Source organism: Poecile atricapillus, chromosome 22 (genome assembly GCF_030490865.1).
Source record: "Poecile atricapillus isolate bPoeAtr1 chromosome 22, bPoeAtr1.hap1, whole genome shotgun sequence".
NCBI lineage: Eukaryota > Metazoa > Chordata > Aves > Passeriformes > Paridae > Poecile > Poecile atricapillus.
The window spans coordinates 7,314,601-7,384,617 of NC_081270.1; the positions used below are offsets into that span (position 1 = coordinate 7,314,601).

The 70,017-nt window shown below is 53.8% G+C and overlaps 2 protein-coding genes across 9 annotated transcripts in view; both read right to left on the reverse strand.

The window, feature by feature from the left end:
- Nucleotides 1-684: 684 nt before the first annotated feature.
- Nucleotides 685-37,593, reverse strand: IGSF21 (immunoglobin superfamily member 21). The gene is made up of 10 exons (XM_058855163.1): nucleotides 37,505-37,593; nucleotides 15,280-15,392; nucleotides 10,041-10,162; nucleotides 7,607-7,725; nucleotides 6,561-6,676; nucleotides 5,027-5,474; nucleotides 2,904-2,989; nucleotides 1,943-2,135; nucleotides 1,809-1,847; nucleotides 685-894 (listed from the first exon to the last, which is right to left on the reverse strand). The coding sequence occupies exons 1-10, from the start codon at nucleotides 37,557-37,559 to the stop codon at nucleotides 821-823; spliced, it is 1,365 nt and encodes a 454-aa protein (XP_058711146.1). The 5' UTR covers nucleotides 37,560-37,593; the 3' UTR covers nucleotides 685-820.
- A 23,704-nt stretch (nucleotides 37,594-61,297) lies between these two features.
- The window catches only part of ARHGEF10L (Rho guanine nucleotide exchange factor 10 like), a 34,447-nt gene continuing 25,727 nt past the window's right edge, over nucleotides 61,298-70,017 (reverse strand). For all 8 annotated transcript variants that reach the window (XM_058855156.1, XM_058855154.1, XM_058855152.1 and 5 more), the window contains 7 exons: nucleotides 69,282-69,368; nucleotides 68,651-68,871; nucleotides 67,726-67,880; nucleotides 64,881-65,023; nucleotides 63,953-64,121; nucleotides 62,838-62,960; nucleotides 61,298-61,944 (listed from right to left, as the gene is read on the reverse strand). In XM_058855156.1, the coding sequence (XP_058711139.1) occupies nucleotides 61,454-61,944; nucleotides 62,838-62,960; nucleotides 63,953-64,121; nucleotides 64,881-65,023; nucleotides 67,726-67,880; nucleotides 68,651-68,871; nucleotides 69,282-69,368 (1,389 nt within the window). In that variant the 3' untranslated portion in view covers nucleotides 61,298-61,453. The remainder of the gene's footprint in view (nucleotides 61,945-62,837; nucleotides 62,961-63,952; nucleotides 64,122-64,880; nucleotides 65,024-67,725; nucleotides 67,881-68,650; nucleotides 68,872-69,281; nucleotides 69,369-70,017) is intronic.

Below are 70,017 nucleotides of genomic sequence, written 5' to 3' on the forward strand. Positions count from 1 at the left end.
GAACTGGGAACCCTGAGACAGAGCTGGGAACCCCAAAATGGAGCTGGGAACCCTGAGACAGAGCTGGGAACCCCGAGACACAACTGGAAACTCCAGAATGGAGCTGGGAACATCGAGATGGAGCTGGGAACCTCGAGATGGAGCTGGGAACCCCAAAATGGAGCTGGGAACCCCAAAATGGACCTGGGAACCCTGAGACAGAGCTGGGAATCCCAAAATGGACCTGGGAACCCTGAGATGGAGCTGGGAACCCCAAAATGGACCTGGGAACCCTGAGATGGAGCTGGGAACCCCGAGACACAACTGGAAACCCCAGAAAGGAGCTGGGAACCCCAAAATGGACCTGGGAACCCTGAGACAGAGCTGGGAATCCCGAGACACAACTGGGAACCCCAGAATGGAGCTGGGAACATCGAGATGGAGCTGGGAACCCCGAGACAAAGCTGGGAACCCTGAGATGGAGCTGGGAACATCGAGATGGAGCTGGGAACCCTGAGATACAACTGGAAACACCAGAAAGGAGCTGGGAACCCCAAAATGGACCTGGGAACCCTGAGACGGAGCTGGGAACCCCAGAATGGAGCTGGGGAGTCCACCACGGTGCTGGGAATGGGTAAAACACGAATTACGACCTTCTCCCAGAAGAGGTTTTCCTTTTTCCCTTTAATTCAATCATCTGAGGAAGCCAAGACACGGAAAGAGACCGAGACTGTCGAGAGTATAGAAAAAAAAAAAAGAGTGGGATGGATGGAGGCGGGAATGCCGAGAGGAGCCGGACGGAGGAGGAGGAGGAGGAGGAGGAGGAAGAGGTGGTGAAGCTTCACGTGAGCTCCAGGATCACTGTCAGGGTGAGCGCCAAAACCAGTCTGAAGCCGCGGTGGCCGGGAAGCGAACCTGGAGAGGAGGGAAAAGGGATCAGGAGCTCATGGAGATGTGTCCCGGTGTTTGGGTTCAGAGCAGGACGGGGGCATCAATCCCTCCCCAAACTTCCCCCGGTGGGGTCGGGGGGAGATGAGGGATGGGGTGGGAGGGTCTGCAGGGCCCCTTTTGGTGAGAGGATATTCCTGAGGACACCAGAGAGGGCTGGGAATGGGAAAAGGAGATGGGAAAGGGCTGGGAATGGGAAAAGGAGATGGGAAAGGGCTGGGAATGGGGCAAGGAGATGGGAAAGGGCTGGGAATGGGGCAAGGAGATGGGAAAGGGCTGGGAATGGGGAAAGGAGATGGGAAAGGGCTGGGAATGAGGAAAGGAGATGGGAAAGGGCTGGGAATGGGAAAAGGAGAGATGGGAAAGGGATGGGAAAGGGCTGGGAATGGGAAAAGGAGAGATGGGAAAGGGATGGGAAAGGGCTGGGAATGGGAAAAGGAGATGGGAAAGGGCTGGGAATGGGAAAAGAGATGGAAAAGGGCTGGGAATGAGGCAAGGAGATGGAAAAGGGCTGGGAATGAGGCAAGGAGATATGGACAAGGGTTTGGAATGAGGCAAGGAGATGGGAAAGGGCTGGGAATGGGGAAAGGAGACGGGAAAGGGCTGGGAATGGGGAAAGGAGACGGGAAAGGGCTGGGAATGAGGCAAGGAGATGGGAAAGGGCTGGGAATGGGAAAGGAGATGGGAAAGGGCTGGGAATGGGAAAGGAGATGGGAAAGGGCTGGGAATAGGGAAAGGAGAGATGGACAGGGGTTTGGAATGAGGCAAGGAGAGATGGGTGAGGGTTTGGAGTAAGACAAGGAGAGGTGGCCCACTCTCAGCCCCACCCTGTCCTTCCCGAGCACTTCCATGGAAATCCCAGCGCCACCAGCACCGCTCACCGTTGGAGTCCTCTGGTCCTCTGGGAATATTCGGGTTTTCTAACGGGAAACAAAGAGCAGAGAGGCAATTTTAGGTGGGGAGGAGCCCGGTGAGGACCCTCAGGGGGCAGGGCGAGGCCGCGCTGGGGCCGTACCGAAGACGATGAGGCGCGTGTGGGTGTCGGTGGAGCCCAGCGGGTTCTGGGCGGTGCAGCGGTACATGGAGCCGTTGAGCTCGGCCGGGACCCGCTCCAGAACCAGCTCCTTCCCGTCGTGCTCGGCGCTGCCGTCCAGGAGCCGGCTCCCCACCCGCGTCCAGGTGAACAGCGGCTCTGGGAACACCTCGTTCTGCGGGGGTGAGAGGGGAGCGGGGATGAGGAAACCTGGAGATCATCAAATCCGGCTTGGGGTTGGGTTTTGGTTTGGGGTTGGGTTTTGGTTTGGGTTTAGATTTGGGTTTGGGTCTGGGTTTGGGTCTCCTTTTGGGTTTGAGTGTGAGTTTGGGTTTGGGAATGGGTTTGGGTCTGAGTTTGGGTTTGGGTCTGAGTTTGAGTTTGGGTCTGAGTTTGGGTTTGGGTCTGAGTTTGGGTTTGGGAATGGGTTTGGGTTTGAGTTTGGGTTTGGGAATGGGTTTGGGTTTGGGTCTGCTTTTGGGTTTGGGTTTGAGTTTGGGTTTAGGTTTGAGAGTCTGAGCTTGAGTTTAGGCCCAAGTCTGGCTTTGGGTCTGGCTTTGGGTTCAGGTTTCAGTTTTGGTTTGGGTTTGGTAACAAATCTGAACCTGAGTTTGGGTCTGGGTTGGGGTGTGGGTCTGAGTCTGGATTTGAGTTTGGGTTTGGATTTAGCTTTGAATATGGTCTGGGTCTGAGCCTGGGTTTAGGTTTGAGTTTGGGGTAGAAGGGACCTTTAAGCCCATCCCCATCCCCTGCTACGGGCAGCGACTCCTCCCTCTATCCCAGAGCTCTCCAAGCCCCTCCCAGCCTGTCCTTGGACACTTCCAGGATGGAACAGCCACAGCTCCAGCCAACCCATCCCAACGTAGGGACTGTGATGCCACCACACCAAGCCCATAAATCCCTGGATCTGTCCGTTGTCCTCGGCAGCCGCGGGAATGCTGACCTGGAATCCCTGCACCAGGATCCGCACGGTGTCCCCCACGCGCGCCCTCGTCGGGGTCATGGTGATCTTCGGACCCTTGGGAGCAACTGCAGGGGAAGGGGATGGGAAGAGCCGTCAGCGCCACGCCGCATTCCCGGCACCGGGGCTGCCCTTGGAGGGGTTAACGAGGCTTTGATGGATGATCCCGGCCAGGGGCGACGGCTCCGTGATTGATGGCCGGGCTGAGTGAGAGCGGAATGATGGATGGACACGGTGGGAAGGACCCCCCAGGCTGGAGAGCGGGAAAAGCGTGAGGCTGATGGATGGCTGGGATGGGATGGATTGATGGGAAGGAGTTATTTCCCAGCCAAGACCATCTCCGCTCGGAAAAAATGGCCAAGGAGGATCAGGTTGGTTTGAAGACACAGAGATGGACACCTCAGAGGAGCATTCCCAAAAAATGTGGTCTTTGGTGAGCCTCTCTCAGGTGCTGTTAGCACAGGAGACAACCCCAAAGCCCGGCTGGCACAAAATCCTACGGACAGCGCGGAAAAAATCGGGAATCCCTTTTCCAGACTGGGGATTCTCCTCCATCCTTATGGAGGGACACCACACAGGATCTGCTCCTGCGTTGTGTGGATGTCCCTGATGGACCAGAAGTGGGACAGGACATCCCAGGAACTTCCTGGACTTTCATGGAAGGAGGAGGGGAAATGTGCTTTGGCTGGGTCACCTTTGTCCATCCAAGCTTTTTCCCGGATGGGACAAAAATGGACCTGGACATGACCCCAGCAGAACATGGAGGGACAAAGAGCCACCAGAAGGCTCTGGTGGAGGACACTGGAAGCCCTTGGAATGGAATTCCTGCTCTGGGATGCTCTGCCTGGACATCTCACGGTCCTTTCCATGCGGGATGTGCCCCTCTGGAGCAGGACCGGGTGGGAAGCGCTGAAGATGATCCCACCGCGCCCTGGTTGAGGACAGCAGGCAGCTTTTGGGTTGGTGTTGGGTTCAACGCGGTTTTTATCGGGAATATCTTCTCTTTTATTGGGAAATGGATATTTTATATCTCTTTATAGCGTGTGTTTCTACTGAGGATGTAGGGAAGGGCTTAACGGGGATCTGCTGGGATGGCGCCCAAAATCCGGGAGTGGATGGGCACCCAAGGAGCTCCTTCCAGGGATGATGAAATCCCTGGATTTGGGGACAGGCGACAATGTGGGCTGAGCTTTGCCAATCCAGGTCTTGGACCTCCTGGGCGAGAGCAGCAAAGCCAGGAGGTCTTGGATCTAAACCCGAAGAGCTCCAGGAAGGGGGGAAGTGCAGGATTTCCACAGGGTTTGGATGCTGGGGAAGAGATGAAATGTGAAGATGTCGGGAAGCCAAGGAGAAGCTCTCCAGGAGATGGTGAGGAGCCAACTGCTCCACTTGGCCGGGAGCAAAGCCCAGGCTGCTCCACCTGGCCCGGGAGCATTTCCAGAGGGATGTCCTGAGGCTGGAAAACCCCGTGGAGAGCTCAGCCTCTTCCAGCGGGAGCCAGGAGAGGGGAGGGGAGCCCTCGGCAGGAGATGGTGAAGGATCCATGGATCCCGCGGTCACCTGAGGAGCTTCTGCTCTTCCCGGGGAATGTGGGGAGCCAAATTCCCTGGCTTCAATCCCATCAACCTCTCACAGCTCCACGGGCTGGAGCCAACTCGGGAATTCCCTCCCTGGCAATTCCCGTTGGATTGAGCTTTGTGGCGGCCAGTAAGGGTCAGGGGATGTCTTTGGATCTCCTGGGACTGGGGTGGAGAAAGAAAAATAAAAAAAAAAAGGAAGAAAATAAAAAAAAATTGAGATAAAAGCTAAAAACAGAAAGGGGAAAAAAAAAGGAGAACAGGGAAAAATTGTGGAAAAAGAAAAAAATATTAAAAAGGCGAAAAATGAAGAGAAAAGGTAAAAAATGGAGAAAAAAGGCAAAAAATGGAGAAAAAAGGCAAAAAATTGAGGGGGAAAAAGCCAAAAATGGAGAAAAAAAAGCTGAAAAATCAAGAGAAAAGCCAAGAAATGCAAAGAGAAAAAAAAAAAAAAAAAATTCTAAAAATCCCTCAAAAATGTTCAAAAGCACCAAAAAGCCGGGAAAAGCCCCAAATCCATCGTCTTACCGAGTGTGACCTCGGACTGCATGGGCATGGAGAGCGCCGGGTGCTTGACCTCGCAGCTGAACAGAGCCTCGTTGTCGATTTGGGGGTTGAGGGTCCACGTGAGGGTGGCGCGGGCCTCGACGGTGCCGTCGCTGACGGGCGCGTGCGTGTGCCGGAAGTAATAGATGGGCTCCGCCATGTGCACCCAGCGCGGGAATTCCCGGCTCACCACCGTCTCGGGAATGCTCTCCGTCACCGAATCCCGCTCGGCCGCCAGCCCCCGCGGGGGATCCGCCGTGGGGAAGGGGTTTCCCATTCCCGGCTCGCCGTCGGCCGCCAGGGATTTCGGCAGCTTGGTGTCGTCCAGGTCGCGGTGCAGGAGGTTGCGGGGGGCCCAGCTGCTGGCGCCGGCCGGCGGCTCCGGCAGCGGGGTGGCCTCGATGGGCTCCCCGTCCCGCTTGAAGTACACCTGGAGGGGACAAAGGGGATGGTGAGTGCTGTGGGGGCGTCCCCAGCCTCCCTTTGGATGGAATTCCCTCCCGCCGTCTCTCCGTGGGGAGATGGGATTTGGGGAGCAGCACATGGAGCTGGTGGGTGTCGCCCTGAAAACTCAGCTTTTGAGCTTCCTGACGTGGTTTTGTAAGGACTTTCCCAGGACAGTAACTGTAAACATAGATATGTGTACATTCTTTCTGTTCCACCTCTTGGGATGGGCATCTCTCATGGCCAGTGCAGTGAGAAAGTGTTATCCTGACCATCCAATCCCTGGCCATGGTCAGAAACCTATAAATCCTGGGAGGAAAAATAAACTCTCTCTTCTTTTCACCACACCTCGAGCTGTGTGCGTGTGATCTATTCATCTCCAGCGGTAACAGGTGGGTTTTATGGAGGATGGGGTTTGGTTATTCCGTGTTTCAGTTTTATGGAGGATGGGGTTTGGTTGTTCCCTGTGTCAGTTTTATGGAGGATGGGGTTTGGATGTTCCGTGTGTCGGTTTTACAGAGGATGGGGTTTGGTTATTCCATGTGTCGGTTTTACAGAGGATGGGGTTTGGTTATTCCATGTGTCGGTTTTACAGAGGATGGGGTTTGGATGTTCCGTGTGTCGGTTTTACAGAGGATGGGGTTTGGTTATTCCCTGTGTCGGTTTTACAGAGGATGGGGTTTGGTTATTCCGTGTGTCGGTTTTACAGAGGATGGGGTTTGGTTGTTCCCTGTGTCGGTTTTACGGAAGATGGGGTTTGGTTATTCCCTGTGTCGGTTTTACGGAGGATGGGGTTTGGTTATTCCATGTGTCAGTTTTATGGAGGATGGGGTTTGGTTATTCCAGGTGTCGGTTTTATGGAGGATGGGGTTTGGTTATTCCATGTGTCGGTTTTACGGAGGATGGGGTTTGGTTATTCCCTGTGTCGGTTTTATGGAGGATGGGGTTTGGTTATTCCATGTGTCAGTTTTACGGAGGATGGGGTTTGGTTATTCCATGTGTCGGTTTTACAGAGGATGGGGTTTGGTTATTCCGTGTGTCAGAGGGAAGGGTGATCCCGCCGGGAGCTCACCAGCGGCGCGGGTTTCCCGCCGGACACCACGCACACCAGGGTGAAGTTCTGCGCCTGGTAGCGGCTGAAGGGTGCCGGGGTGTCCGCGGCCAGCACCGAGATGGACGTTGGAGGAGCTGGGAGGGCAGAGCTGGGAGGTCAGCATGGAGTCCTCAACAACCCCCATCCCATCCTCATCCTTCATCTTCATCCTCACCCTCATCTCCATCCTCATCCTTGTTCCCATGCCCATCTTTGCTCCCATCCCTGTCTCCACCTTCAATCCATTCCCTGCCCTAATTCCTGTCCCTGTCCTTGTCCTGTCCTCATGCCCATCCTTTGCCCATCCCCAAATTCATCCCCGTGGGCATCCTCCTCCTCCTCCTCCTCCTCCTCCTCCTCCTCCTCCTCCTCCTCCTCCTCCTCCTCCCTCTCCCCATCCCAATCCCCGCACCCATTCCCATGGCCATCCTCTTCCCCATGTTCATCCCATTCCCTGTTTTCCTTCCTATCCCAACTCCTATCCCTGTCCCAGTCCCTATCCATGTCCCCATCCCCATCATCAAATCCATGCGCATCCTCATCCCTTTCCCCACACCATCCTCACCCTCATCCCTGTCCTTGTCCTCATCCCCATCCCATATCCCCATCCCATATCCCCATCCCCATCCCATATCCCCATCCCCATCCCATATCCCCATCCCGTATCCCCAGCCCGTATCCCCATCCCCATCCCATTCCTACCCCTGAGGATGCCACACCAATCCCAATCCCAATATCCCAATATCCCAATATCCCAATATCCCAATATCCCAATATCCCAATATCCCAATCCCAATATCCCAATATCCCAATATCCCAATATCCCAATATCCCAATATCCCAATATCCCAATATCCCAATATCCCAATATCCCAATATCCCAATATCCCAATCCCAATCCCAATATCCCAATATCCCAATATCCCAATATCCCAATATCCCAATATCCCAATATCCCAATCCCTGCTGTTCCCGCTCCCCGGGACCCCGCCGTGGTTTTCCCCGGATCCCGATCCGGCGCTCACCCATCACGTTGAGGAAGACGTTCCCGGAGGCCAGCACCACCTTCTCCCGCGTGGCTCGGTCGTAGATCCCCACGTGGCACTCGTAGGGACCGTTGTCCGAAATCCGGACCTCGGGAAGGCTGCGGAGGAGGGACAGCGCTCACCCCATCCCCATCCCTTTTTATGCTCAGTAAACCGATGGATTTGGGGCTTTTCCAGGCTTTTTGGTGCTTTTGAACATTTTTGAGGGATTTTTAGAATTTTTTTTTTTTTTTTTTTGCTTTTCTCTTTGCATTTCTTGGCTTTTCTCTTAATTTTTTTTAGCTTTTTTTTGGCTTTTCCATTTTTTGGCTTTCCCCCCCTCCATTTTTTGCCTTTTTTCTCCATTTTTTGCCTTTTTAATAATTTTTTTCTTTTTCCACAATTTTCCCCTATTTTCCTTTTTTTTTTTTTCCTTTCTGTTTTTAGCTTTTCTCTCATTTTTTTTATTTCCTTTTTTTTTTTTTTTTAATTTTTCTTTCTCCACCCCAGTCCCAGGAGATCCAAAGACATTCCCTGACCCTTACTGGCCACAAAGCTCAATCCAACGGGAATTTCCAGGGAGGGAATTCCCGAGTTGGCTCCAGCCCGTGGAGAGGTTGATGGGATTGAAGCCAGGGAATTTGGCTCCCCACATTCCCCGGGAAGAGCAGAAGCTCCTCAGGTGACCGCGGGATTCTTCACCCAGACAAGGATCAATAAAATCTTAATAATTCCAAAAGCTGCGGGAGGAGCTCGGGAATGCTTTAGCAGCCGGAATTCCCGGCTCCTCCGAGGGGAAGGAATTTTGTTCTTGGAAGGAGACGCGGATGGGAGCGCAAATCCATGGCCATGGAATTCACCCACCCATGGAGAGCCAATGGAAAACCTTGGAAAACCTTGGAAAACCTTGGAAAACCTTGGAAAACCTTGGAAAACCTTTGAAAACCTTGGAAAACCTTGGAAAACCTTGGAAAGCCTCGGCACTGACCCTGCCGGGCCGCCCCAGCACAGCAAAAATGGGGAGAAAAGGAGCAAATCCCAAATTCCCAGTGAAGAGGGAAAACGCTGATAAGGACCGGGATAACGCTGATAAAAAATTGGGAAAATGCTGATAAGGAACTGGGGTAACGCTGATAAGGAACTGGGATAACGCTGATAAAGACTGGGATAATTCTGATAAGTAATTAAGATAACGTTGATAAGGAATTGGGAAAACACTGATAAGGAATTGGGAAAATGCTGATAAGGAACCAGGAAAACTGATAAGGAATTGGGATAATGCTAATAAGGAACTGGGATAACGCTGATAAGGAACTGGGATAACGCTGATAAGGAATTGGGATAACGCTGATAAGGAATTGGGAAAACACTGATAAGGAATTATGAAAACGCTGATAAAGAATTGGGATGACACTGATAAGGAATTGGGAAAACACAGATAAGGAATTAGGAAAACGCTGATAAGGAATTGGGATAACACTGATAAGGAATTGGGATAATGCTGATAAGGAATTTGGATAACGTTGATAAGGAACTGGGATAACACTGATAAGGAATTGGGATAACACTGATAAGGAAACGGGAAAATGCTGATAACGCCGGGTCCACTTGGAAAATACTGATAAGGACCAAGGACTGGAATAACGCTGATAAGGAATTGGGAATACGCTGATAAGGAATTGGGATAACGCTGATAGGGAATTGGGAAAACACTGATAAGGAATTGGGAAAACGCTGATAAGGAATTGGGAAAACACTGATAAGGAATTTGGATAACCCTGATAAGGATCGAGATAACGCTGATAACACCAGCTCCACTTGGAAAACGCTGATAAGGACCAAGGACTGGGATAAAGCTGATAAGGAATTGGGATAACGCTGATAAGGAACCGGGATAATGCTGATAAGAAACCGGGATAATGCCGGTAAGGACCAAGGACTGGGATATCGCTGATAAGGACCAGGATAACACTGAAAAAAGATCGGGATAACGCTGATAAGGACCAGGATAACGCTGAAAAAAGATCGGGATAACGCTGATAGGGACGGCTCCTCCCGGGATAAATCTCCAGCTGTGCCCGAACCACGGCAAAGATTCCCCAAAAAAAGAGGGAATAAATAGAGGCAGAACGGAAGGAATAAACCTGGAATTCTGGAAGTGATTCCCACTTGGAATAAAAGCAAGGAGATGCTCCCGTGCCTGTTTTATAAATAAATATGGATCTGTTTCTCCCGATTTTCCCAAGCTTCGGACTTTTCTCCCCATTCCCACCTCCAAAAATCCCAATTTTTCCCACCTTTTCCCTGAGAATCATCAGGAAAACGGGAAAACCCCTTGGATAGAGGCGGGTTCTGCTGGAATCTTTTCAATGGGGCCGAAAATAGGGGAAAAAAATTCCTAAAAATTTGCATTAATAGGGAAAAAAGGACTCACCGCACGGTGGATTGGTAAACGAGGTCTTCCCGCTTCCGGTAGTTTTCCATCTGGGAAAAGTTGGTGGAAAACATGGCATCGAAGGTGAAGATCTTCTGCTTGATGGTGCCGCCGTCAGTGACCTGCGGGAAGCAATCCCAGTGTCCCAAATTTGGGAATTTTGAGCCCGTTTTGGAATATTTCAAAGGGTTTTTATTGGGAGGATTTGAATAAATGGAAATTTGAATAGATTTGATTAAATTTTAATATTAAAATTAAATATTTAAAATTACATATTTAATATTTTTAGTTATTTCGATCTGGATCTATCTGTTTGGCATTTTAGTACCATTTTTACTTTTGGTATTTGGGTATTTATTTGGGTTTGAATAAAGTTGCTGGAATTTTAATCTCGATTAAATATGAAATACATTTTAATGTATTTAATGCGATTAATTAATAAGAATACAATTTAATTATTAAATATTAAATGCATTTAATATCTTAACATGGTGCATTTAAATACTTCCATTACAATTTTATTTTTATTTTTTTTTAATTTAAAAATTTTTATTATCTCATGGTTTCCATGTTTATCCACAGAATCCCAGCATCTTTCAGCTCAGAATTTCTGGATTTATGATGCCCCTGCTGAGGTGAAATCCACATTTTCCATCCTGTTTTTCCATTTTCTAGCTGGGAATTGTTGTTTTAAAATGCAAAGTGGCTTTTTCTAGGACTTGTTTATTCCCTGTGCCTCCCAGCATCTCTGGATTGATCTTCCCTGTTTTGAGGAGGAGTTTTAGGGGAAAAATAAGGCGGAAAATGGGAATTTTGGGGCTAAACTGGCTCCCAGAAGAGAGTGAAAATTCCCATTTTTTAAAAGAAACCAGGACCAGCAGCAGAATATTTTGGGATTTAATCCTCAAATTCAGAATTTCCTGAGGACAAACGCCCAAATCCCCACCCAACACTTGGCTAAAATCCCGCTGTTATTCCTGATTTCCCCTTTTCCTGCTTTTTTATGACGGAAAAGGAGGGGGGAAAAAAAAATCGGTCACTAAAAAATCTCTTCCAATTTATTATCCCAGTCTGAGGCTTTTATGGGAAAGAAATTCCACCCCGGCAGGGATGTGGGATAAAGAAAAGCGGGATAAATGGTGAGAGTTGTAAATCTCTGGCCTCGGGAAGTTTCCAGGGAAGTTTCCAAGGGTTTTTCCTTGTTTTTCTTTGGATTTGGATCCCTCCTCCATCCCAAATCAGCCCTAATTCCAGCCTTTTATCCATGCCCGGGGGAATTTTTTGGGAAAAGAAGCTCCGTAGGGATTTGCAACCCAATGCTTCCTGCTGGGAATCAAAAAAGGAGGATAACTGAGCAGCTTCCCATGGTTCCTGTCCCAGGGGATGTCTCCACATCCAGGAATTTTGGGAGAAGGGACACAGGAGCACATTCCAGGCGCCGCTTCCTGAATTATTCATAAAGCCCAGGAAAAATCCTATTCCTGACAAAACTCGGCCATTCCAGAGGGAGCTCCCGCCTGCTTGGATTTTTGGAATCCCAAAATCCCTTCAAATGAACTTTTGCTGTTCCCCAAAATCCATTAAAAGCTCCGGAGCCTCCCGTCAGGATGCCCAAAGGATCCAAAATCGTTGGGAAGTGATGGATGCGGGATGAAGGGGTTGGAATTGGGATCCAATCCAAGCTCCGTGTCCCGAGGATGGATCAATGGGTTCCCTTTCTCCAAGCAAATGGAAATTGCTCTGGAAAGAGGGAAAATTCCCTGGAGCGCTCCGGGTGTTTGGGAGGGGGGCACAGTGTCCTCGTCAGAACCACCGGGAAGAGCTCGTTATCCTGGAATATTCCAGATTTAGGTTTCTCCTGTTCATTCCCTGGAAAAACCTCATTATCCTGGAAAACTCCTGGTTTCACCTTTTCCTGCCCATTCCCCGCAGAGTCACAACCAATGGGGAAAAACTCCTCATCCTGGAAAATTCCAGCTTTTTTCCTCCCCGTTCCCTGGAGAATCAACCGGGAAAACTCATTATCGTGGAAAGCTCCCGGGAATTGCGGAGCAGCTCCCGGCTGTTCCCGGCCTCATTCCAAGCGGATTCCGCCACCCCCCCTCTCCTGCCGAGGGTTCTTTGGGAGCTCTCCAGGCTCGGATCCGCGTTCGCACCTGTTCCCGGGAACATCGCACCTTCCGGAGGTGTTGGGATTGTTGGATGTTAATTAACGCCTCCACTCCTGGGATGTGTTCCTGTTTATTCCGGGAAAAAAAATTCCCTTTGCTCATCCCGGGAATGCTGGAATTGGCGGCGTTCCGGCAGCTCGGGGGTTTCCCGCTGGGAGGAAAGGGTTGTCCCTGTCCTGGGGGGATCCAGGGGAATTGCTGGAATTGCGGCTGCGGCTGCAGTCTGGGGTTTCTCCGTGGGGTTTCACCCCTGGGATGAGGCCGCTTGGCCTCGGAGCGCACGGATCCCGATGGGATCACCCACCCGGGAGTTAGGGATCCATCCCAGGGGTTAGGGATCTGTCCCGTGGGTTATGGATCCATCCCATGGGTTATGGATTCATCCTAAGGGTTATGGATCCATCCCAGGGGTTATGGATCCATCCCAGGGGTTATGGATCAATTCCAAGAGTTATGGATCCATCCCAAGGGTTATGGATTCATCCCGTGGGTTATGGATTCATCCTGTGGGTTATGGATCCATTCCAAGGGTTATGGATCCATCCTGTGGGTTATGGATCCATCCCAGGTGTTAGGGATCTGTCCCATGGATTATGGATCCATTCCAAGGGTTATGGATCCATACTGTGGGTTATGGATCCATCCCAGGGGTTATGGATTCATCCTGTGGGTTATGGATCCATTCCAAGGGTTATGGATCCATCCCAGGTGTTAGGGATCTGTCCCATGGATTATGGATCCATTCCAAGGGTTATGGATCCATACCGTGGTTTATAACCCCATCCCGTGGGTTATGGATCCATCCCAGGGGTTATGGATTCATCCCATGGATTATGGATTCTTTCCAAGGGTTATGGATCCATCCTGTGGGTTAGGGATCCATCCTGTGGGTTATGGATCCATCCCAGGGGTTATGGATTCATCCCATGGATTATGGATCCTTTCCAAGGGTTAGGGATCCATCCTGTGGGTTATGGATCCATCACAGGGGTTATGGATTTACCCCAGGGGTTATGGATCCATCCCGTGGGTTATTGGATCAATAACCCACCCCCATCCCGTGGGTTATGGATCCATCCCAGGGGTTATGGATTCATCCCATGGATTATGGATCCTTTCCAAGGGTTATGGATCCATCCCAGGGGTTATGGATTTACCCCAAAGGTTATGGATCCATGCCGTGGGTTATTGGATCAATAACCCACCCCCATCCCGTGGGTTATTCCCAACTCCATTCCCCACCAAACTGCCGCCCTTGACTTTTCCCCTCTCTCCCCTTTTCCCTGCCCCTGGAGCAGCTCCGATCCCTCAAACTCCCGGATCTTCCTCTGCTTCCTGTCCAATAAATCCCGGGAAAGAGGAACCCGGCCTGACCCCAATCCAGCCACATTCCCGCCATTTACAAGCGGAATAAATCAAACTCCGCAGCTCCAGTGGCTCCGCCCCGGCTCTCGCGGATCCATCCATCACCTCCAACACCCCGGAGCTGCCACTGGAGCTTTGGGAAGCCGCAAAAATCCGGGAGTGAGACAAGACAGGGAGAAAAACCAGGAAAAAAACCCTTAAATTCAGGAATTCGGCAAATCCTGAGGCGCTCCACAAAAATCCCGACTTCCCAAACCCGGGAAGCTCCCTGGGAAAGGAGCAAGAGGGAAGGAGGGGTAAAAAACTCTGGGAGAAAGGGAAGATTTCTGGGGATAAAGAGAAAAGCTGGGATATTTCCGCCCTTCCCTTTCCCTCCGAGGTTTCTCGGAGCATCGTTGGCTCAGGAGTGGCAGCCGCTCCCGCATCCCTCCTCGCAGGGGGGATTATGCAAATCCAGCCCCAGCTCCCGGGAAATTGGGTTAATCCAATATTACCGAGTGGAAAAGGGAAGGGAAAACCTGCTGGAGATGGCGGCACCAGCAGAAAAAAAAAATTCCTGGCTAAAATAAGAGGGAGACGAAGCCGATCCCAAGCTGGAATTTTGGGTTCGGGGCAGGTTTGGGGTTCTATTCCCTGCCTGAATCCCCTGTCCGGAATTTAGGGATCCATCCGTGAATAACGATAGGAAAATCCATCCCGGATTCCGTGGAAATGTTCCTGTGCACTCAGCACATTCCAACAGCCGGATTTGTATCCATCCTTTCCCTGTTTATAAACCTGGGAATGTAGGGGAGCATTAGGGAAGCTCCTTGTTCAGGACAGGACGAGAAATCCAAGGAAAAATATTCCCAGCTGCTCCATCTGGCACCACCCAGGGCTGTCTTTGCCTCCTCCAGGAGTTTTCCCTGGAAAACCTCAGGTTTCCTTGGATAAAGCCGTTTGTGGTTGGCAGCTTATCCCAAATTCCTCTGGAGAAAGCTCAGGATTGGTGGAGCTGAGGCTGGATCAAGGCTTGGGAACGATGATCCAGGGGCAGCTCCATCCTCCAAATCCTTCCTTTCCCAAATAAAACCGGGCTCCAAATCCCCCCTTTCCCAAATGAAACCATGGGATGAGGCTCCCCTTTCCCAAATAAAAGCAACATCCAAATCCTTCCTTTCCCAAATAAACCTGGCCTCCAAATTCCCCTTCCCAAATAAACCTGGCCTCCAAATTCCCCTTCCCAAATAAACCTGGCCTCCAAATTCCCCCATCCCCAAATAAAATCAGGAGCTTCCCTCTTTTTCAACACCCCAGATTCCCAAAGATTTTGGGAACGGGGAAAGTTTTTCTTTTCCAAAGCTCTACACGAAGAGCCCCAAATCCCGCATATCCCAAATTTTCCTGATTCCTCCCCTTTTCCCATCATTTCCCACCCTCTGAGCTCTTGGCAGAGCTGTGCCAAGCCTCCAAATCCCATCCCAGCCGAGCCATCCCTAAATCCAGCTGGCAGCCACCCCAAAACACCCGGAAAAATCCACCCGGAGCCCTCTCCACCATCCCGAATCCATCCCGCCTCCCTCTCAGCCGCATTTTCCGCCTCCCTCCTCCCTGGAATTGATATTCCCATCAGCCGGAGCTCCGTCTGCTTTTCCTGCCTCATCCAGCCTTGACCTTCTGTTCCTGAGGCTCCGCATTCCCATTCCCGAGGCGTCGGAGCTCACCCGGTACCAGACGATCTCCCGCATTTTCCCGTCGGTTTTGAAGTTGCATTTCAGGGTCACGGCGTCTCCCACCACCACCGGGGGCAGGGGCTCGATGCTGACGGTCAGATAACCTGGAAAAGTGGGGAAAAATAAGGCAGGAAAAGAGAGATGAGCTCCAGGGAAGTTTGGAGCGGGAATTCAGTCGCTGTTTCCCAGGAATTTTAGGGATTAATGCCAGGGAAAGCCCTGCTGGGTCCCCTCACGGGGATGGATTTGGGCCGCCCCCAGCGATCCCCAAAAAGTCCAGATTGAAGGAGATCCTTCCTGAATTCCCAAAATCCCGCTGAAAATTCCCGTCCTTCCCCCCAAACCGCTGGCTTTGCCTTGGGCTCCGTTGTCTCTCCCCATTCCCAGCCCTCTGCTTCCAGAAAACTTCCCAAATTCTCCATTCCCCATGGGAATGGCTCCAACAGCTTCCCCAGAGGATGAACCATCCCCATCCGGGATTCCAGCTCCTCACAGCCGGATTCCGAACCCATCCTCGAGCCAGAGGGAAAAATGGGAGCCAGGGGAGATCCATCCATCCCTTTTCTCCCTCTTTTCCCTGGATTTGTTGGGAAATCAGGAGCAGGCAGCAGGGCAGGGAATTGCATTCCTGGTTTATTTATTCCTGCCTTTCCCGCCGCTGTTGGGAATTGATGAGCCGGGCAAATCCCAGCCTTTTCTCGGCATCCTTCCCTGTCTGACACCGGGACAAAAAAACTCCTCATCCACTCCAAATTCCCTTTTTTTAAATTTGTTTTTCAATCCCTCCTCACACCAGGCGGAAAAACAGCCGGGAAAAAGTCCGGGAAACAGGAGCAGCTTTGGAAACGGGGCTGGAAATCAGAGATTTCCCCCTGAGAGGGGAGAAGGTGAATTCCCAGGATATTTTTTGTGCCTCCCGGGCGGTGATCCGAGGCTCAGCATTCCTTGTAAAACAACTCGGAGGTGTTTGTGCCATAAATCCCAGGCACGACCTGCGGGAGAACACGCTCCGGGAACACGTGCCGGCTGCGGCAGCAGGGCAGCGTGGCCTGGAATATTGAACACCGGGAAGAAAAACCCGGAAAATCCCGTTTTGCGCTGCTTTTGGGGGGCTGCGGGAACAGCGCTGCACAAGGAAATACGGGGGGAAAAAAAAGTGGCATTTTGGGAATTTCTGGGGGTAGGTTAAATCCCTTTTCAGCCCCAAATGATGCTTGGAGTGAGGGGATTTTGATGTTGCAGCCCGGAATCCTGGTTTTCCTCACCCAAATCCTGGCCAACATTCCCTGCCCGGTGGGGCCGGCGCCTTTCCGGCCTCTCCCTGCCCGTCCAGGGTTTATTTTTGTTCCTAAAGCGGGGATTAAATCCCTGCGATTGCCAAGGCTGCGCGAGGGCCCCTTGGATTCGGGGCAAAGGAAAAGGCAGGAACGGGAGGAGGAGGAAGGAGGGAGGGAGGGAGGAAGGGCAGCCGAGGTCTCTCCGTCTGCCCCGATTCCCCTCGCTCGGCTTTTGACATTTCCGAAGGCTGGGATGAGCAACAGGCACGGGAAAACCGGCGGGGGGATGAGCAAATCCTTGGATCCGCCCCAAGGAGATGGGGATGGAGATTCCGTGCCTGCGGAAAAGCTCTGCCTTTCCTCGGAGCCTCCGGCTGGGATCGCGGCTCCCGCCTGCCCCCGGATCAACGGCAGATTAAAGAGAGCCGGGGCAAAGCTGGAGCAAAGATTGGATTTTCCCTCCTGTCTGTGGGATCCAGGAGTTCCCAATGCAGTAATTCCAGGTGTTTTCCATCCTTTTCCCCACATTATTCCCTCCCAGCCAGGTGCACTTCCCTGTGAAAGGGATCCATCCCCATCCCAGTCCAACCGCAGTGGGAATCGGGTTTTTTACTGTGGTCCGTGGGATCCAGGAGTTCCCGATGCAGCAATTCCGGGTGTTTTCCATCCCTTTCCCCACATTATTCCCTTCCAGACCCTGAGTTCCCACGGGAAGCGGAACCATCCCCATCCCTGTCCAGAGCAAAGACTGGATTTTCCCTCCTGTCTGTGGAGATCCAGGAGTTCAGGGAGAGGAATTCCCAGATGTTTTCCAGCCCCTTTCCTGTGTTATTCCCGTCCAGACCTGCGCGCTTCCGTGGGGGACAGAATAATCCCCATCCCAGTCCAACCGAGGTGGGAATCGGTTTTTCCCTCCTGTCTGTGGGATCCAGGAGTTCCCGATGCAGCAATTCCAGGTGCTTTCCATCCCTTTCCCCACATTATTCCCTCCCAGCCCGGTGCACTTCCCTGTCAAAGGGATCCATCCCCATCCCAGTCCAGCCGCAGTGGGAATCGGGTTTTTTACTGTGGTCCGTGGGATCCAGGAGTTCCCGATGCAGCAATTCCAGGTGTTTTCCATCCTTTCCCCCACGCTATTCCCTTCCAGACCCTGAGTTCCCACGGGAAGCGGAACCATCCCCATCCCTGTCCAGAGCAAAGACTGGATTTTCCCTCCTGTCCGTGGAGATCCAGGAGTTCAGAGAGAGGAATTCCCAGATGTTTTCCAGCCCCTTTCCCCGCGTTATTCCCGTCCAGACCTGCGCGCTTCCGTGGGGGACGGAATAATCCCCATCCCAGTCCAACCGAGGTGGGAATTGGATTTTCCCTCCTGTCTGTGGGATCCAGGAGTTCCCAATGCAGTAATTCCAGGTGTTTTCCATCCCTTTCCCCACATTATTCCCTCCCAGCCCGGTGCACTTCCCTGTCAAAGGGATCCATCCCCATCCCAGTCCAGCCGAGGCTTTTGGTGGTGTTTGAACCATTCCCTGATTTTTGGTGGATTTTTCATTTCCGAGAGAGCCGAGTTTGGGGTGGCCCCGGCCACTCCCATGCAGCAAACCCATCCATCCAAGCGTTTTTCCAAGGAAATCTCTCTCCAATCCCATCTTTTGGGCGGCCAAAATAAAACCAACCCCAAAATGGGAATTTTTTCCCCTCGCTGCTCCCTCCACGTGCTGGAAAACCACTCGGAGCTGGCATTGGGAGCAGCTTCCGCCTCTATTCCTGGGAATTCTGGCTTGGCTGGGCTTTAAATCCCGATATTTGGTCCCTAAAAACACCACAGGGATGCTCCCGAGCTTTTCCTGCATGGAAAAGACAGAGCTCCAGGATTTATACTGCTGGGATGAGGATCCCACGGAGAGCCAATGCCGGAGCCCCAGCTGGGCCTGGAAGGGACGGGAAAGGGAAAATCCGAATGTTCCAAGAGCTTCCCCTGCTCAAATCCAGAGCAAAACCAACCCAGAAGTTGCGGAAAACAAGGAGGGAAGAGAGAGAGGGAAACAGATGCCGAGTCCCCACAGGAGCCGGCCAAGGATGCGTGGAGGGGAGGGGGAAAAGCGGGAAAACAAAGCCAGGCTCTGGAAAATCCAGCAGGAATCCAGATGGAGCCGCCCGGACCCCGCTGCTCGGCCGCGGCTGACGCGCGAATCCCATCCCTCATCCTCCCCTTCCCTTCGCTTCCCGACAGGGAACAACTGCGAGGTGTCAGCGCCGCTCCCAAGCCTCCCTCGGCTCCCTGGGTTTTTTTTTTTTTCGGGATTGACCGAGGAGAACAAAGCGGCGGTGACGGGAACGGCTGGGCGGGAAGAGCTCTCCCGAAAGGGCTCCGAAGGAGAAGCCCATCCCAAATTTCTGTCATCCCTTTTATCAGCGTTCTCTTCTCAGCCTCGCTCCGCTTCCCCTTTGCTCTTTTCAATCCGAGATTTTTTTCCGGAGAAAGCCGGGAAGGCCTCCCCCGGATCGGATTCAGCCCTCTGGAAATTCATCCCTCTGATTAGACGGCAACCCTGGGGAGGAGAGGATATTTTTGCTGGCAATCGCTGGGAATTCTGGCGCCGTCCGGTTCGAGGGGGATTAAAAAAAAAGGGAAAAGGGAAGCGGGGGGAGGAGAGGGGGGAGGGAGGGATAAAGGAAATGTCCTTTGAAATCGGGAGTTGTGCGTCCATAAAGGAGAACATCGGGATGAGCTCAGCGCTTCCAATCACAAAAGAGCTCCCAGGGATGAGGCAGGAATTGCTCCGGCCCTGGAAGTGTGGGATGCTGGACAAAAATCCCGTTTCCAGCCCTTTCCGGCATTCCCTGGGGATCTCTGCCCACAAATGCAGCCGGACACTCCATGGGAATGGCCAGGGATGAAGCACAAGAGGCCGGAATCCCTCAAGGATTCCTGGGAATTAAATGGGTGGGAATGTCCCAAGGAAAAGCCTTGGAGTGATGGAGCCAAGAAATCCCAGCACCGCAGGGAGCCCCTTCCACATCTTCCCCTTTGGATTCCTTCCAGAAGGAAAAAATTCCTTCCAAAAGGGAAATCCTGGATTTCTTCACAGAGATCCTCCAGTGCTCTCATTCCCGGATTTCTCATCTCCCAGTGCTTCCCAAAAATCCGGCTCCAAACCGATGGAATTCTGGAAGTGGATTGGAAGGGACCTTCACGCTCATCCCGTTCCATGGGCAGGAGCTCCTCCCTTTATCCCAGGTTTCTCCAAGCTTGGACAAGGGCGGGGCAGCCTCAGCTGAGGATGGATTTTCCCCCTTTCCATGTCCCCAAAATCCCATCCTCATCCTTTTAGGGATGGTCCTTGGAAGCGGCAGCAGATCCGAGCAGAACAGGAGCTCGGGATGGAGCCGGAGGAGCGGATTCTTGGGATCCAGCGGCTCCATCCCCCTCTGGAATATCCCCAGCCCATCCTCAAGGAGCCGGTGACAACACAAACACCTCCTCATTTTAATTAGCCAGTGATTAACGAGGCTTATCCATAATTCCCTCCCATCCCTCCACCTCCCTTTTCCAAGCCAGGGCTGGGATGGGATGGGAAAACCGGGAGGGAAGAGGAAATCAGACCCCAGCACTCCCTGAACCGGCGGATACCCCGCAATTCCCAGGATTTAAGGCGAGCAGATGTTTTGCCCCTTGAGATGGGATCTAAAGGGGTTCAAACCCCCCTGGAAAAATCCAGGAGCGCTCCTGCAGATTCCAGGGACGGCGCCTCCGGATCCGGGAGAAGCCAACGCGCCCCGACCGGCGGCGCTTTGCGACATCTTGTCCATGAAAAATTCAGCAGCTCCAGTTGTTCCTGGGAACGCAGCAAATTCCTTCCTGCTCCCTTCCCGGCTCCGGCCATGCCTTATTTATGGCATTCCAGGACAATTTACAGTCGGAATATGACGCTGCCTCTCCTTGTTAACCCGGGAAGGCTCCGAGGGTGAAGAATTCCCGGCTGGCCCCATCCAGAGCGGCGGAATTTTGCTGAATCCGGAGCTTTTCCTCCTGGAAAGCTGCGCTGGGGTTTGATTTTTTATTTAAGCGGGACTAAGCGTTTGGCACGGCTTTAACGGCAGCCAGGGAATGGGATGTGACAGCCGGAGTCAGGACCGTGCTTCCAAGGAAAATGGGCCTTTGGGAAGCAGGAAAAATGGATCGGAGGAGCCTTGTGCTGAGTTTTCCTTGGATATTCAGCTTTGCTTCCCAAAAATCCACCAGCTCAGTGCCAGAGGGGTTAAACCTCCCCAACCCCTCCAGCGCCTTCCCAAAAGTCATCCCGGATTTTGGGAAAAGGGCGGCGTTCCCTAAAATAAACCCGGGAAAGTTGGCGTCACCCCCGGGTTGAGGAGGAGCCCGGCTGGCAGGGAGCAAATGGCATTAATCCCGGAAAATGGGATATTAACGGGCCGAGCAGACAATTAAGAGCCGGTAATTAAAATTCCTCTTCCCTCACAAACATCTCATTAGGCGCCGCTTCCCTCCCTCATTTCCATAAGTGGGAGGGAACGATTCCGCAGCTGGATCTGGAATTGTTCCTGAGGGGCGGCTGCTGGACCAAACCAGCTCCTCAGATTTTAGGGATTGGGGGGAAAAATGTATGGAATGAGCAGGGGGAGGTCCAGGCCACACTTTGGGTCCGTTTTTCTCTGATTCATGGGATGCGTTCCCTGCCGGATCCCGTGGATGCTTCCCGAGCCTCCTTAGCTCTTTGTGATGGGAATCAATGGTTGGGATCGATCCTTGGGATCGATCCTTGGGATCAATCCTTGGGATCGATCCTTGGGATCGATCCTTGGCTTGGATTTGGCCTCTCAGCCCCTTTTAAATGAAGATGAAGTGAGGGAAGCGCGTCATGCCGGGGCCGCATTCCCTGGGCAAAGCAGGTGGGAATTACGGAAGGATGGAATTTTATGGATTCATTCGGCCCGGAGAAGCTGAGGCTGCTCCATCCCTGGAAGCGTCCAAGGTCTGGTGGGGCTTGGAGCAGGTTGGGATAATGGGAGGTGTTCCTGTCCGTGGCAGGGAATGGGATGGGATTTATCTGATCCAACCCATTCCATGATTCCTGATTTTTATAAAACATGGATAAAATCAACCCCAAAACCACCTTCCAAAGATTCCTAAATACAGTCGAGATGGAATTTTTACCCACTGTCTAGCTTCCCTTTTTCCCCTTAAATCCCAGATTCCTCCTAAAGCAAATATCCCAAAGAAAAGATATCCCAAGACATCCCAAAATCCCCATGGGAAGCATCCCCAACACCACCCGAGGGCTTCCTGAGGATTGATGCTGGTAGATCTTCAGGAAAAATCCATTTTTCGGCCAGTTTTCTCCTCAGGATGAGCTCCTGAGTCACTCTGACCTTCCGGAGGGGTGGGATCGGCTCTTTCCAGCTCCCAGATTCCAGCGGCTCCGGAAGCGGCAGAGAAATGAGGAACGAGATCCAAACGGATCCCGCCGGGCTAAAAACGTCCCAAACATTCCGGCTCCACGGGATTTTCATCACCTCAGCACGAGAAAGGATTTCAGATGGAAAGGGAGAGTTTTGGCGCTTTGGGAGTGGAAAGGCCACGGGAAATTTGGGATTTGGGAGCCACCCGCTGCTTCCATCTCCCCAATTCCAATTTCCATCCTCTTTCCCTGTCCAGTTTCCTTCCCACAAGGATTTGGGTCCAGCTCTCTCCGTGCCCAATAAATCCCAGGGAAACTCCAGCGTTTTCCACCTTCGCCTCACGCCTCCGGACAAACAAATCCGGGTGGGATTGAGCTGTCGGAATCGGCTCCGTGGCTCCAGCACGGGCTGGAATAAATCCTCCAACATCTTCATCCGGCTTTTTCCAAGTTCCTCGGAGCCGTTCCGGCTCATTGGAGCACAGGATGAGGGAGCCCGTTCCTGGCTCGCCGTCGATTTCGCGCTTGTTCGACATCTCCGGCACAAATCCACAGGGAACGCGGCGTTCCAGGAAAAAGATGGATGTTGGGAGGGAAAACCGTGACGGCTCTGGCTGGAGGGAGCCCAGGCCCTGCTACAAACTCCCGGAACGGCCTTGGAATCGTTGTTTGGATGTTCAGGGGACCCCCTCATCCTGAAAATCCGGGGATTTCCTGGATTCTCTGAGAAGTAATTCCACGGTGGGTCCAAGTGGCTGGAATTTCCAGCACTTTTTCAGCAGCCAGGGATGCTGGAAAAGTCAGGATTTCGGGATGGAAGCAGGAAAAACAGGGTTGGAGGGAAGCGACTGCCGCCGGAAAATCAGGATCGGTTGGATTTGGGATGTACGTCCCTGGGATAGCTGGAACAAAACCAGGGTTGCTGGAAAACTCAGGATTTCGGGATGGACACAGGAAAAACAGGGTTGGAGGGAAGCGACATCCTTCGGAAAACCAGGATCAGTCGGATTTGGGAAGTATTTCCCTGGGATGGATGGGAATTATCTTCTGTTTGGGACAAAATTCCAACACCCCCAAAAATGAAACCCCTGGAAGAGAATCCCTCTCCATGAAAACACACAAAGAAGCATCCAAGACCCTTCCAAGACTTGGGAAACCCCTCCCAATCCCAAAACTCCTTAAATCAACTCTGTCCAGGCGCAGCCGGGGTGGAAAAGATGGATTTTCCAAGCCCACGCCGCTTATCAGCGGGAATGTGGTGGCTGCATTGATATTCCCGGTGATTTATTGGATTTGATCCCCCTGCCCGCACAGCCTGGGAGCGCAGGGCCGTAAATCACGCCTGGAATATTTATCTCCGGATGGGAATGACGTTTAGGAGCTTTTACCGAAGTGCTGGGAAGTTTTATTTATTTATAACTTTTTCCCCCCCTCCTTTTCCACTTCCAACGTTTCCATGGAATCCCTCGGCCTCCCGGCGGTGCTGGAGGGGGGAATATTTTATCTCCACGTCTTCATCCCACTGATATTCCCATAAAATAAAATGTTGGACAATCTGCTGGAGCTCCCGCGGCTGCTTGAAGCTGTCGTTGGGATTTTGGGAAGAGTTTGGGATGGGTCAATGGATTGGGATTTTGGGAAGAGCTTGGAAGGAGTTGTGGGGTTGGGATTTTGGGAAGAGCTCGGGATGGGTCAATGGGTTGGGATTTTGGGAAGAGCTTGGGATGGGTTGTGGGGTTGGGATTTTGGGAAGAGCTTGGAAGGAGTTGTTGGGTTGGGATTTTGGGAAGAGTTTGGGATGGGTTGTTGGGTTGGAATTTTGGGAAGAGCTCAGGACGGGTCAATGGGTTGGGATTTTGGGAAGAGCTTGGGATGGGTCAATGGGTTGGAATTTCGGGAAGAGCTTGGAAGGAGCTGTGGGGTTGGAATTTTGGGAAGAGCTCAGGACGGGTTGCTGGGTTGGGATTTTGGGAAGAGCTTGGAAGGAGTTGTTGGGTTGGAATTTTGGGAAGAGCTCGGGATGGGTTGTTGGGTTGGAATTTTGGGAAGAGCTCAGGACGGGTCAATGGGTTGGGATTTTGGGAAGAGCTTGGGATGGGTCAATGGGTTGGAATTTCGGGAAGAGCTTGGAAGGAGCTGTGGGGTTGGAATTTTGGGAAGAGCTCAGGACGGGTTGCTGGGTTGGGATTTTGGGAAGAGCTTGGAAGGAGTTGTTGGGTTGGAATTTTGGGAAGAGCTCAGGACGGGTTGCTGGGTTGGGATTTTGGGAAGAGCTTGGAAGGAGTTGTGGGCTTGGAATTTTGGGAAGAGCTCCTGGTGTGTCCTTGGATCAGGATTTTGGGAACAGCCGGATGTTTGTCATCATTTCTCCTGTCCCTTTAACCCCTTTCCCTCACTATCAAAGGATTTTCCCAGACTTTCCATTTCCTTCGGATCATTTTCGGCGCTTTCAGAATCCAAAACGATTCCTCATCCCGGGAAAGGCGGGAAGGTGAATCCAGCAGAGCCAAATTCCCTCAAAAACCTGGCACCATCCCTAATTCCAAGCGATGGCTCCGCCGGCACCTCGCGGCCTCTTCCCAGATGTTGGAGCAGCTGCCGGAGCCGAAACGGAGCCGGAAATTCCGCAGGGTGGGATCGGGTCTGAGACGCCTCGTTCGATAAATGGAGATCGCGCCCCTCATTTGCATCTATGCAAATATGCAAATCAGGGCTGATTCCCCACAGCACCAGCTGCCAATCAACCCCCCCACAAGCTAATTAAGGCAGAATCCCCCAAATCGGTCGCTCCCCGATTTTATTCCCATTCCATGGGGTGAAAATGATGGATTTTGGCCCAAACGAGGCCCGGCAGGTGGGAGGTGCCACCTCTGATCCCAAATTTTCCCTTTTCCCAAAAAACAGAGCCTGTTCCTGCAGGATTTCCTCTTCTCCCGTGGGTTTCCTCCACATCAGCTGGATTTTCCTCAGTTTTCCACCCGGAAGTTTCCACCCCAGGATTTGGGGCAGGAATTCCCTCCTGCTGATAAATCCCAGCAGGGAATTCCTTCCTCCTTTTTCCAGCAGATCCCAATGAAACCTGAGAACTGTCAAAATATCCCAATTTTTCCTTTTTTCCACCCATTTTCTTCCAGCTTCCCCCCAGCTGCCCCATGGATCACTCTCCAATCCATTCCCATGGATTTTCGTCTCTCTCCAGCAAATCCCAAACTCACCCAACAGGGAATTTTCCCACAATCCCGATTTTGCCAAGCGGGAGCCACCACCGGCCACCAAATCCAATGGAATGGCTCCGGAAGGGCTCAACATTCCCTAAAATCCTTCCAGCAGAGCACGGTGCCTCCTCAACACCTGGATTAACCTGGATTAACGCTCCAAACCGGAATGTCCAGGTGTCCCAGGGCTAAAGATTTCCCCCCCCGCTCCGCTTTTCCCTGATTTTTAATCAAGCAGCTCCACGGAAAACACAGCGGGATCTGTTCTCCGTGTGCAGATGCGGAATTAATCCCGAATTAAGTGCGGCGGGAGAAGGAGAGGCCGTATCCCAATCCCGCGCCGACAAGGATTGGAAATGGGATTTTTCCAGCAAATTCCCAGCCCTCCTTTTCCAGCAGCTCAGCTCTGCATCCTGACAGGGAAGAGATTCCGGCCAGCTGGCTGCTCCTGGAGTTTCCCAGGAAGCTGCACCCTCTGGATGGGTACCAGAATTACCGGGATTACGGAAAACCTCGCTTGGGATAAAGGATTTTTTCCCCACCCAGCGGCGCTGCACAAAATCCATCCCAGGAACACAATTCCGGAGTAAAAACAGGAATTATTGCACCCAGTGTTCCTTTGCAGAGCCCCAAACCAGAGCTGAGGGGTTGGAAAACCGGGAAAAAAATTCCCAAACCCCCGGCAGAGCTCAGCCGGTGGCTTGGGAGGGATTTGCCAGCAGCAGCCGAGGATTTTCCCACTGTTCCAGCTCCATGGGGATGAGGATTATGGCACCAGCAGCCGATTCCGGGAAGCCACGTCTCGGGGTGTTAATCCCGGCTGGAGTTAATCCCAGCGGGAATAATTAACGGAGCGGGAGCAGCTCGAGGCCGGGATGGAATAATGACCTATGGAAAATGTCCCTGTCCCCTATCCAGGGAATAGGAGGAGCTCCAGTGCCCATCCCAACCCAAAGCATTCCGTGATTCCAGGTCTTTCCGTGCCTCAGTTTCCCCCACTCCGGATGGGAGAAGCGAGGTCTTTTCCAGCTCATCCAAGATCCAGGGAAATCCCATCCTGGAGGAACAGCAAGGGAGATCCCTAAAAAATCCCGTCCTGGAATAAGAGGATATCGGAGATCCCAGAAAATCCTGGAAGAACAGCGAGGGGATATTGGGAATCCCAAAAAATCCCAGCCTGGAATAAGAGCAGGGGTTTATTAGAGATCCCAGAAAATACTGGAATAACAGCGAGGGGACAATCGGAGATCCCAGAAAATCCTGGGAAAACAGCGAGGGGACAATCGGAGATCCCAGAAAATCCTGGGAAAACAGCGAGGGGACAATCGGAGATCCCAGAAAATCCTGGGAAAACAGCCAGGGGACAATCGGAGATCCCAGAAAATCCTGGGAAAACAGCGAGGGGACAATCGGAGATCCCAGAAAATCCCATCCTGGAATACCAGCAGGGGTTTATCGGAGGTGCTCCTGCTCCCAAAAATAACCCCAAGAAGGAATTTTCCCACCCAAAACTCCCTAAAACTCCCCATTTCCCAGCTTTAGCGGGAGAGACACGGGCTTGGGATGGGAAAAAAAGAGGGAAAACCATTAATTCCATTAAGGAATGTCGGAGGGATTGGGTTTGGAATCCAATGGGGTCGCCAGCAATTCCAAGCAGGTTTTCCCAAGCCCAGGTGGCCCTGGAGAAGGGGTGACCCTGATGAATTCCCTGATTTATTTCTCCGCTTGCGGGAAATCCAATTATCCCGGATTTTTGATTGGTGACAAATGAGGAGCCATCGATCCCCCCCTCCCTCCCAGCCGCTCCGGGCGATCTCCGCTCCTTCCATCGATTCCTGCACGGAGGAAGCGGGAAGGGATCATCCTTACTGATATTTTGGGATTTTTCCTTCTGAACTCCTTCTCCAGGGGCACAGCCTCAGGCAGAGGAAGATGGGAAATAAACCCAAAATTCCACACAGGAATCCCAGGAGCTCCAAAATCCACTTGGTTTTTGGAATTCTGAGCGGCTTTTTCCCAAAAAAAATGACCTGGGGCACCTGGGTCATTCCCAGAGTCCCTGCTGGAAAACCCTTGGAGTTCCCGAGGGAATGTTCCGGAGGTTTCCAGGGAGGAAGGGAAGGACACAGCAGGAATTCCCACCAGAATTCCCAGCTCTGGAATTTGGCCCTGGCCTGGAGTTTCTTCTTCCAAGCGCAGGGACAAGGGGCGGCTGCATCCCGAACTCTTCCTCATCCCTCCGGACATCCCTGATCCCATCCCTCGGCATCTCCCTGCTCCAGCCTCATCCAATTCCATCTTTCCCGTCCTCTCCAGCCCCATTCCCTGGACAGAGCAGGATTGTGATCCCCGCTCCGTCTCCTCTGGATTCACACTCCGCGATCGATAATCCCTCCCGGTAATTCCACATCCCTAATGGGATTAACGGATATCTCCCTCTTCCAGCCCCGATTCCCGGCGCTGACTCCTGACACTTCCCCGCTCCCACGGAGAGGATGTGCCGGGATCTTCCCTTAATCCCGATCCATCTCCATGGGGCTCTTCCCTTAATCCCGATCCGTCTCCGTGGGGCTCTTCCCTTAATCCCGATCCATCTCTGCTCCCTTGGGAAATCTGCTAATTAACCCCATTCCCTCTCCCAGAACTTCCAGAGCTGTCCCGTTATCCGTGCTTGGCTTTTCCCGCTGATCCCGAACGCTGGTGGAGCAAGATCCCGGCCCCGATCCCTGCTCTAGCTCTGCTCATGGAATGTTGGCCTTTTTTGGGATCTTTTCCCTCAAAGACAAAATTCCGGGGCTTCTCCCACCCCTGGCTTGATCATCCTGAGGTGGAGAAAAGCTGGAAAATCAGGAGATTTTTCCACGGCTCCACACGGTGCCCCCGACTCCGCTTTCCCAAATCCATCCCTATTCCCTCATCCATCCCTATTCCTGCTGCAAAACTCCCATCCCAAATCCTGCCAGGACACCGAGCATCCCCAGACAAACCCAAAGCTCCCCTTTTTCATCCCAAATTCCCCTCCTCTTCCAGCCCGACCTCCCAGCCAACCCAAGCAGTGGGATTGGGAATAACGGCGGAAGCCAGAGCTTGGGAAAGAGGGAAAAACGCCCGGCGGAGCCTCGGATCTGCCGGATGTGCCGGGAAGCCGCGGCTCCGCGTTAATAAAACATAACCAAGCGTGGGATCATCCAATATTCCCTTAATTCAGCGCTCCCGGGAGGCCGGGAATGCGGGAGCTTTTCCTGCTCATTGGGGCAGAGAGGATGTTAAACAGCTGGAAAAGCCCTCCCTTCCCATTCCCATTCCCATTCCCATTCCCATCCCCATTCCCATTCCCATTCCCATTCCCATTCCCATTCCCATTCCCATTCCCATCCCCATTCCCATTCCCATTTCCATTCCCATTCCCATTCCCATCCCCATTCCCATTCCCATTCCCTCCCCCTGAGAAAAAATCATTCCAATCAAATCCTTTCAGTCCAAAATCTCCAGGATTTTTTACTCCCAGGTTTTTTTTTCCCTCCTGGCGGGAAGCGTGGAGCAGATCCAGAGGGTGATCCCCGCGAACCGGGAGCATCCCGAGCATCCCATTGTCCCAATCTTCTCTCCCCCACCACGGAATCTCCCAGATTTCCCCTGCCCTTAAATAAAAACCACCCCGCAGATTCCAAGGAATGGGAAGGATTAATTTGGGAAGCGCTTCCCAGGGCTCCTCTCGCCTCCCACACCCCGCGCCAATCACGGCGGAAATTCGGGAGGAATCCCAACGATCCCCACTCCTCACAAAGCGCTTCCCTACGGGAAAAAAGCCGGAATAACACGAGGAGACGCAAACGGAACCTCACAAGGGTCACCGGGAGCCGGCATTTATGGAAAACCTCTCATTATCCGATTCCAAAGGGAAGGACTCGGAGCGGAGCCGGAGCGCTGGAGGCTTTTCCAGGCAGGATGGGCTCTCCGGGACCTTTGTTCCCGGTGGGAATTGCATCCTTTGGATCTTTCCTGGAGCAGGATCTGCCCGTTGGCCGGTGCTTTTCCAGCAGCAGATCCAGCCTCGATTCCCGCGTGGAAAATCCCATTCCACAGCGGATCCAGCGTTTCCATCCCACGTAGAAAATCCCGCTCCTCAGGGCATCCAGCCCGTTATCCCACATGGAAAATCCCGCTCCCCAGCAGCTCCCTGGGAATATTTTGGGCTCCTTGGCCTTTCCCAGCCCCTCCCACCCCGCTCCGAGTCACGGGGTCTTCGCACAACCCAACATTCCCGGGTTTATCTTCCGGAGGAAAGCCAGGAATGCAGCCAAATTCCACCCCCGGATCTCGGGATGCTCCGGGAGCTGCGGAGGGTGGGATGGCAGAGCCCGGGCACGTGGATCCCGTGCTCCCACACGGATCCCGTGTTCCCACATGGATCCTGTATTCCCACACGGATCCCGTGTTCCCACATGGATCCTGTATTCCCATACGGATCCCGTGTTCCTGTATGGATCCTGTATTCCCACACGGATCCCGTGTTCCCACATGGATCCTGTATTACCACACGGATCCCATATTCCCACACGGATCCCGTGTTCCCACATGGATCCTGTGTTCCCACGTGGATCCCGTGCTCCCACATGGATCCTGTATTCCCACACGGTTCCCGTGTTCCTGTATGGATCCTGTGTTCCCGTATAGATCCTGTATTACCACACGGATCCCATATTCCCACACAGATCCCATATTCCCACATGGATCCTGTATTCCCACACGGATCCCGTGTTCCCACATGGATCCCGTGTTCCCGTATGGATCCTGTATTACCACACGGATCCCATATTCCCACACAGATCCCATATTCCCACATGGATCCCACATTCCCACACGGATCCCACATTCCCACATGGATCCCATATGCCCACACGGATCCCATATTCCCACATGGATCCCGTGTTCCCACATGGATCCCATATTCCCACACGGATCCCATATTCCCACATGGATCCCATGTTCCCACACGGATCCCATATTCCCACACGTATCCCGTGTTCCCACATGGATCCTGTATTCCCACACTCCATCCACAGGGAACTGGGGATGCCTCAAAAAGAGGAGAAAAATTCTCCACGGAGCCGCAGGTGGATCCCAAATCCTGGTCCAGGAATCCAGGCTTGGAATCTTCCAAAGCCCTGGAGCCGAAGCTTTGGAATTCTCTCTCCAGAGGGGCAAAGCTGGGCTGGGAATTTCGATCCCACCAAAATCCCTTCCCAGGCAATTCCCACCCAATCCATGGAGTTTTTCCAAAGGAAAGATGCAGCCATGGAGAACGCGGGATGAAGAAGGAGAACATCTCCACAAGAAGCTCTCAGGGAGCTCCTTTGCATCCCCCTTATCCCAAAATCCGAATTCTCCCAAAGATTTTCCTGGAATTTTCTGAGCTGGATGCTTTGTGCCCCTCTCCTGCTCTCCCAATCCCGCCAGGAAGAGCTGGAGATTCCCAAATCCATGCCAGGACATCCCACGGTGACAATCACCGGCCAAAAACGTCCCTTTCCATCACTTCCCACTTTTCCAGATCCCAGCTCCAGGAGCAAATCCTGCCTTGGGACCAGCCCGGCACAAGCAGCCTCCAAAGCAACGTTCTGCCCATAAATCCATGGAATTCATCCCAAAAAAAAAACGTTTCCACGGATGGGAGACCACCCAGAGGCAGATCCCTCATCTCCCTTCATCCCACCCATCCCTCTGATCCCAAACTCCCTCCACGGAGCCTCTCCCTGGATCCAGCCCTTCCCCGGGGCTGCAGATCCTTGGGAAAAGAGGTGGAAAAGCAGGAGATGCATCCCAAAAAAAGGTTCCCAGCTCCTGCTTTCCCTGTCCTGGCCGGATGGGAAGCGGCTCCAGGATTTATCTCTGAGCACAGGGAGGTGGAGAGGGGCTTTTAATCCCTTATTTCCGGAAAATATCCACCATGGAATTACAGGAATGGGAAATTATTCCAGAGGTTTGGGCGGGAGACAAACAAATCCCCGCCTCTCCCGCTCCAGGTGGGATTTTCCATATGGAGAAGAGCTCCCGGTGCTGGAGGAGCCAAAATGTGTGGCCTGGAGGCCGGGAAGGAGCCACATTCCCACCTCCCTTCCCTCCAGCGGGAATTCTGGGCTTTCCCGGCGCTTCCCCGACCTCCTCGGAGCCGAATCCAAGCTGGGAGTGGGAACGAGGCACATTCCCTGATCCAAAGGCTTTGGAGAGCCAGCCCCCCAGTCCCTAATTTGATAAACCCAACAATTCCACAGAGGGAACAACAGCCGCGGGTTGTTATCCCTGCCTTTGGAATCCGCCTGCCCTTGGCATTCCCGCCGGATCCGGGTCCCGACGCAGCGAAAACAAGCCCGTGATTGACGGGATTTTTTGGGAAAAAAATAAAGGAGAGGGGAAAAGTGGGAAGCGGAGAATGGGCTGAGTTTGGAACGAGCCCGGCAGCGCCGCCGCCAGCAAACAAAAGGGCAGAGAGAGCAGCTGGATCGGGAAGGATTCCAGCCCCATCCCTCAGCCGGGATCCGCCGGCCGGAGCCGCCCCCCAGAATCAAGGATTTGGGAGCTCCTGCCCTCGTTGTGGTTCTGTGCGGGGTCGGAGCTCTGAGAGCGGCCGAAGTCCAGGATTTGTCTTGGGAAATTGGGGAAAATCCCCCAAAATCCCGTCAGGGAATTGCGAGGGGCGAGGCTGCTTCATCCTGCTCCAGGCAGGAATTTGTGCCGCTTCCCAGCGGTCTGTGGAGAGCTCCCGGCTCCATTCCCGGCTCCGCTCCCGGCTCCATTCCCAGCTCCATTCCCAGCTCCATCCCCTGCTCAATTCCCAGCCCCATTCCCGCTCCATTCCCGGCTCCATTCCCGCTCCATTCCCGGCTCCATTCCCGCTCCATTCCTGGCTCCATTCCCAGCTCCATTCCCGGCTCCATTCCTGCTCCATTCCCAGCTCCATTCCCAGCTCCATTCCCGCTCCATCCCCAGCCCCATTCCCGGCTCCATCCCCAGCCCCATTCCCGGCTCCATTCCCAGCTCCATTCCCAGCTCCATCCCCAGCCCCATTCCCGGCTCCATTCCCAGCTCCATTCCCAGCTCCATTCCCGGCTCCATTCCCAGCTCCATTCCCTGCTCCATTCCCTGTTCCATTCCCAGGTCCCCAGCTCCATTCCCTGTTCCATTCCCAGTTCCCCAGCTCCATTCCCAGCTCCATTCCCAGCTCCATTCCCGGCTCCATTCCCAGCTCCATTCCCGGCTCCATTCCCAGCTCCATCCTGAGCTCCATTCCCAGCTCCATTCCCAGCTCCATTCCCGGCTCCATCCCCAGCTCCATTCCCAGCTCCCTGCCGAGCTTTTCCCTCGGTGCCTCAGGAAGATCCTTGGCTCTGCCTCAGCTGAATTCCCGGAATTCCCAAATTCTCTAAAACCCCGCTCTTATCCCAAGAGCTTTTCCAGGAACACGAGGTGAGAGCCGGTCAAGCATTCCCAAACCAAGGAATTCCCAGCTGGAAAGAGCATTTTTGTGGGAAAAAAGCCATCACGGGAAACATCTCCATGGGAAGGGGCGGCTGATGGGATCATCCAGATTTGGGATTCAAATGGGCTCCAGGACCACCCATGGATTTGGGATTCAAGGTCCAGGCAAGGCCTGGAAGTGTTTGGAGGCTCCTGAGAAGCCTCCAGGCTTCCAGACCTGGAAAAGTCCCGGAGTGGGGCTTTTTCCAAGGGATTCCCATGGGAATCTCCTGAGATTTAACAGGAACGGGAGCGGGGCAATCCCTGGGGTGGATCCAGGCTGGGATGAGCACATGGAGCAACCCTGGGAGAGGGAGCTCAGAGCTGGACATGGAAACTTCCCTGGGCTGATCCCAGAGCAGGAAAAGCGGGAATTCTGCTCTCCAGAGAGAGCCCAGAGGAGGCTCCAGGATGATCCAAGAAAAGCTGGGAATGTCCAGCCTGGAGAAAAGAGAAGCTTGGAGTTGACCCAATTTTGGCCTTCCAGGACCCAAAGGAACTGGCAGAAAAGACGGAAAAAAAAATCTCTTCAGAAGGGCCTGGAGGGACAGGACACAGGGAATGGCTCCGAAATTCCAGAGGGGAAATGGAAATGGGGGATTGGGAAGGAATTCCCGGCTGGGAGGGAGGTGAGGGCCTGGCACGGCTTTCCCAGAGGAGCTGGAGCGGCCTCTGGATCCCTGGGAATGTCCAAGGCCAGGCTGGGATAGTGGGATCTATCCCTGCCCATGGAATTCCAGCTTAAAGCATCCCGAGATTCCAAGGCCGAGCCGGTGGATGGAGCCGGGAACATCCCAAGCACCTGGATCAGAATTCCTTACCCCAGGCCAAAGGGCACCGACATTCCCGAGCCAAACCCTACAACATTCCCGGGATGCCGATAAATCCCAAGGGAATTTGGGGGGGAGATGAACACCCCCAAACTGAGCTTGGGGGACTCCGGAATTGCTCCGGCAGCAGCCGCAGGAATTTTTCCACCGGGAAATAAAGCCGGGAATGTCTCCCCATCCCGAAGACGCTGATTATCCTGGGAAGGCGCGAGGAGAGGGAAGATCCTGGCTGGAATCGCGGCTTTTTCCCCAGCTCTGGGTTGGAAGCGGCGGCTCCCGAACGCCGCCGGTGGGAAGAGGGAAATTGGGCTAATTGGGAAAGGGTAATTAGCGCAGCGAGGGGGATTCTCCGACGGGGCTGGATTTACCCGGAGAGGCTCCGTGGGAACGCGGGATCCGTGGAGATGGGAGGGAAAACTTCCAGAAAGGAGCCGGAGGCAGGACTTGATGGGAAAAGCGTTAATAGGGAAGGACGGCGGGAATGTGGGATGGAATTTTGGCAGGTGGATTAAAGCAGGATCGCATCCCTGCTCCTCCTTTTCCCTCATTCCCCCAGGACACAATTCCCACCAAATTCCTCCTTCCATTAAAAAGAACCACGAGCAGGCGTCTCCCACCACCCTTGGAAAAACCCCAAGCTGGGTTTTTCCCTCCAAAAACGAGGAAAAATCGGCTTTTCCAGGCTGGAAAACGAGCTGGGAAAAATCCCGGCCAGAACAACCTCGGTGGGGGTGAAAGGAGAGGGGAGAGAATTCCAGCTAAAATCCCAACCTGCGTTTTCCAGGAATTTCCCCAAGGACAGCAAAGCCCAGGAGCCTCAAACACTTGAATTTTCCCTGGGTTTTTTTTTTTTCTGGTTTTTCCCTCTGGATGGAGGGCGGGAAGCAGAATCCAAAGCAAATCCCACCGGGATAAAAACCCGCTGGAAAATCTCCGGGAACGCGGCGCTTCCATCCCTCCCACGGCCCTCGGGAGCCCTCGGTGGGGCCGCATTTGAAGGAGCCAGCCCTGATCCCAGAATCCATGGATCCACGGGGGGGAAAAGGGGGATTTTTCCAGCTTTTCCAGTCCCTTTTCCAGACGCTCCTCTCCTTTTCCATGGTCCAGCGCTGCCTCCTCCGCGTGGCCTCGTTTTTCCCTCCCGACGCCTCCTTAACCCACTTAGCCCCGGCCGGGATTTTTTTTTTTTGGCCGAAGGAAGAGGTTGAGCCGGGGACAAAGAGGGGGAAAAAAAGCTGGAAAACACCTCGGGAATGATCCCGGCTCCTCTCGGGGTCACAGAGGGATTTTCCTGACCCGCTGGGGGATGCGGAGCGAGGTTGGAAACCCTTTCCCCCCACCCCGAAAATAAAAGCTTCTCACGGATGGTTTGTGGGGTGGGGAGCGATTCCAGCGGATTCCCGGGAATCCTCAGGGATGAGGATGAAGAGCTGGATGAGGGGGATGATAAAATCAGGAAAAATTCCTTAAAAAAAAAAATAAAGGGGAGGGGGCTTTGGGGACACAGCGGGAATTGGGGATGCGCCCACCTGGATCTTCCCGGGCTCTGGATCCCTTGGATTCCTCTCCAGCCGGGATGGGGAGGGCACGGCTCCAGCCAAGGATGCCCTCAGCCAGGAAAAAGCCATCTGCCCTCGGAAATTCGGGAATGGCGAGCGCTCTGTCCCCTCGAAATTGGGGAACGAGGCGGGGCCCCCCGAAATTCGGGAGCAGCTCGGCCCCCGAGCGAAGGGAGGAGCCCCCTTGGATGATGGAAAAACAGAGCCCGGGATGGGATTTTTGGGACAGCTTGGGGCGGGGGGGGAGGGAAGGATGACAGAATTCCAGGCTGGATGGGGTTGGAATCCCAAAAAACCCACAAGGACAGCTTCCAGAGGGAAAGGGAGATGCTGAAGGCGGCGGATCCTCGGGATGCGGCGAAGTTCCAGCGGGGTTCGGGGAGCCCGCGGACACCCAAACCCAAACAATCCCAACAATTCCTCACGCCGGATCCATCACTTCCCAACCCCCCGACCCCTCCACGAGCCAACTTCGATCCCGTTTTTTCCCCCCTGGCGAGCACAGAATTGTATTTTTAATTTTTTTTTTCCCCCCCCCACTCCACCGCAAGGAAAAAATCAACAGCGCGAGAGCAACCGCCCGATCTGCGGCGAGGAAAAAGCAGGAGAGAGGCAGGAAAAATGATCCCTGCGCCAGTGACAGACAGCTGGAGCTCCGGGAAAGCCGGGGGGATGCGGCGTTCCTTGGAAATTGTCAATCCGTGACCTTAAAACGGCGGCGGAGGAGAGCGGGGAGGGGAGGGGAGGCAGCCGGGGGTGGCTTTGGCACAAGTTCACCCCTTTCCCAGGTTTTATTCCCCATGGATTGGCGGGATGCTCGGGAAAAGGGGGGGGCTCGGAGCGGCAGCCGCAGCTCGGCTGGAGCCGATGGGAAAAGAGGGATTCAGGGAATTCTTTCCCCAGCCAAATCCAGGCTGGGCTCGGGGGGATGGAGGGGGAAGAATCGGCTCCTTTGTGTGGAGCTGGCCCCGCGCAGCCCCGCAGAGCGCGGCTCCCCCTCCCCGCGCCCTGCAGCGCCCGCCGGCGCCTCCCGGAGAGCAAAAAGTCCATTAAAAACATTAAAAAAAATAGAAATAAAAATATATAAAAATATATAAAAATAAAAAAATGGGAGATGCGGAGCAGGCTCGGCTCGCGCCTCCATCTCCCGGCGCCTGGAAAAGCTCCCGGTTTCCCGGGGGTTCGGGAAGGAGCGGCCACCTGAGACCCCCCCGAGCGGGAATTGGGAGGAGGGGGGTAAAAAAAAGGAGGGAATTAGCCTGGAATGGACGTGGAATGAAATCCCACGCGCGGCCCTGCGGCTGTGGGATGCGAGGAGGGGAAAGTTTCCTTCCCCGGGCGCTTTCCCCTCCCCGGAGCCCCCGGTTTGGGGCTGGGCTGGGGAGCGGAGTCGCGGGGTTTGGGGAGCTCGGGGGCCGCCGTCCCCCAGGACAGCGGGGATTTGGGGTTTGGGGATCCCCGAGGGGCAGGAGAGGCTGCGAGCCCCCCAAAAACGGAGCTCGTGGGGGACCCCAAAGCGCAGCCCCCCCTCCCCGGCTGGAGCAGCGCTGGGATGCGCAGCCGGAGCTCGGGAATAGCGGGAAAAGGGGACACGGGGGGGCTCCAGGGATGCGACCCCCAGGGCCTCTCGCACCCCATTAACGGCGCCCCATTAACGGCTCCACCCCAGCTCCCGGTTATGGGGTGCCCCATTAACAGATCCCACCCCAGTACCGGGTTATGGGGTGCCCCATTAACAGATCCCACCCCAATTCCCGGTTATGGGGTGCCCCATTAACACATCCCACCCCAGTACCGGGTTATGGGGTGCCCCATTAACACATCCCACCCCAATTCCCGGTTATGGGGTGCCCCATTAATACCTCCACCCCAGTACCGGGTTATGGGGTGCCCCATTAACAGATCCCACCCCAGTACCGGGTTATGGGGTGCCCTATTAACACATCCCACCCCAATTCCGGTTATGGGGTGCCCCATTAACAGATCCCACCCCAATTCCCGGTTACGGGGTGCCCCATTTACACCTCCACACCCCGTCCCCCAGTACCAAACCCCAATTCCCCAACTCCAAACCCGTTATTCTCTCCACCCCCATCACCCCAAACCCCAGGGCGGGGGCACTGACACCGCTCCGCGCCCGGGGGGGGTCCCTCGGGCTCAGCCCACCTTCCGGGGGTCCCCGAGGTTCTGCTCACCCCCCGGGGGTCCCCGAGGTTCTGTTCATCCCCCGGGGGTCCCCGAAGCTCAGGTCACCCCCCGAGGGTCCCCGAGGCTCAGGTCACCCCCCGGGGGTCCCCGAGGTTCTGCTCACCCCCCGGGGGTCCCCGAGGTTCTGCTCACCCCCCGGGGGTCCCCGAGGCTCAGTTCCCCCCCCCCGGGGGTCCCCGCGGTGTCACTCACCCATTGCCAGGTGCCGCAGGTGCCAGAGCAGGAGCCAGAGGGGCAGGGGGCTCATGGTGCGCTCGGTGCCCGCGGGGGCGGCTCAGCGGGGCGGGGGGCGGGCGGGCATCGCGCCGGGCACGGCCGGGGGGCTCGGCCCGGTTCGGGAGGGGAGGGGGCTCGGCCCGGTTCGGTCCGGGTGAGGAGGGGAGGGGGATCGGTCCGGTCCGGGAGGGGCTCGGCTCGGTCCGAGAGGGGCTCGGTCCTGTCCTGGAGGGGCTCGGCTCCGTCCGGTCGGTCCGGGAGGGGTCGCACCCGGTCCGGTGGGGCTCGGCCCGGTCCGGGAGGGGTTCCACCCGGTCCGGTCGGAGTTCCACCCGGTCCGGTGGGGCTCGGCCCGGTCCGGTCGGGGTTCCGCCCGGTCCGGTCGGGGTTCCACCCGGTCCGGTGGGGCTCGGCCCGGCTCGGCGCTGCCCCCCCGGGTGCAGCAGCTCCGCCGCCGCCGCCGCTGCCGCCCTTAAGCCGATTTGGAGCAGCCGGAGCCGAGCGGGGCTGGAGCCGCCCCCGGACCCCCCCGGGCTGAGCCCGCCCCGGGCCGGCCCCCGGGAGGGGCTGAGCGGGAGGGGAGGGACCGGAGAGGGAGAGGGAGGGGAGGATTGGGGGGATGGAGCGGGGGGGGATTCACGGAGGGATGCGGGGGGACGGATCCGGGGGGGAATGCGGGGATGGATCCGGGGGAAAACGCGGGGATGGATCCAGGGGATGCAGGGATGGATCCAGGGGGGAATGCGGGGATGGATCCAAGGGATGCAGGGATGGATCCGGGGGGATGCGGGGATGGATCCAGGGGGGAATGCGGGGGTGGATTTGGGGGAAAACGCGGGGATGGATCCAAGGGATGCAGGGATGGATTTGGGGGATGCGGGGATGGATCCAGGGGAAATGTGGGGATGGATCCGGCGGGAACGCGGGGATGGATCCAGGGGGATGCAGGGATGGATTTGGGAGGGGGATGCAGGGACGGATCCAGAGGGGGATGCAGGGATGGATTTAGGAAGGAATGTGGGGATGGATCATGGAATCCATCCACGATGGATTTGGGGGGAGAATGTGGGGATGGATCCAGGGGGATGCAGGGATGGATTTGGGGGATGGATCCAGGGGGAACGCGGGGATGGATCCAGGGGGGAATGCGAGGATGGAATTGGGGGGAGAATGTGGGGATGGAGCCAGGAGGACGCAGGGATGGATCCGGGGGGGATGCAGGGATAGATTTAGGAAGGAATGTGGGGATGGAGCCAGAGGGGAATGTGGGATGGATTTGGGAGGGGGATGCAGGGATGGATCTGGGGGGGATGCAGGGATGGATTTGGGAGGGGGATGCAGGGATGGATCTGGGGGGGATGCAGGGATGGATTTTGGGGGGATACAGGGATGGATTTGGGGGGGATGCAGGGATGGATTTTGGGGGGATACAGGGATGGATTTTGGGGGGGATACAGGGATGGATTTGGGGGGGATACAGGGATGGATTTTGGGGGGATGCAGGCAGGGATTTGGGATTGTTCCTTTGGAACACCAAGGGAAAAGTCTTGGATTGGGTCATCCCATGGCGATGGATTTGGGAATTTTTGACTCCCGATGTTCCCGTTTTTCACGGAAAATTCCTCATGAGGGGGAAAATGGAGGAGCTGGGCACGGGGATTTGGGGGGATTTTATCCCAAATTTCCGGGAATTGAGGGATGGGTGACTCCAAAACTTTGTTTTTTCCCAAAGAAAAGAGGATCCTGGGGGGAATTTGGGGGTTCCTGATGGGAATCAGGCTCTCCCTGCAAAAGCCCAACTGACTAAATCCAGGGATTGCTGCAATTCCTGGATTTCCCCTCCCTTCCCTCCCCGCCTCCAATCCTTTGGGAAAAGCCCCATTTCCAGAGATTCTTGGAATCAAATCCCGATTTATTCGGGGCTGGGTTTGATCCAAATCCATCGCCACGGGATGATCCAATCCAGGACTTTTCCCTTCGGCTGCCGGACCCCAAAATTTTGCTCTTCCCATCAATTTTTCCATGGAAAAACGCAACATTCCCAACATTCCGCTTTCCCAGCATTCCCGCATTCCTTAGCCATGGATTGGAGCTTCCCTTTGGATGGGAGTCACCCCTGGATGAGGCGGGTGAAGATTTTTGGGAAGCTGGGAATCGTTTCCCAAAGATTCAACGGCTCTGACGCTTCCTTGGAAAACTAAACCAGGATTCTTAAAATTCCCCCATTTCCAGCCCCTTCCCAACGGGAATTTTAACCCCTCTGGCCCCGGAGGGAGAAGGAAAATTGGGAATAACCGGAATAACATCCGGAATGTTGGGAGAGGGATTTGTTTTCCAAAGGCAAAGCTTTCCTGGCAGACTCCGGATTCCGCGGGGAAATTCCGGGAGCGGCTCTCGGCCCATCAGGCGGCTCCCAGGACATCGGAGCAGACAGGGAAGCGCTGGGAATGGTGGGATCCGTGTCCGGATGGCTCCGATTTCTCCCGGCTTTTAATTCCCTGTGAATCCAGCAGCTGGTGGCAGCTCCCTTGGAATGCCCCAGGGAATTCCCGGCCTTGGGAAGGGAGGGAATGAGCGGAGCCGGTGGGGAGCGCTGCTCCCGCTTCATCCCAACGCATCCGGCAGCGCGGTTATTCCCGATTTTTCCCTTGGATAAGGATTTTCCCACGTTCCCTCCCAAAGCTGGGTCCCTTCATTCCCTAAAAAAAACCAATCCCGGTTTTTGGGCGGAGCTGGAGCCCTCCTGTCCTTCCCAGATTCCCAAGGGATTGATCCAGCCTGGAAAAGCGGGTCCAAGCCTCATTCCCGGGAGCAGCGGGAATCCGGGTCAGCGCATTCCCGCCCTCGGAGACTGGAATTTGGGCCAAAAAAAATCTCCCGAAGGGAAAATTTTCCAATTTCTCTTTTTTCCTGACTTTTGCAGAATGAATCCAGGCCCTAAATCCCAAATTCGAGGAGAAAATCCCAAATTCGGCAAGGGATACCCAAATTTTGGGGAGCAACTCCCAAAGTGGAAGAGAAAAATCCCAAATTTTGGGAGAAATCCTCAGATTTCAGGAGAAACTCCTGAATTTCGGGAGAAGGTCCCACATTGGAAGACAAAGTTCCGAATTCAGGGGTAAAGATCCAAATTTAGGGAGAAAAATCCCAGACTGGAAGAGAAAAATATTGGGAATATTGGGAATATTGCCTGGAAACTGGGAAAATTGACTGTGAACCAGGAATATTGGCTGGGAATTGGGAATATTGGCTGGGAATTGGGAATATTGGCTGGGAATTTGGAATATCGGCTGGGAATTGGGAATATTGGCTGGGAATTAGGAATATCGCCTGGAGGAATCGGCAACAAAGGGATTTTTAGCCGGGATTTTCCTTCTGCTTCCCGGATTTCGGAGCTCTTGGGAGATCCGGGAAGACTCCCCCATTCCAAGGGGAAAAGGATGAGGAGCAAGGAGACGCCAGCAGGAACATCCAGCCTGGGATTTTCCCGCTCCTCATCCCACGGGATCATCTTTTCCAAGGGATGGGAAGGAGTTGAGGAGATCCCGGATTTCCCAGGATCCGGGAAAATGCCGGGGAGCTCCAAAAGGATGGAAAAGAGGGGAGGAAATGGAGGAAGGCGCCATTTTGGGGGTGGAAAATCGCCTGGAATTTCTGACTTTGGAGCTTTTAGGTGGAAAATCGCCTGGAATTTCTGACTTTGGAGATTTTAGGTGGAAAATCGCCTGGAATTTCCGACTTTGGAGCTTTTAGGTGGAAAATCACCTGGAATTTCTGACTTTGGAGCTTTTAGGTGGAAAATCGCCTGGAATTTCCGACTTTGGAGATTTTAGGTGGAAAATCACCTGGAATTTCCGACTTTGGAGCTTCACCAGAGGACTGGACTCACCTTGGATCGGTTTTAGCAGGAATTTCTCCATCCTGGGAATGTTCGGCTGTTGGGAAGCCCCAGAGTCGTTATCTCCACACAATTTAATTAAAGTCTGGCGTTAATGACACAATGGCCACTAATTAATTTAATTAATTTTCATTAATTTAATTAATTTAATTGATTTTAATTAATTCTCTCTCCTCCACAGGAGATTTTGGGGATTTTTTTTTTCTTTTTTTTTTTTGTTGGGAAGCGAAATTGAATCCCAGCCCTGGAAGCACTGGGGGGGTATCGGGAAACAAAGGGATTTGGGAATGTGTGGAGAGCATCCAGGTCTTCCCAGCGAGGAACTGGGAATATTTCTGGGAATATTGGCTGGGAACTGGGAAAACTGACTGGGAACCAGGAACATTGACCAGGAATATTGACTGGAAATTGGGAATGTTGACTGGGAGCAAGGAATATTGGCTGGGAATTGGGAATATTGACTGGGAGTTGGGAATATTGACTGGGAGCCAGGAATATTGACTGGGAGCCAGGAATATTGACTGGAAGTTGGGAATATTGACCGGGAACTGGGAATATTTCTGGGAACTGGGAATATTTCTGGGAACTGGGAATACTGAATGGGGACTTGGAATAATTGGCTGGGAACCAGGAAAACTGGGAATGTTGGCTGGAAACTGGGAATGTTGGCGGGACAAAGCAGCCCCAGGCAGGGAGAAGCGATGGGGACGTCTCCGGCTGGTTCCATTCCCACTTGGAAAGATGGGAATGCGCTGTGACCAATCCGGAATTTTTAGGATGGGATCTGGGAGTTGATCCCGCTCCGATCCGCTTCCCACAATCCCAGGGCGCTCCAAGCCTTGTCCTTGGACATTTCCAGGGATGGAGCAGCCCCAGATTCCCCGGATAAGCTGTGCCAGGGCCTGCCCATCCCAGTTATTCCTACGGAATTTTGGGATGTGGGACACAAACAATTCCAGCTGCCCCAACTCCCGGTGCAGAATCCGGGGACAGAAGGAAAAACTCCTCGGAATGACACCAAAATCCGCCTTTTCTCCCAAAATAACTTCCCATGCCACAGCCCAGCCCCGCTGTCACCTTTTTTGGGATAAATCCCTCTCCACGGCGATTTCAGCTCTCACCTCATCAGCAGAGCAGGGATTTGGGAATTCTGCCCTCCCTCCCTCTCTCCCTCCTTCCCGGCTTTTGGCTGCTGGGAGATTTCCCGGCTTTCAGCCTCAGCTTCCCTGGAATTTGGAGATAACGAGGCCCAAATTCCTTTGATCTCCTGAATTCCGGCTCTGCCGCTCCCCCTCAATCCACGTGGGGGGGATTGGACGTGGAATTTTCTCATCCCTGGAAGTTTTCCAGGGGTCCGGGGAAGTTTTGAAGCTTTGAGAAAAATCCCCGGAATTCTTGGGTCTGTTTTTTTTATGGATTCCCCCCACTGGATATCCAAAGAAATCTCCACATTCCAAAGGGTTTTTTTGTAAGGAACCTCCAGCAGATCCCGTTTTCCTGCAAGGGATCCAGGCTCGGGAAAGCTGGGAATGGTTATTTTGCGGAGATGTCGGAAACAGCCGGGAATTCCGGAATTGAGATCCCAGGATCCCGGACATCCCTGGAAGTCCAGGTTTGTCCCAGCTGATGGACGAGGAATCCTCACTTTTCCTATGGATTCTTCCAAGGGATCTGGGCGCTTTAAAAGCCTCAAATATCCATGAAAAATTCCCAAAATTTGGGGGAGTGGGGGAAAATCCTGCGGGATGCTTTTCCCAGCGATACGACCTTGACTGGGAATGTTGCAAAGACATCCCGGAGAATTTGCATCCATGATTTTCCTCCTCCTCCTCTTCCTCCTCCTCAGCCATCTGCTCCCCTGGAACGGCTCCTGCTCCTCAGGGAGAAGTTTTCCAAGGTTGGAAAGAGCAGGAAAATCCCTGGGAGGGGTCGGGAAGGGAGGGATGGAGCCTTTTCCGCAGGGATTGTCCCGAGATTTGGACACGGAGAGAGGACAAAGGGAAAAATGAAGGGGAAAGGAGGGAAAAATGGGAAAAGGAAAGGACTGGGAATCCAACTGAATCCAAAGCTGGGATGATCAGGAATGTTTGGGATTGGGATCGGGATGTTCCGAGCCCCTGGGGCCATTCCAGGTGAGTTTCCCCCAATTCCTGCCCAATTCCTGCCCAATTCCCGCTGGAATAACATTTCCTGCAGGAATTATCGTGATAATCACCTCCAATTCCATATCTCCCCTGGAAATAATCGGAAGAACTTTCTGTGGGAATTCACCTGGAATTTTTTGGTGTTTTGGGGGGAATTCAGGGCGATGCCGGAGGCCGGGGCCTCATTCCTGGCCTCATCCAAAAGTGAGGGATCATTGCACATTCCAGGGTTTTTTTTTCCAGCTCTGGGAAGCTCCATAAAAAGCAATTGGAATACTCAGGAATAAATTAAAACAACAAGGAAAAATTCCCAACGGGAGCGACCGAGCCGGAGCTTCCCGAGGTTTGGAAGTGGAGCCATCCCGAATCCGTCCCTTTGGAGGCCTCCGGAGTTTTCCTTCTCCTCTGGAGCTTTGGGAATTCAGGAAAAGGGACCTCGGGGGTGGCTGAGCGGATCCCGAGTGCTCTGAGTCATTCCCAGACGGATTTAGCTGCTCTCCCACGCACATTCCGGGTGTCCCGGCCCACCTGGAATTGTCTCAGCTCCCGCTGAGTCAGGAGCACTCCCAGTCCCACACAGCCCCTTCCATCGGGAGCGGCCTGGATTCCCTGGAAAACCGAGGGTCCGAGGATGCTCCCAATCCCCTCCGGCTTCATCCCAGGCACAGGAATCCCGTGGGATTTTCCCATCGTTTCCCGCCAGCCCGACCCCAAATTCCCAGGAACACAAATCCCGCCGTGATCCCAGCACAGCTTCGCAATTTTCCTCCTGCAAATCCCAAAAAAAACCCCCAAATTCCCACAAAAACCTCTCCTCTTCTGCTTTTCCAGCAGTTCCTTCCCTTGGCTTGGCCAGGGACAGATCCAACGGGATCATCCCACGCCAGGAAAACCGAGCTGACCCCACAACAGGCCCAGAATGGGCAGAAATTCCCCCAAAATCCCGGCTCGCCACATTCCAGCCGCTCCCTGAATTCCCAGGAGATTCCCACTCCCACCGCGATTCCCCAGCACCGGTGGGCGCAGCTGTTCCCACCTTCCCAAAAAACTCTGGAATTACGGAATCCCACAAAACCGAGTTGTTTGTTTTTTTTTTTCCCAGCCCCTGTAGGATGCCAAGAAATCCAAAGAAATAAAAATGAAAAAGGTGGAAAATATTCCCAGTGTGAGGCGGTGATGGAAAAATCCATCCTTGGTTCCCATTCCCGCGGGAAGAGCAGGAGGCTCCTCCTTTGGCTGGAAGAATCCCGCCGGGAATTCACAGCCCTGGATTGGGAACGGAAAACCCTGGGAGCTGGGCTGGTTTCTGGATAAAAACCAGGAAAACGTCCCCAAAAAGTGTGGGAGAGGATGAAATTCAGGATTTGATGCCGTGGTTCATCTCCATCCGTTGGCGCTGGATCATGGAATTGTTCCGGCGGGAAAAAGCCATTGAGGGCACGGGTTCCGAGCATTCCCACTGGAATTCCATGCCCCAAAGGCCACATCCAGGGATTTTTTGAACAATTCCAGGGATGGGAAGCTCATTCCAGGGCTTCTCCACCTTTTCCAGGAAGGAATTTTCCCAAAATTCAACCTAAAGCACTCCTGCTGCACTCGGAGGCCGTTTCCACTTTTCCGTCCCTAGAAACCTCCACCAGGAGGAAAACCACCCCAAAAACTTGCGGTTATCCGTGAAAAAGCTGGAAAATCCCATCCAAGCAGCAACTGGGAATCATTTTGATGATTCCCGATGGAAATTATCTTTGGGATTCAGCTTCTCCAGCATGGGAATGCTCCAGCTTCTCCAGTCCTGGCTTGGGAATTCCGACATTTTTATCCCAGATATGGATAATTCCCTCATTTGGGAAATGGGATCTCCACGCTCCTCTCCCACCTGGATGATGATCCCATGGATCGGCCTCTCCTTAAATCCCAAGAAAAGCCAATCCCAGGGAAAAACAAGCTTCCAAATCCCGAATTTTATCCCATCCCATTCCCCAAGCGTGGCCTGGGAGGCTCCAAAGGCCTTTCCCTCACTTGGAAGCTCAGAGCTGAAAGCCGGAAAATTCCGGATCCTTCCTGGGAAAACCACAAAAAACCCCGGAATGAGGGGCTGCCCTGCGGATCCCGCCTTAGAGATTTTGATAAACCGGGAATTCTGGCTCCCTGAAACCTTGGGAAAGCTTTTTTCTCCCCCCCCAAAAAAACGGGAATGGGTGAACTTTAAAAATCCAGGATCTTTCCCACCCCTTCCTGCCTTTTCCCTCCTCCAGCCGGGGCTCCTTTCTTCGGAGCGAGCTCGGCGCTGGAAAATCTCATTTTTCCAGCTTTTTTTTCCCTCCCCTCCTCCTTTTCCCCCCAATTCCTGATGCAAATTTATGGAAATCAGGCAGCGCCTGCTCCCAGCCAGGGATAATAAAGGAGAGGGATGAAAAGAGGGAGGAATCCCGGCACGGGAGGGCTGGAAAAATCCATTGTTCCATGGGAAAGGGCGGATTTCTTTTCCTGGTAAAGGCAAGGTTGGCTTTAATTAAATTTGTGTTTTCCACGCTTTTAACGAGCTCCGTTGTTGGGTGGCTCCTTCCCGAGGGATCGCGGTGGAAAAGGGGGAACCAGCAGCCGGATCCGGCTCGTCCCAATCCCAGCTGAGGATGGGAAAGGGCTGAATTGGGGGAAAATCCATTGGAAATGCATTTTTCCTTGGGAAATCTGAGAATTATCCCAATTTAAACATCGTTTTCCCAAAAACGTCGCGTTTGGAGGATCCAAACATTCCCAAATCCCTCATTTTCCCAAAAACGTTGTGTTTGGAGGATCCAAACATTCCCAAATCCCTCGTTTTCCCAAAAACGTCGCATTTGGGGGATCCAAACATTCCCAAATCCCTCATTTTCCCAAAAACGTCATGTTTGGGGGATCCAAACATTCCCAAATCCCTCGTTTTCCCAAAAACGTCATGTTTGGGGGATCCAAACATTCCCAAATCCCTCATTTTCCCAAAAACGTCACATTTGGGGGATCCAAACATTCCCAAATCCCTCGTTTTCCCAAAAACATCGTGTTTGTGGGATCCAAACATTCCCAAATCCCTCATTTTCCCAAAAACATCGTGTTTGGAGGATTCAAACATTCCCAAATCCCTCGTTTTCCCAAAATCGTCACATTTGGAGGATTCAAACATTCCCAAATCCCTCATTTTCCCAAAAATGTCATGTTTGGAGGATCCAAACATTCCCAAATCCCTCGCATTCCCAAATTTGTCGTGTTCGGAGAACGCCAAAATTCCCAAATCCCTCGTATTCCCAAAAAAGCCACATTTGGAGGATACAAACACATCCAAGCACCTCTTGGAAAGGAGCACTGAGCCAAATCCCAGGAATTGTGGTTGGAAGGGAAAAGGGGAACTCGGCAGCCGGATCTGGCTCATCCCAATCCCGGTTTTTCCTGGGAAATTTGACCACGATCCCGACTTGAGCCTCCTATTCCCAAACGTGCCGTGTTTGGAGGGTGCCAACATTCCCATACCCCTCATATTCCCAAATCTCTCGTGTTTGGAGGGCGCCAACACATCCAAGGAATTTTTGGAAGGGAGCACAGAGCCCGATCCGGCTGGGAATCGGAGGGAAAACAAAGGAGCCGAATCCAGCCAGGAATGGGAGCGCAGATCCGGGGAGATGCAGCCCATGGAAAGCTGGAGATTCTCCGGAGAACCCCATTCCCACATCCCATTCCCGTTCCAATCAGCGTTTCCAGCGGAGAGGCCGATCCCTTCCCTCTCCCCCTCTCATCCAGGTTTTGGGAGGGGTTTCCATCTTTTTTTTCCTTTCCAGGGAACGCGATCGAGGCCAGCGGGCGCTTCCAGCCCTTCCCGCCCGCTCCGATACCATCTCGGATCGTTCCGTTCTCGCTGCTCCAATAATCCCGATCTAATTTGCCGGGAGCCAGCGCCGACTTCCTTCGGCACTTCATTAGGGAGCGTGAGCAGCATCTCATTATCCCAACCCCGCCACCATTCCCGGCAAATTCCCCGCTGGAAAAACCCAAAGTCCAAGGTGGATTTGCCGTCCCTGAGATTCCCCCGGGATGGGGGATCCCAAATCCATCCTCGGTCGCACCCGGAGCGGTTTCCGCTCTCCAGACCTGGATTCATCCTTCAGGATCTCCCGGGTTGAGCTCAGTTTTAGCTTTTCCCAATAAATTCCGTGGCTTTCATGGGGATAATTTTGACTTTTTGGAGCTTTGCGCTCATCCCAAGCCTGGAATTAATTCTGGAATTCCACATTCCCGTGGGCCAAGGGACCCTGCTCCCAATCCACCTGCAGCCATTCCCTCCCAACCCATTCCAACCCCATCACGCCCAAAAAAGCCTGGAAAACATCATCCCCTACATTTTCCTTCGGGAAACGTGCAGATTTAGGGATATTTTGGGGCTGGAAACCCAACGGCATTGTCAGTGGGAGGGGGAATTTTTAGGGAGCGGCCGCTTGGATTTGGGACCGCTGGGAAGGATAAAAGGAAATCCAGGAATTAATTAGGGATTGGGGAGGAAATCGAGAGGGGGGGGGGGGGTTTCGCATAAATCCGATGAAAAATTCCCCCCGCGTGCGTCGGATGCGGCCGATTCCAGGGATGAGGGGGACATGGATGAGCTCAACCCCCACTCCTGGATTTTCCGGCGGCTCCTCCCGGCAGGAGAAGGGACAGACAAGGAGAAAGGAACGGATCCGAGGGAAGGAGGGAGGGAGGGAGGGAGGGAGGGAGGGGGAGCGAGCACGAGCCGCGGTTATTTATAGGAGCTGCGTTTGTGCGGGAGGAGGGAGCGCTGCCAAAAAGGGATGGGAAAAATAATCCCGGAGCCAGGTGCCGGCGCCTCGGGAAGAGCCGGGGGGGAGCTCAAGGTGAGACAGAAGAGGGAGGAAAAGAAGGAAATGATAAAAATTTTGGGGGGTTTTTGTTTTGGGGATTTGTTTGGGTCTCTCTGTCAGCTCTCACCTGAGACCCCCCACGTGCCACAGAATTATGAAGGATTTGGGGAATTTTGGGATGTGGCCACGCCTCCGGATCGAGGTTTGGGGAGAGGAGCCCCCCAAAATCCAAAGGAAAGGCCTGGGATGGGATCAGAGCCAGGACACAGCTGATGACAGATTCCCAAGGGAATTTCCATAGGGAAAACAACTCCCATCTCCCACCGTGAATCCCAGCACGCTTTGCCCCATGGATGGAAACCCTCATCCCAAAAATCTGCATCCCAAAAAAGCCTTTTCCACAGCTGGCAGTGAATTTCACAGGAATTAAAGAGGAATGAACTCAGCCTGCAAAGGTCTCACCCTCACCTCGGGGAAAAAAAGAGGAGAACTCCACGTTATTTTAGGGAAAAGACCCATTTTGCCTTAATTTCGGAGTTCTTTGTGCTCCAGGTTGGACGTGGGAAGGGACAATCCCCGATCCACGTGGATCCTTCCACGTCCTCACGTCGCACAACGCTGGGATGGCTCCTGATTTATTTATGGAGAAGTAGAAATATAAAATCTACAAAAAAACCTATAAAAATAAACCTGGGAAAATCCAGGAGAAGCGGGGGAGGACACAAATCCCATCTCCCAGGGAAGGGGGAGGCGGATCCGGCTCCGAGGAGCTGCGGTGGGAGAATCACGGGGAGCTCGAGCAGCGAAGTGGCGGCTCCGTGTCTCCTCGTTCCTTCCCGACCTCCTCCCCTGCCTCTCTCCCTCCTCTTCCCTGGATTTTTCCCCCCCACCCCCGCTCGAATCCATCACCTCCCCCTCTTCCCGGAGCCGCTGTCATCACGTTGTCACCCGGCGGTGCCGAGCCGGGCTCTGAGCGAGATGGAAAAAAAAATCCGGTGGAAAAAGAAGGGAAAAAAAAAACATCGGAATGCTCCAAAACCTCCCCAAACTCGATTTGCCATCCCCATAACACAAAACCTGGGAATTTATTCCTAAACCGGAGGCGGTTTGGGCGGGAGGAGCCAACAGCGGCACCCGGGCCAGCGAAGGGATGAGGGATCGTGGAATTGGGGTGGTTGGGAAAGATCTCCAAGGTCACGGAGCGAAGCCGGCACCGAACACGGGCCCACGGGGTTGGAACATTTCCAGGGATGGGAATTCCATGGTTTCCTTGGGAAAAGGAGGAGAAGAAAGCAAGGAGATGGGCCAAGCCTTGCTGGGGGCTTTGGGAAGGAAAGGCCAAGCTGGGATTTGGGAAGAAGGAGCCAGGTTGGGATTGGGAATGACAAAGACCCAAGCGGGGCTTTGGAAAGACACGGCCAGGTCGGGCTTTAGGAAGGAAAGACTAAATCGGGATCTGGAAAGAAACGGCCAAGCCGGGCTTTGGAAAGGAAGAACTGAGTGGTAATTTCGAAAGGAAGAAGGAGTCAAGACAGGATTTAGGAAGGAAGAGCCAGGTGGGGATTGAGGAAGAGCCAAATCGGGCTTTAGGAAGGAAGAGCCAGGTGGGGATTAAGGAAGAGCCAAGTCGGGCTTTAGGAAGGAAGAGCCAGGTGGGGATTAGGGAAAAAAGGGCCAAGCTGGGCTTTAGGAAGGAAGAGCCAAGTGGGGATTAAGGAAGACCCGAGCCGGGCTTTAGGAAGGAAGAGCCAAACCGGGCTCAGGAAAAACAAAAAAAAAGCCCAAGCCAGGCTTTAGGAAGGCAGATCCAAGCGGGGCTTTAACCCGGGCAGGGCTGGGTTAGATCCCTCTGCAAAGCAGAAGCTCAAAGCCCCTCGGGCTCCTGGCTTTTCCAGCCTTTCCAGCCTTTCCAGGCCGTGGAATGCGGAGGAGGAGAACGAGAGGGATCTCCCCGGGCTGGGCTGACAAGGGCAGGACAAATGAGAGCGTTTAGGCGCTAATTAGGCACTAATGACCTGCTCCGAGGTCTCGGGAAATCGGCGCAGGCGGGCGGCAGCTCAGCAATTTGTCAGGTTCTCGCCAAGCCCGGGGGAAGCGCGGCCGAGTCATTGACCCCATTACGGACTCGGCCTCTTCCAGACACCCGGCTGGGAATAAAAACCCGCTTTATTCCCCAGCTTTTTTCCAAAGCCAGCTCCTGGAGGCGCTCGGAGCAGAGCCAAGAGGCTTTTCTGGGGTGGTCCGGGGTGCGGCGCTGCTTTTGCTGAGCCACCGCGGGGGTAAAAAGGGGTTTTAGCTCCAATTTTCCAGCTTTTTTTCCCCCCCAGAAGAGCCTTTGGAAGAATGAAAACCTCTTCCCCTCGCTATTTATAGAGGCTATTTATAGACGAAAGGAATTGATTGTACTTTGGGGGGAGAAAACGGCGGTTTTGTCCAAGTTTCGGATTCAAACTCTGCCAAGCTCCTTCTATTTTAACGAGAGCTTTGGCGCTGGGCTTGGCTGGAGCGAAACCTCATCGTCCCTCTCCACCAGCGAGCCCAAATCCGAGCGGCCGCGCTCGGCAGGGCCTGGATGGGATCCCAGCATCCCAGGAAGGAGCTGGATCCGAGCGGGGAGCTCGGAGCCGTCCCGGGGTGGTTTTGGCAGAGGAAGCCGCGCAGACGAGCCCCGACCGTGACGGGAGCCGCCAGCTCCAAGCCTGGCACCAGCAGGGTTTGGTTTCTGCTCCGGATCCAAGTCCAAGATATTCCTCCCTTCCGGTTGATTTGTCCCTGCCAGCAGGATCCAGGAATTTCACAGGAAAAGGATGGAAAAAAGGCAGGAATTGGTGTTTTGGGCCGTCCCGGCTCCCAAGCAAAGGAGGGAGCCAAGGTGGGTTCACCTTCACCTTCAGCATCCAAGGTGGGGTTTGGATAATCCCGACTCATCCTCCGTGTCCTTCACGCTCCGGAGGAAAGGTTGGATCAGGAGAGGGGAGGCGAAGGACATTAATCGAAGATAACAGCGCCTCAAAGGCTCGGATCTCGCGGTGGGAACACGCACAACCTGCTCCGGCACCAGGATCGTCCCCACAGGCACCAAACCCTGGGAAAACTCATCCCTCTCCCGCCTCATCCCGCCCCGGGAGCTCCGGGGATCGCGCTCTGCCTGGATTCAGCATCAGGGATCATCAAATCCTCGTTAATTATCCCTCGGCTCTGCGGGTTGGGATCATTGCTGGTCTGGGATCATCTCCCGATGTCACCACGGGGCCTCCGCGTGCCCTTAATGCGCTGTGACTTCCGCGGCTGCGGCGCCATCCCGGGATCGACGCCACCGATCCGGTCCCGGAGCTGTCACGGAGCCTTAAAATCATCCAGGGATGGCTCGGGGACACCGCGGCGCCCGCGAAGGGCGGGAACAACTGATGGAAGCGACGGCGCGGGAGCAGATCCCGCGGGAATGGGGTGAGCGCGATGGGGAGCGCTGGATGGATCCGTTGGGAAAGGTGGGAAAGGCTCGATGCTGATTAATTCCTTAATTGAGATGAAAAAGAGGGATTTGGTGCTGCCGTGCTCCACAGAGGTGTTCTTGTCTCCAGCCTTGCTTCCCAGGAGGAAAACCCCATCCATCCCTGGAATTGCTGGCTCCCTCTACAAAAATTCCCTATTTCCTTTGAAAAATTCCTTATTCCCTTGCAAAATTCCTTTTTCCTTTGCAAAATTCCTAATCTGCTCCACAAAATTCCTTACTCCCTCCACAAAATTCCTTTTTCCCTCGTGAAATTCCCCAGACAGACCGGAAAAAAAAGTAAACTCCTTATTCCTTGTGCGAAATTCCTTTTTCCTCTCCAAAATTCCTTTTCCCATTGCCAAATTCCCTCCACAAAATCCTTTATTCCCCCTGCAAAGCTCCAGGAAAAGCCCAGGGAGGGCGTTTGGTGTGACAAAAATTCTCATCTTTTCCCGAACTCGATGGTTTTGGGGGCCTTTTCCAAGCTCAGTGGCTCCAGCAGGGACCAATTCCCAATTCCCAATAATTCCCGGCTCCTGGCGCACATGGAATTGCAGATAAGGACATTTCCCTCCTCCCGAGGCTCCTCGGCCGCGCTTTTCCCGCTGATAACGGGAATGGAGGAGTTTAATTTAACGGAACGACGCCTGATCCCGGTGTTTATTCCCTGCCATTGCCTGGAAACGCCTGGAATGAGCAATTCCATTAAAATCAGAGGGAGAGAGGGGGGGAAAAAAAAGATGGAAAACAAGAGAGGATCGTGGGTTTATGGCTGGAGCAAGGGATGCTCCGGGTCAAGGAAATCGGGAATTTCTGGATGGAAATCGGCTCCACCCGCATCTAAATTTCCATGGAACACGACATTCCCGGGAAATCAAAGAGGATGGAGGAGGCGAAGGCGCAGAGGGGATACGGGATAGGGATGGGAACGGGTCTGGGAGCGATTCCGACGTCTTTTCCCAGCATCTCCCCAGGGGTCGGTGGAAGAACGGGAAATTAGGAAAAATATGGAAAAACTCAATTCTGGGATGTGGATTTGTGGATTGAGTGGGAAAATGCTCCCGGAACAAGAGGGAGGAGGATTCCCAGAGCAACAAAATTCCATCCATCCCAGAGAATCCAAGATTTCCCTGCACAGCCGGAATCTGGGGAGGCAAAATTCCGGCCTTGGAAGTGGGAAGCTCAAGGATCCTCGTCCCATTCCCTGTAGGAGCTGGAAAATTGGAGCCAAGGCCAAGCTGGGACACTCTGGAATGGGAGGGAAAGGACAATGCCAAAACTGATGCATTTCCTTTAAAAAATTGGGATTTATCCCAAAAATATCCCAAAAGCCAGGTGGGAATGGGAGGGCAGGGAAGGACAATGCCAAAAATTGTGTTTGCCCTCCAAAAAACAGGGATCCATCCCAAAATATCCTCCCTAAACCAAGACCTGGAATTAAGGTGGATCCAATCCCAGTTTTCCCAGTTTTTCCTGCTGTTCCTTGCACTGACTTTGTGGTTTTTTAGGGAAAAACGAGCCGGATTTCCCTCCAATCCCAAGGGGGCAAACGAGGCCGTAACGCCTCCATTTTCCAGCTCCCAAATCCCTCCAAACGATCCCATTAACTGCTCTTCCCTCCCTTTTCACCGGAGCTTTTCCGCTCCAGACTCATCCCATTACGGCTCCAAGCTCATCCCATTACGTCGCTTCCCATTTTCCTCCTGGCCCGTTAAAAGCTGGAATTAGGCTTTTAGTCCTGGCTCCAAATGGAACGGCTCCATCGATTCCCTGGAATGTTCTGCCCCTAAAAGGTTCCCAAACGTGCCGGGAAGGCGGCGCTTTCCCCCTTTTCCAGCCCCCATCCAAGCCAGAATTCCAATTGATGCGAGATTCCGTGGAATTTTGTTCACTTTCCTCAAAAAAAAACCAAAAACAACTCGGCTGCAAACCACCTTTGGGGTTTCCACCACAGCGGGGTTAAAATGATGGAAAAAAGGCAGATTTTGGCATCTTTTCCCCCCAAAATTCCCAAATTCCGGTGTTGTTGGTGCAATGCAGCAGCGGCTCGGTGCTGGAAGGGACATGGAACGATTCCCGCTTCCCAAATTAACGCCCTAATTCCAGGTCCTGCTAATTAAAGTCCTTCCCGGGCCAGGGGACGGAGGAAATGGAGCAGATCCCGAAATCCAGGACACTGTTGGCACGTCAAAGGCGCCCGCAGGGAAGCGTCCCCCATTCCAGAGGCTCGGAAAAGCTCCGGGGCGGGCTGGGATTTATGGAGCAGCTCAAGGAGAGGATGAAATCCCAGTTTGGAGGGCGAGGATGGCACAAACCCCATCCCAAAACCAGTTTGGGATGGCACAAATCCCATCCCAAAACCGGTTTGGGATCACACAAATCCCATCCCAAAACCAGTTTGGGATGGCACAAACCCCATCCCAATCCCAGTTTGGGATCACACAAATCCCATCCCAATCCCAGTTTGGGGTGGCACAAATCCCATCCCAATCCCAGTTTGGGGTGGCACAAATCCCAATCCCAGTTTGGGGTGGCACAAATCCCATCCTAATCCCAGTTTGGGATGGCACAAACCCCATCCCAAAACCAGTTTGGGAAATAAAAAGGGAAATTCAAAAAATGACTGGGAAATTTTTTTTAAAGTAAGGGGAAAAAATTGGGGATCGGAATTGGGAAAACAAAGGGAAATTCCCTTTATTTATTTCCCCAAAAATAATGGGAAAACTGCAAAATTTGAGGAAAAACTTTACATTTTAAATGGAAACTGCCCAAATCAGCTGCTTCCTGCAGGGAAATTCCTCCTTTTTGGCTCCTTGGGGAAGGATTTGCGGCTCCTGCTGAGGTCAAGGCTGGGTTTAAACCCAGCCTAGGCCGAGCTTTACTCCCTGTCCCAAATTCCCGCTGCCAAACTCTGCTCCTTTGTTTTCCTTAGAAAAAGTTTGAGTTGAAAGGGTTTGGGGGCAGCTCCAAATCCGAGCGTCCCAAAAACCTCCGGATTATAAAAATCTCCCCTCGATGAAAACTTCACCATCCCAAAAATCCCCTGGGAGGAGGAAAAGCAGGAAAACTCAGAATTCCTGGAGGATAAATGGATTTTTCTCCTTCTTTTCCCTCCTCTCACAGAGCGGAATTTGCAATATTTTCCTGGGATAAAGAGAAGGGGCTCAGCAGAGCCTGGATTTTCCTGGACACATCCGGGGGGAATTTTTTCCCTTTTTTCCCCAGACTGGCTCCAACTCTTGGATGAAAACGGGAGAAAAACGGGAACAAATTGATGGTGGGATAAAACGAGGAGCGGTGTTTCCTCCCAGGGCTCTTCCCTCCTCCCCCCGCTGCTCCGAAATCCCGGATCCATCCCAAATCCAGGCATTTATTCCTTATTAATCACCGTGGAGACGTTTAAGTGCTCGGCTGGCTGGGATTCAGTGGGAATTTTTAGCTGCTGTGGGGATTTTGGGAATCGGCTGGAGGGGTTTTTCACACTTGGACGCGGAACGGGAAGGTCGAGGATGGGGGAAATCCAGGGAGGATCTCCAGGGAGGCCTGGAGAAGGAAAGTCCTTGGAATGAGGAAATCCAGGGCAGGAATGTTTGAATTATACATCGAGGATTAAATATGGATGGGAATAAATCCCGAGGGAAATGGGAAACGAAGGAAAAGGGGGAGAAAACCAAAATTTTTAGGGAGGGGAGACCCCTCCCCCAAGGTACCCAACACACCCCAAAATTCCTTCTTTTATCCCAATCCATTGGGATTTTAGCTCCGTCTCTCCAAAGAGAGAAATTCCTTTTTCCCATTATCTTCAGCTTTTCCATTTCTCCCTTTCCCTGTGAGATCCTGGCTCCCAAATTTTCCCAGAAAAAGAGGGGGGAAAGGCCCAGGAGCTGCTCCCAAAGGAGCGGAAAATCTCAACATTCCCATTTTTTTTTAATTTTAAACTCCCACAAAAGGGTTAATCCAGCTAAGAAAGCGAGGAGGGAATAAAAATCCACTCCAGCCGCTCCATCCCATCCCATCCCCAGCGGATAAATGCGGGAAAATTACCCGGAGCAGCTCCGTGACCCCGAGTTATTTCCAGGCAATTTCGGGGGATAGCGGTGATTTGTGGAGAAGAACAAGGAAGGGCAAACGATCCCGGATCCTGGATCCTGGATCCCAGATCCCGGATCCTGGAGGGATAGGGAGGAGCCGAGCCTGGAGCGGAGCCGCTCCTTCCACAGGGAATTCCCAACCTCTGGAATTATTCTTTCCGTGTAGAAACCCGGTGGGAAAAACGGAGCCTGGGGCATGGAAGGGGGAAATAGGCGGAATTTGGGGGGTTGGGAGTGCTGGGAATGTGTTCCCATGGATTGACGCTCCCCTCGGCATTCCCTGAGCATTCCTTGGCCTCTGCTCCAGAGCCAATTCCCATTTTCCGTAGAAATCAGGAATTCTTTCAAATCCCTTTTCCTGGAGAACTGAAGATATCAGGGTTGGGGTTTTTTTTTTATCCCTGGAAAACCTCGCCGTATCCAAGCCCAAGGAAACGGGAGAACGCTGGAATGGGAATACGGGAAGCCAAGAAAAACATGGAATTTCCTGGCACCGCCCCCTCCCCACTCCGGCTTCCTCCAAGTCCCCCACGGAGCCTCTCCTTGGGATGGTGGAATTCCCTCATCTCCCTATCCGAGGAATAATTCAATTAACTTGGAGAAACGTAATTAATTTTAATTGTGGGCGATAATTCATTGTTTCATGGGATATTAATGATTATATTTGGGAAATCTGAGTGCCTGGGAAGTGCCCTGGAACCTCCTAATTAACGGCACGGATGGGAAGCGTTTAATTGGAAACGTTGGGAAATTGGTTCTGCTCCCCAGGGCCGGAATCCGTCGCCCAAGGACACGGGAAAGGAGGAAGGGAAGGAGATTGGGATTCTCCCGTTTATTCCCAAATCCCAGCTCCACCTGGGCTGGGTAGCGACATACCCGGATATTCATTTTTCCCGGGATTTTTGGCTCCCAAAAAAACCGGGAATTTTGCAGGTGGGAGAGGCTCTTTGTCCGTGTTTTCCGCTGCCACCTCGAGCACCTGGATATCCCATTCCCATCAAGGAATTACAGGCTCGGAATTTCCAGCAGCCTCGGAAAGCCGGGAAAGGACCCCCCCGTGGAAGCGTTTGCATTTTTGGGATCATCCTTTGGGAAAATCCTTTGGGAAGGATTTGTCCTCTAATTGCTCCGTCTGTGCCTCGGGAAGACGCGATTCCAGCCCGGCCTCGGCTCCGGTTTTCCCGTTTCTCCTTCGTTTTTCTCTTGCATCCGAGGAAAACTCGGCAGTTTCGGGTCCTGGCGTCCCACTGATCCAGGATTGGGGTGCTCAGAGCCCCCAAATCCTGATTTTCTTTAATCCAGGACTTGGATATTTGGAAAAGGCCAGGTCCCAGTATCCTCCCAGCTGGGATTGGGATGCTCGGAGCCTCCTGATCCAATGTCTGTCCAAATCCCAACGTCCGCCCAAAATCCCAACATCCCCCCAAAATCCCAACATCCCCCCAAAATCCCAACATCCCCCCAAAATCCCAACGTCCCCCCAAAATCCCAACGTCCCCCCAAAATCCCAACATCCCCCCAAAATCCCAACGTCCCCCCAAAATCCCAACGTCCCCCCAAAATCCCAACATCCCCCCAAAATCCCAACGTCCCCACAATCCAGAACATGGATTTTTGGACCACCCAGACCCCAAAATTCCACCCCAGGCCAGGATTTGGATGCTCAGACCCCCCCACCATGTCCCCCTAAATCCCCATATCCCCCAAATCCTAATGATTCCCAAATCCCCATATCCCCCAAATCCCAATGACTCCCAAATCCCAGTGTCCCCCAATCCCAGGACACGGATGCCCAGACCTCCCAATCCCAATTTTCCCCCAATCCCAGGACATGGATGCCCAGACCCAAATGTCCCAATGTCACCCAGTCCAGTGACTGTCTGGATCCCCCAAATCCCAATTTTCCCCTCCCACCCAGGATTTGGGAGCTCAGACTCCCCAATCCCAATTTTCCCTCACAGATAAGATTTGGATCCTTGAACCACCCAGATCCCAATCCCATGGAGATGTTCCCAAAAAATCGGGACAGGCCCCAATCCCACGGAGATCTCCCCCAAAAATTGGGATCCCATTGTTCCCAAGCTTTGGAGCCAAACTGGGGACAGAGGGAGCGGATTTGGGGTGAGGATGGAATTCCCTGGACTTTTTTTTTTCCAGAAGGAAATGAGGATTTGGGAATTGACGAAAAGTCATTGCTCCCAAAAATATCCATGAAATCCTCACTGGATTTGGGAAAATCCCTTAAAATCCAGTGGGACGGGGGAAAAGAGGGATCTTGGTGGCTCCGTGGACACCTCCCAAATTCCCATCCCTGAGCGTGCGGGGTGGGAATGGGATGGATCCATGGAAAATTGCAGGGATGGGGTTAAGGAAGGTGGAAAATCCCTCAAAATCCAGTGGCTCTGGAATAACGAGGGGGATTTTTTTCCTTAGGGAACAGGAGGAAACCAGGAGCAGCCAGACACCGAAGGGATTTGAGCCTTGTCCTCAAGCTCCTTGAGGAATTCCGATGCCTGCGACGGGGATTGATGGATCCGCCGGCATCTGGACGGGCTGATTGATGCGGCACCAAACCTTGGGAATTCATCAAGGAAATCTGGGAATTGCTCCATAAACTCTTGGCGCCCCCAATAAATAAATTCACCTCTGACGGCTCCGCTGTGTGAACGCGGCCAGGAAAACCGGGATTGGGAACGGGAAAGGGGGAAACGATCCCACAACGCTTTTTTTTCCCGGTTTTTCCCAGAAAACAGCACCAAAAAAAAAAACCCAGGAAAGGAGCGAGGTCTTCCAGCCGCATTCCAGACTCATCCAAGGAGCGGCGGCTCCGTCTCCCGCAGGAGAAAGGCGAGGGGGGTTTATTTTAAATCCCTTTCCTGCCCTAATCCATGTGACGCTAATCAGGGATCCGGCCCCTCGGGAATCAATGATTAATGGAGTTAAATTTAGCCGGAGCTTGCCGGAGTAAAATTAGGCACCATGCATAAAACATCACAGCTCCTCGTTAGCGCGGCTAATTACGCTAATGGGGGGCGCTCACGCGGGGCTGGAATTAGGGATGGACCTCCCGACCTCCACCCAGCTGCCCAAATCCGGAGCTGGGAAAGAGCCTGGCCAGAGCCTTAATGAGGAGGTAATTAGCGCTCAATTAGCGCTCAAGGGGCTCGGACAGCGTGGAGGTCGCGGGGTCCCAAGGATGGGATTGTCCCACTGAGATGGGGCTGAGGGTCCCCTGGTCCGACATTCCCAAGGATTGGGATGAAGGATCCCAGTAGGGTGGTTGGGATTGACGTCATTATGGGTTTCCTCCATTTTGGGTTCTCCATGGGGTCGAGCACCATTATGGGCTGGATGTGGTCATGGATCCAGAATTCCCAAGGGTTGGGATGAAGGTTTGGATCCCAGTAGGGTGGTTGGGATTGACGTCGTTATGGGTTTCCTCCACTGTGGGCTCGCCATGAGCGCCGTTCCAGGCTGGACACTGTCATGGATCCAGAATTCCCAAGGATTGGGATGAAGGTTTGGATCCCAGTGGGGTGGTTGGGATTGACGTTATTACGGGTTTCCTCCATTTTGGGTTCTCCATGAGCGCCGTTCCAGGCTGGACACTGTCATGGATCCAGAATTCCCAAGGGTTGGGATGAAGGATCCCAGTGGGGTGGTTGGGATTGACGTCATTATGGGTTTCCTCCATTTTGGGTTCTCCATGAGCGCCGTTCCAGGCTGGACGCCGTCATGGATCCAGAATTCCCAAGGATTGGGATGAGGGGTTGGTGCAGCACACGGCCCCTTATCCCAGGCTGCTCCAAGCCCCATCCCGGAAAAGCAGAACCCTTGGAATGCTGCCCCCAAATCCCAGGAAAGCCCCGAAGACACAAACCAAGAAGTTCTGCCCATTTTGGGGGTGAAATATTCCCGGATTTCTCCCCTCGAATTGTCTCTGCTCCCCATTTCCCCACATTGGAAATCCAGGGAAGTTTTCCCAAAGGGGATCAGCCCTCACAAGTCCCATTTCCAAACCCTCATCCCACAGAATTCCCGGGAGCTGCTGCCGCCTGCGGAGCAGCGAACGTCGATTATTTTTAGCCGGGGCTGCTGCGGTGTTTGCAGGCGGGAATCAGACCATGAAATCCCTGGATCCGGAGCATTCCCAGTTCTCCAGCGCCCGGAGCAGCTGAGCCGCGCCGGGGAGAGACGTCAGAAGCCTCCGAGGGTTCCTCGATGCCACCTGATGTCCCCAAGGCGGGCGCCGGAGCCGGTGTCGGGACCCCCGGGACCAACCCCCGACCCAAATTCCCAGCCTGGAATGGGGAATGTGGGAAAAATGGCGCTGGCCTCGGAAAATCCGGCTCGGTGCCGGGTTTGGAGAGAGCGGGAGCAGCGAATCCGCTTTTCTTTGGGATCACTGGAGCTGGATCGGCCCCGCGTGGACGGCGGCTGCTCCGTGGATTCCAAGGATGCAGCGAGGGACAAGGAGAGGGGAATATCCCTGAGAAGGTTGGGATGAGGAGGGAATATCCATCAGCACCTCCCATTCCAGGGTTTGGGAATCTCCATCCCGTCACCGGATGCTCCCCATGGAATTCCCGTTACAGGCAGCAACGGGAATGGATCCAGTCCCGGGATGGATTCCCAAATTCCTGGGCTGGGATTGCTCCGGAGCCGATGGAGATTGTGGAAATAGCAGAAGAAGGAGTGGATTTTCCCTGCATCCCACTCCATTCCTAGCGGGAAAAGAGGAAATTTGGGGGTTTCTTTACTGATTTTTAGGATGTGCAGCTCCAGGGGCTGCACCAGAATCCCAGAATTCCAGGATGCTTGGAATCATCTTAAAGCTCGTCCCATTCTGTTGGAAACCTCTTGCATTCCCAGGCTGCTCCAAGCCCCCTCCCGGAGCATTCCCAGGGAAGCAGAACCCTTGGAATGCTGCCCCCAAATCCCGGGAAAGCCCCGAAGCCACACACCAAGGAAACCACGGCCATTCCTATGGGATTTATTTCCACGCTCCCCCTGTTTTCCTTTCCTTGGGAAGCCAAGCAGGCTCGGCTCCCAAATCCAGGGGATTTCAGTATGGAAGATCCTTAAATTCCCGGTCGGGAAAAGGAGTGGATATTGCAGCCGGAGCCGCTTTTTCGGGAGCTGCTCCCGCTCTTCCCGGCATTCCCAATATATACAGATTCCTTCTTTTTACAGGTAATAATGTACAGCCTATTTATAATCCAGGGATTTCTATCTCTAGGGATTATCCACACACACACACACACACAGGGAAACCGGGAAAATCCTGCCACTCCCAACTCCAGGTCCGCCAGATTTGGGCGAAAATCCGGCGTTTTTCCCAGTTTTGTTTTTTTTTTTTCCTCGCAGTGGCCGAAGCGCCCAGGGCGGCGGCGGCGCTCCCGGGAATTCAGGGGATTCCTGAGGTAGGAAATTCGGGAATTCCGTGCGGGGCTCACAGCGCCAGCGGGAGCTGCCAGATGAGCAGGGAGCTGTCGGCGTCGCCGGAGCGGTGCGCGGATTCCGCCCGGAAATCCCGGTACCCGCGGCCTCCGGAGACGATGGCCACCGAGGAGATTTCCTTGCGGGAAGAATCCCGGGAGCAGGGCCGGCTCCGCACCCACACGTCGGGATCGTCGGCCAGCTCGTAGATGGATCCATCCTCCTCGGCGTGTCCCGGCGTTCCCGGCGCTCCCGGCGCCGCTTCCCGCACGGAGAGCAGCTGGCCGGGCAGGTGGGAGGTGGAGCGCAGCCGGTATTGTAACAAAATCCCTTTTTTCCGCATTTCTCGTGGCGGGAGCCCCTCCGGATCCGGGGATTTCTCCTCGTCCGCCTCGTCGGCCTCGTCCTGCTCGGCCCGGAGGGCGTCGGGAGCCAAAGTGCTGAGAGCCAGCGCCAGGAACTGCACGGGGCCGGCGTGGCCGTTCAGGGACACCATCCCCTTCCCTGGAAAACAGGGATCCGAGTGGGATGGGAACGGGAACGGCGGGATCGGGATGGGAACAAGGCGGGAATGGGCTGGGAATGGAAACAGTGGGATTGGGATGGGAACAAGGCGGGAATGGGCTGGGAACGAGGCTGGGAATGGGCTGGGAACGGGAACGGTGGGATTGGGATGGGAGCAAGGTGGGAATGGGCTGGGAATGAGGCTGGGAATGGCGCTGTTTCCCTGGGAATGGGCTGGGAACCACCTGGGAATGGGAGTTGTTTATCTGGGAACAGCCTGGGAATGGGCGCCATTTCCCTGGGAATGGCGCTGGTTTTTTGGGAATGGGCTCTGTTTCTCCAGGAATGGCGCTGTTTCCCTGGAAATGGACACCATTTCCCTGGGAATGGGCATCGTTTCTCTGGGAACAGCCTGGGAATGGGCTGGGAAGAACCTGGGAATGGTCTGGGAATGGGCTGGGAAGAACCTGGGAATGGACTGGGAATGGGCTGGGAAGAACCTGGGAATGGACTGGGAAGAACCTGGGAATGGTCTGGGAATAGGCTGGGAAGAACCTGGGAATGGACTGGGAAGAACCTGGGAATGGTCTGGGAATAGGCTGGGAAGAACCTGGGAATGGTCTGGGAATGGGCTGGGAATAGGCTGGGAATGGGCTGGGAAGAACCTGGGAATGGTCTGGGAAGAACCTGGGAATGGTCTGGGAATGGGCTGGGAATGGGCACCATTTCCCTGGGAACGGGCATCGTTTCTCTGGGAGCAGCATGGGAATGGGCTGGGAATGGGCTGGGATTGGCGCCGTTTTCTGGGAACGGGCGCCGTTTCTCTGGGATTGGCGCCGTTTCTCCGGGACCGGGGCGGTTTCTCCGGGAATGTCGCCGTTTTCCGGGCTCACCGGTGATTTTCGGGATGCCCTCCAGGCGCGGCACCGGCAGCAGGACGATGATTCCCAGATCCGTCCCCACCCAGAGCGAGCCCTGGCACAGCAGGAGGCTGGTGACGCGCACGAGCTTCTGCCCTGCCGCGGGAAAAGCCGGGAAAAGCCGGGATCAGGGAGAATCCCGAGGCACAACCCCCGGCTTCCGTAGGGAACGGCCTCGGGAAGATCCCGACAGAGCCGCAGCCAGCGGGAAGCGCTGGGAATGGAAAGGAATTAGAAGAGGGAAAAGAAAAAGAGGGAGAGAAGAGATTCCAAGAGGAAATGAGGATTTTGTGGGAAGGAGTTGGCGGGAGTTGGGAAAGCGATAAATCCAGGGAAAGTGAGAAATCCAAGGAAATTGATAAATCCAGGGAAATTGATAAATCCAGGGAAAGTGAGAAATCCAAGGAAATCGATAAATCCAGGGAAATTGATAAATCCAGGGAAATGGATAAATCCACAGTGGCTCACGGAGGAGCTGCCACATTCCAGAGGGTTTGGGAGCAGGAGCTCAAATGGATTTGATCCCAACGCTCCTGCCTGGGAATGCAGGGATGGGAGGGATATTGGGATACCGGAATATTGGGATATTGGGATATTGGGATATTGGGATATTGGGATATTGGGATATCGGGATATGCCTGGAAAAAGAGAAAAATAGGGAATAAAACAGGGAACTACACAAGTCTGGTGCTGGGAACTAATGAAGGGATTGTGGAATTGTGGAGTGGGAATGAGGCCGGGATAACCCGGAGTGGGAATGGGATGGGGAATGGGGATGGGATCACAGGATAAAGTCAGGATTAATTAATTAATTAATTAACTCCCCTAATTAAGTGCTAATTGCTGACCAGGCAGCAGCAGGGTGATCCCATTCCCCGATTCCCACAGATCACTAATTAACTCCTCTAATTAAGCCCTAATTGCTGACTGGTCAGCAGCAGGGTGATCCCATTCCCCGATTCCCATGGATCACTAATTAACTCCCCTAATTAGCGGCTAATTGGTCACTGGGCAGCAGCAGGGTGATCCCATTCGCCGATTCCCACGGATCACTAATTAATGACCCTAATTAAGCACTAATTGCTGACCGGGCAGCAGCAGGGTGGTCCTGGTGGCCACGTTGATCTCCTGCAGGTGCTCGCGGGTCTCGGTGTGGAAGAGGCGGATGGAGGAGCCCTCGGCGAAGGCCATCCAGACCCCGCTGCCCGCCCGCACCATCCGCGTCACCGCCGCCTCCGGGTGCGCCTCGAAACGGTGCTGATGGAATTCCCGATGTTCCCGGGATTGCCTTCCACCCCACACCCCCGGATTCCCCACCATTCCCGCCGGGAATTCGGCTCCCCGCCCTCCCTGCCGCGGTCAGGCCTCGCCTCGAGGCTCGCTGAGGGTGTTTGAGGATCCCCGCGATTTTGGGACGCCCGGAATTCCTGATCTCAGGAGCCGCTCTGGGAGCGCGGGGCTCCGATGGGAATTCAGCTCCCAGCACTGCCCGCCAGAATCCAGCCCCACTCCAAGCCTTTTCCAGGGCTTTTTCCCATTCCCGTTCCCATTCCTGTTCCCATTCCCGTTCCCATTCCTGTTCCCATTCCCGTTCTCATTCCCATTCCCATTCCCATTCCCATTCTCATTCCCAGTCCTGTTTCCATTCCCGTTCCCATTCCCATTCCCATTCCTGTTCCCATTCCCATAGCTGTTCCCATTCCCATAGCTGTTCCCATTCCCGATCCCATTCCCGTAGCTGTTCTCATTCCCATGCCCATTCCTGATCCCATTACCATTCCTGTTCCCATTCCCAATCCCATTCCCATTCCCATTCCCATTCCCATTCCTGTTGCCATTCCCATTCCCATTCCTGTTGCCGTTCCCATTGCCATTCCCATTCCCACAGTTATTCCCGCCGTTCCCGTTATTCCCGCCGTTCCCATTATTCCCACAGTTCCCGTTATTCCCGCCGTTCCCGTTATTCCCGCAGTTCCCGTTATTCCCGCCGTTCCCGTTATTCCCGCAGTTCCGTACCTGGCTCTGCAGCTCCGGCGTTCCCAGGACGCTGACGAGGTTCTGGGAGCTGGCCCAGAGCGACTCCTCCAGCGCCAGCAGCGCCCGCACGGGGCCCGAGCCCAGCCGGAGCAGCCGGAGCGCGGCCGCGTCCCACAGACCCTCTGGAACGGGAATGTGGAGCGGGAATGTGGAGTGGGAATGTGGAGAGGGAATGTGGAGAGGGAATGTGGAGTGGGAATGTGGAGTGGGAATGTGGAGAGGGAATGTGGAGTGGGAATGTGGAACGGGAATGTGGAGTGGGAATGTGGAGAGGGAATGTGGAACAGGAATGTGGAGTGGGAACATGGAACAGGAATGTGGAGTGGGAATGTGGAGTGGGAATGTGGAGTGGGAATGTGGAACGGGAATGTGGAGTGGGAACATGGAACAGGAATGTGGAGTGGGAATGTGGAGCGGGAATATGGAGTGGGAATGTGGAGTGGGAATGTGGAACGGGAATGTGGAGTGGGAATGTGGAGTGGGAATGTGGAGTGGGAATGTGGAGTGGGAATGTGGAACGGGAATGTGGAGTGGGAATGTGGAGTGGGAACACGGAACGGGAATGTGGAACGGGAATGTGGAGTGGGAATGTGGAGTGGGAATGTGGAGCGGGAATGTGGAGTGGGAACATGGAACAGGAATGTGGAGTGGGAATGTGGAGAGGGAATGTGGAGTGGGAATGTGGAGTGGGAATGTGGAGCGGGAATGTGGAGTGGGAATGTGGAGTGGGAATGTGGAGCGGGAATGTGGAGTGGGAATGTGGAGTGGGAATGTGGAGAGGGAATGTGGAGAGGGAATGTGGAGTGGGAATGTGGAGTGGGAATGTGGAATGGGAATGTGGAGTGGGAATGTGGAGTGGGAATGTGGAACGGGAATGTGGAGTGGGAATGTGGAGTGGGAATGTGGAGTGGGAATGTGGAGCGGGAATGTGGAGTGGGAATGTGGAGCGGGAATGTGGAGTGGGAATGTGGAGTGGGAATGTGGAACGGGAATGTGGAGTGGGAACATAGGAATGGGAATACAGAACAGAAACCATGGAATGGGATAATGGAATGGGATAATGGAATGGGATAATGGAATGGGATAACGGGAATGGGATAACGGAATGGGATAATGGAATGGGATAATGGGAATGGGATAATGGAATGGGATAATGGAATGGGATAATGGAATGGGATAACAGCAAGGAAAACACGGAACCCGGCACACCCGGGAAGCTCCAGGTGAAGCCGAGTCCCCCCAGGGGTCACCAGGAGGGTCATTCCCACTTCCCAACATTCCCAGAATTCCCTTTCGGAAGGAGCGGCCCCTCCACCCTGAGGGCTCTTTGGAAAACCCCAAATTCCCGTTTTTTTGTAATGGATTTGTTCCGGAAGGGCCGTTCCAGGCCCAATCCCGAGGATCCCGGAGCAGCTGGGTCGGGGTGAATCCAAGGCCAGAGGCTCCAATCCATCGGCACTTCCCATCTTTTTATTCCCAATCCGTGTTTTTTTACCCAAACCCTCGGATCCCAGGGATGAAGGAGCCTTTGGATGCTCCAAGCCCTGCTCCCAGCAAATCCCGACTTCCACGGAAAAGAGGCGATTCCAGGGAAGCTTTTCCCTCCCAGAAAATCGGGAAGAGGTTCAGAACTCCCCCCTGTGGCTGCTCTTTAATCAATTTACAATTAATTAAATCCCGTTAATTGGCTCCCAGCGCTGGATCATTTGGGAAGGGGGACGGGCACAATCCCAAAATTCTGAGTTTAAGGGGATTCGGTGGCTCAGGATTGAGCCAGGGGCTGCTCCCTGCAGCTTTTCCGGAGAAAACCCGGAATTCTTCCCCAAAACCGCCCCAATTCCGCCGGATTCCCGGCTCTTTCCAACCCCCTAGTGATGAAAAGGAGGAATTTCCCAGTCCAGGAATTCCTGGAAAAATGGGATGGCAGCAGGATGGGACCTCAGCCTGAGCCAAATCCCGGGAAAACGAGCCCAAAATCCAGGGAATAAAAGGAATATTCCACCTGAGGGGGGTTGGAGGGGACCAACGCCATTTCCAGCCCCAAAAATGGGAATTTTGGGAAGGCAATTCCCATTCCTTGCACATCCCACATGGATCTTGCAGGACCATTTTGCCAAGGTTTTCCCCCAAAACGAGTTTGTTTGGATCCAGCACGGGAAACCTGGGATTTTCCTGCTCTGGGAATGCCAGGGAAAATGTTGGGAAAACAAAGGAAGAATGGGGATTTATCCCAGTGGGATATCCTAACCAGGGATTTATCCCATTGGGATATCCTAAATGGGATTTATCCCAATGGGATATCCCAAACTGGGATTTTTCCTAAATGGGATTTATCCCAATGGGATATCCTAAACAGGGATTTATCCTAATGGGATATCCTAAATATGGATTTATCCCATTGGGATATCCTAAATGTGGATTTATCCCAATGGGATATCCTAAACAGGGATTTATCCTAAATGTGGATTTTTCCTAAATGTGTGTTTATCCCAATGAAATATCCTAAATATGGATTTATCCCAGTGTGATATCCTAAATGGGATTTATCCCAATGGGATATCCCAAACTGGGATTTTTCCTAAATGGGATTTATCCCAATGGGATATCCCAAACTGGGATTTTTCCTAAATGGGATTTATCCCAATGGGATATCCCAAACTGGGATTTATCCTAAATGGGATTTATCCCAACGGGATACCCTAAATGTGGATTTATCCTAAACGGGATATCCCAAACCGGGATTCATCCTGATGGAATATTCTAGGTGGGGATTTATCCCAATCCCAACGGGATATCCCAAAGACGGATTCCCGGGAATGCTCACCGTGGTTCCGGGGGAAGGCGGCCACGTTCCCGTCCTGCAGCCCGGCCAGCAGGAACTCGGGGCTGTTCCGGAGGCACAGGATGGGCGGCATTCCCGGGATCTGGCAGCGCAGCAGGCACGGCGTTCCCGAATCCACGCTGCCGTACACCAGCAGGCTGGGAAGCATCGGGGCCGGAATTCCGGGATCAGCCCCGGAGTGGCTGGGATTCCAGGATCCCAGGAGCCCGTTGAGGGAATGGAGCTGGGATTTGGGATGGGAGCTGGGATGTGGGGTGGGAGCTGGGATTTGGGATGGGAGCTGGGATTTGGGACGGGAATTGGGATTTGGGGTGGGAGCTGGGATTTGGGATGGGATCTGGGATTTGGGACGGGAATTGGGATTCGGGATGGGAGCTGGGATTTGGGATGGGAGCTGGGATTTGGGATGGGAGCTGGGATTTGGGACGGGAATTGGGATTTGGGTTCCAGACAGGGATTTGGAATGGGAGCTGGGATTTGGGATGGGAGCTGGGATTTGGGATGGGAGCTGGAATTTGGGATGGGAGCTGGGATTTGGGATCCAGACTGGGATTTGGAATGGGAGCTAGGATTCAGGATGGGAGCTTGGATTTGGGATCCTGGCTGGGATTCAGGATGGGAGCTGGGATTTGGGATGGGAGCTGGGATTTGGGACTGGGGCCAGGATTTGGGATCAGAGCCGGGATTTGGGATCGGAGCCAGGATTTGGGATGGGAGCCGGGATTTGGGATGGGAGCCGGGATTTGGGATCAGAGCCTGGATTTGGGATGGGAGCTGGGATTTGGGACTGGGGCCAGGATTTGGGATCGGAGCCGGGATTTGGGATGGGAGCTGGGATTTGGGACCGGAGCCGGGATTTGGGATCGGAGCCGGGATTTGGGATCGGAGCCGGGATTTGGGACCTCACCTCCCGTCCTGCAGCCCCAGGCACACTGCGGGGTGGGGGGCATTGGGGGCCGGATCCGGGGCCATTCCCTGCTCCCCGGGATCCTCGGGATTTGGCTCCGGGATGAATTCCATGCACAGCACCGGGGCCGGCACCGGGAAGGATTTGACGGTTCGGGGCACGGAGCGGTTCAGGGAGAAAATCTCCACCTGCCCCCCCGCCCCCTCCTGCCCCCCTCCCACCTGCGGGAAAAGGGGAAAAGTGGGAATGAGCATCCCGGGATTCCAGCCAGAGCCATCCCAAATCCCAAATCCCGGGATCCGTTGGTCACCCAGAGATCTCCACCCCACTCCCTCCCGCCTGCGGGGCAGGAAAACCGGGATGAGCATTCCAGGATTCCACGGGAAGGGGATTCCAGCCAGAACAGCTCCAAATCCCAAATAATCCCAAATCCCGGGATCTGTTTGGGGTTTTCCTCACCCGGAGATCTCCACCTGCCCCCTCTGCCCCCTCCTGACCCCCTCCCAACGGTGGGGCAGGAAAACCAGGAATGAGCATTCCGGGATTCCAGCCAGAGCCGCCCCAAATGAACCCAAATAACCCCAAATTAATCCCAAATAATCCCAAATCCCGGAGTTTGGGGTTTGCTCACCCACAGGAAGCCCTGGGGCAGGGAGGTGCTGACGGCCGAGAATCCCAGGAGCGAGGAATGGACGGGGTTGTGGACAGCGGCTCCCAGCTGCGGTGGGAACCCAAACATCGGGATTCGGCCTCCATTCCCGAAATTCCCCCTTGGAATGCCCCAGTTCCTGCCTTTTCCAGCCCCTCCACTGTGGGATTTGGGCTTTTCCACCCCAAAATTCGTGGATGCAAAGGGAAAGAGGATGGAGAACCCAAAGCACCCCAAACAGGCAGGGAATCAGTGGGAACCCCAAAATCTGGGATGCAGCTGCTCTTCCAAATTTTCCCCCTTGGACTGCCCCAATTCCTGCCTTTTCCAGCCCCTCCAGAGTGGGATTTGTGCCTTTCCCACCTGGATCCGAGGGTTTTCCAGCCCCACCGCTGTGGATTTGGGCCTTTCCTCCCAGAAATGATGGATCAGGAGGGAAACGGGGATGGAGAACCCAAATTATCCCAACACACGCAGGATGTCAGTGCAGATCCCAAAATCTGGGATCAAGTTACTATTCCCAATTTTCCAGGCTGGATTGCACTAATTCCAGCCTTTTCCAGCCTTTCCAGGGTGGGATTTGTGCCTTTCCCTCCTGGATCCGGGGTTTTTCCAGCCTTTTCAGGCTGGGATTTGTGCCTTTCCCTCCTGGATCCAGGGTTTTTCCAGCCTTTCCAGGGTGGGATTTGTGCCTTTCCCTCCTGGATCTGGGGTTTTT

Coding starts and splice junctions, on each gene's coding strand:
- IGSF21 (XM_058855163.1), bottom strand. CDS start 37,559: ATGAGCCCCCTGCCCCTCTGGCTCCTGCTCTGGCACCTGCGGCACCTG. Junction 10,163..15,279: donor GGGAGATCGTCTGGTACCGG/GTGAGCTCCGAC, acceptor TGCTTCCCGCAG/GTCACTGACGGCGGCACCAT. Junction 895..1,808: donor AGGACCAGAGGACTCCAACG/GTGAGCGGTGCT, acceptor CCTCCTCTCCAG/GTTCGCTTCCCGGCCACCGC.